This window comes from Phyllopteryx taeniolatus, chromosome 9 (genome assembly GCF_024500385.1).
Source record: "Phyllopteryx taeniolatus isolate TA_2022b chromosome 9, UOR_Ptae_1.2, whole genome shotgun sequence".
Lineage (NCBI taxonomy): Eukaryota > Metazoa > Chordata > Actinopteri > Syngnathiformes > Syngnathidae > Phyllopteryx > Phyllopteryx taeniolatus.
Window position 1 is genome coordinate 19,283,349 of NC_084510.1, and position 60,948 is coordinate 19,344,296.

The 60,948-nt window shown below is 40.8% G+C and overlaps 4 protein-coding genes across 11 annotated transcripts; 1 reads left to right on the forward strand and 3 right to left on the reverse strand.

The window, feature by feature from the left end:
- Positions 1 to 1,192: 1,192 nt before the first annotated feature.
- Positions 1,193 to 5,225, reverse strand: LOC133483719 (RNA-binding protein 15-like). The gene has a single exon (XM_061785313.1). The coding sequence runs from the start codon at positions 4,667 to 4,669 to the stop codon at positions 2,264 to 2,266; it is 2,406 nt and encodes an 801-aa protein (XP_061641297.1). The 5' UTR covers positions 4,670 to 5,225; the 3' UTR covers positions 1,193 to 2,263.
- A 7,232-nt stretch (positions 5,226 to 12,457) lies between these two features.
- LOC133483355 (sodium-dependent neutral amino acid transporter SLC6A17-like) lies at positions 12,458 to 29,912 on the forward strand. The gene is made up of 12 exons (XM_061784463.1): positions 12,458 to 12,611; positions 15,223 to 15,647; positions 18,348 to 18,505; positions 19,775 to 19,901; positions 20,968 to 21,149; positions 21,226 to 21,336; positions 21,762 to 22,003; positions 22,778 to 22,970; positions 23,048 to 23,240; positions 25,249 to 25,408; positions 25,513 to 25,675; positions 27,036 to 29,912. Exons 2-12 carry the CDS (start codon positions 15,365 to 15,367, stop codon positions 27,432 to 27,434), a joined length of 2,211 nt encoding a protein of 736 aa, XP_061640447.1. The 5' UTR covers positions 12,458 to 12,611; positions 15,223 to 15,364; the 3' UTR covers positions 27,435 to 29,912.
- A 39-nt stretch (positions 29,913 to 29,951) lies between these two features.
- strip1 (striatin interacting protein 1) lies at positions 29,952 to 44,975 on the reverse strand. 7 transcript variants are annotated; one of them, XR_009790088.1, is made up of 22 exons: positions 44,817 to 44,975; positions 43,295 to 43,364; positions 43,132 to 43,206; positions 42,881 to 43,015; positions 42,663 to 42,783; positions 40,210 to 40,385; positions 39,919 to 40,046; positions 39,632 to 39,814; positions 39,224 to 39,444; positions 39,074 to 39,139; positions 38,904 to 38,967; positions 38,754 to 38,825; positions 38,566 to 38,640; positions 37,603 to 37,700; positions 37,099 to 37,225; positions 36,910 to 37,010; positions 36,767 to 36,833; positions 36,417 to 36,521; positions 35,641 to 35,845; positions 33,109 to 34,759; positions 32,923 to 33,022; positions 29,952 to 30,581 (listed from the first exon to the last, which is right to left on the reverse strand). XR_009790088.1 is itself a non-coding variant. In XM_061784462.1 (20 exons), exons 1-20 carry the CDS (start codon positions 44,970 to 44,972, stop codon positions 34,512 to 34,514), a joined length of 2,493 nt encoding a protein of 830 aa, XP_061640446.1. In that variant the 5' UTR covers positions 44,973 to 44,975; the 3' UTR covers positions 29,952 to 34,511. The 7 variants fall into 7 exon arrangements, 1 of the variants encoding a protein (XP_061640446.1); XR_009790086.1 differs by having other exon boundaries at positions 29,952 to 30,807; XR_009790083.1 differs by having other exon boundaries at positions 29,952 to 34,272; positions 34,454 to 34,759.
- Positions 44,976 to 45,816: 841 nt separating this feature from the next.
- On the reverse strand, positions 45,817 to 59,752 carry LOC133483581 (S-adenosylhomocysteine hydrolase-like protein 1). 2 transcript variants are annotated; one of them, XM_061784991.1, is made up of 17 exons: positions 59,221 to 59,751; positions 56,984 to 57,095; positions 56,719 to 56,862; positions 55,254 to 55,354; positions 54,942 to 55,044; positions 54,190 to 54,284; positions 54,004 to 54,110; positions 53,788 to 53,904; positions 52,858 to 52,921; positions 52,429 to 52,517; positions 51,347 to 51,417; positions 51,169 to 51,263; positions 50,953 to 51,051; positions 50,782 to 50,850; positions 49,438 to 49,516; positions 49,116 to 49,236; positions 45,817 to 48,962 (listed from the first exon to the last, which is right to left on the reverse strand). In XM_061784991.1, the coding sequence occupies exons 1-17, from the start codon at positions 59,398 to 59,400 to the stop codon at positions 48,956 to 48,958; spliced, it is 1,653 nt and encodes a 550-aa protein (XP_061640975.1). In that variant the 5' UTR covers positions 59,401 to 59,751; the 3' UTR covers positions 45,817 to 48,955. The 2 variants fall into 2 exon arrangements, with proteins under 2 accessions (XP_061640975.1, XP_061640976.1); XM_061784992.1 differs by lacking the exon at positions 45,817 to 48,962 and having other exon boundaries at positions 49,112 to 49,236; positions 59,221 to 59,752.
- Between the last annotated feature and the right edge of the window lie 1,196 nt (positions 59,753 to 60,948).

Consider the following 60,948-nt stretch of genomic DNA (forward strand, 5'->3'; position numbering starts at 1 on the left):
AGTGACATGATTCAGAACAAGAAATGTGTACATTTTTCAAAATCTCCTTTTATATATAAAATAATGCTCAATTTTTATGGACAACGTCAGCAGTATGAAATCTAACATGTTTGTTATTTTGGTTTGGTTTAACTGGACTGCATAATAATGATACATGAATATTTGGTCACTTGAGAACATATTGGAAACAGCTCACTGATACAACTGAACTACATTCAATGTAATAAAGACATTAAATGACAATGTCAATGAAAAGAGAGCATTATTACCTTTAGACAAATTTCTTGTGGATCTCATGAGTACCCACTAAAATGGCGAGTGTATGTTGGTAGCCCTAATAACTTATTTGCCAAAGTCATTTTTAACTGTCACAATGTCCATATAAAATACAAATGCGCTTTCTATACATTTTGCATTTTCTTTAGGTCTGTGTAAATTGTTAGCCATCCAGGTCTTGATAATCCACAAAGTTTGAATTGAGGAAACTGGACTCTTTGATAAAATTTGTTTTTGTTTTCTGAAACCATTCAAACATGACTTAGGCAATTACGCTATTAGACTAACACTGTTGTGTGTATGCATCCTTACCTGTGAAACAGAAGTGGACGTGTCCAAATCACAGGCTCCGGGAATTCTTGAGTCCCGGGGAAGTCCGTCTGATCCAACATGTTGAAGATGAGGACCAGCCATGTCTGTGATGCTGCCGTTGAGTCTTAATGTCACGAAGAGTTTGCAACAGACTATTTTGTAAAAAAACAAATTATGTAACTCATCCCTCAGTAATAAAGATAAGGGTCTCATGTGCATGGCTGCCTTTGTTCCATTCCAGTTAATGTCATATAAAGGTGGCGCTGCTGCTCTCTGATGCAGAAAAGATGCGTGTGTGTGTGTGTGAAGTCTCGCGAGAAGACGACAACGTGAACAAACATGCCTCCGCGTCGGCCTGGGATAACTGCACCAGTGGTCCAGATGAGACCCGAGGCCTACAAAAGGCCATGCAGATGGACTGGAAATCACATTGAAAAGAGGTCTATCAATTGTAATCAACACACTGATTCTTTTCCTCGGAACTCAACACTTCCTCTCCTGGTTGCTGGGAAGTTTCCCACTGTCAAAAAGCCCCATGAGACTTTAGCAGTGGTTAGACAAATCCGAGAACAGAAAAGGTCACAAAGGTAGTCTTTCCTTGAGGTTCCCACGAATGAGCAAATTTATTGAGACACAATCTGCGAAGTGCACTTTGTTTACTCCCCACGAGCACGGCCGCTCTCCGTGTGCGTGTCCAAATATCCTGAGTACACAGCACACACATGTTCCATTTGAAAACAATAAAACAGGACATGGTGAGAAACAATGAGAAGTCCCATTAGAGGGAGGACTGCTGAGCACCCCCTTCCCTCCTTCTGGTCACGATTCATCGATTGAGTCCGTTCCAACCAACAAGCTATGTTGCTTCAATCACACATTCCTGATGCATTTTTTTTTTTTTTTAAACCCTATACACTTTGTTGCTCATTAGACAAAAGAAATGACAATCTTTGACACTGGATTGATTAAGTCGTGTTTCTAGGTGGTTCAAGCTCAACAAAAGTTAAGTTCTCACATTGTGCAAAACTAAAAAAAAAATAAAAATAACATTGGCTCTTTGTAACAATCAGATTTTTCACACTACTCACTGCTGATTTTCAACGTGAAATTTTTCAACATATGTCAATGAGGCAATAATGAAAGTAAATTATTAGATAAGACAGTTCACAAATATGCTATGTCATAATTTCTAGCAAACAATAAAAATAACTAAATTTAAGTATTCCTACAATGCTCTTCTGTAGATTGGCTGCTTGACGCAAACACCATCACAGATTTTACAGAACCTCCAAATATGTCTCAGAAAGGAGCTATGGCATCAAATGTTTTAACACTCATTCATATGTATTGTTACATTTTTTGTGGGGGTCCACATATCAGGTTGACATAAAACAAATAAGACTTTCATGTGGGATTCACCCCCCAAACATCTATGTATTTGAGTTTGTTTTATCACTTAAAAGTCAGAAGGAGCAATTGTCACATTTCTGTTTCAATAGCCTTCAATGCAGCTAACTAAAGAGCAAAGGGCAGCATATGTTCAGAAACATTTCAAATTCAAACTGACTTGTAGTTGATAATAAAACAGTGAAACACAGCTTAGGTAACCTCATCTACAAAGCACACTACACAGTTCATGACACTAGTTTTTTTTTTTTTTTTTGTATTATTTTCCTCATGATGCGCCTCTAATAATGACCATCACCATGTAGTCGTCATCTGATTTAGCAAAAGCTTTTGCAGACTCATCCATAAACTGCAGCGAGAACTCACACGGGGGGAAAGCGTGAAGCACACCGCTGTGCTCCTTGTCGCGGGTACCCCCCACGGGGAGGCTGACGATGCCGGCCGCCTCCTTCTGCTTCAGGTAGGACACCAGGTTCTTCAGCGGACGCTCCGTCGAGTCTTTGCCTTCCGGAGCCGTGGCATCCTCGGAATTGCCGGGCATGGCGAGCAGGACGGAGTAGCCGCTCGGTCCGGCGGCCTTGATGCGGCGGGAGACCTCGTCCAGCTTGGGCCGGTCCATCCGCAGGCGCTGGCTGATTTTCAGCTGCGATGCTTGACCGCCTTTGGAGCCCTCCAGGAGCAGTCTGGAGACCACCGCCGTGTCGCCGTCGAGTAGGTGTAGCACTGTGGGGAAGCTGCTGTTCTTCAGAAGCAGGACGCCTCGCCACACCTGACTCAGCTTCTGGGTGGACGGATGCTCCGAGATGTCCTCCTTCCCCGCCGGGCTTTTCGGTTTGTCGCCAGGCTTCCGTTTGCGCTCCCTGTCGAAGCACGAGGCGGCTGCGCGCTCCGAGTGGGAGGGGGGTGCTGTCGGGCTGAGAGCTCTTCTTCTCCTGTCCTGAATATTTGGGTGCCCTCGAGTCGGGGAGGGTCGACCTGGGCGAGGCAAGTGTTCACTGTCGCTATCGCCGCCTCCATCTGCGGGGCTGTGCTCGGCAGGGCTGCCATTGCGCGGCGCGTCGTTATTGTCAGGAGAGCGATCCGGACGCCACCCGTGTTCCAAGGGTCGTTTTCGGCGGCTCGCGGCTCCTCTTTGCAACTCCCACTCGCGTTCCACGGGCCAGTGCTCACGGGAATGTCTCTCCAAGTGAGCTACGGGTGGGAAGCCGGACCCTCGCATCCTTTCGTGGACACCCAAGCCGGACCATTCGGCGGGAGAGGAGAGATCTCGCTCTCTGAAGCGTGGCGGCGGCAGCAGCGGCGATCGTGCTCTCATCGAGTCGGCGAAGCGGTGATCGAACGGCGGAGGGACCAAGTCGTAGTGTGGGAGTGGCAGAGGGGGCTGAGCGTACTGCTGCTGCTGGTTGTAGTGGTGCTCGGTGTCAGCAAAGTCCACCCGGAGTCTCCTATTGGGACCGCCAAGGGGGAAGCCTCGCATGTGGGTGCACGCGGCCTGAGCGGCATCCAGGCTCTCGTACTGAACGTAAGCCCACGCGTCGCCTTTCCTGTAGTCTATAGTCCTGATGGTGCCAAAGCGGTCAAACTCTTTGGCCAGGGCGGCGAGGGAGATCCATGAGCCAAGGCCTCCCACCCACAGCCTGGTCGTGGGCGTCGGTTTACCATATCCGATTTTAATCTGGTTGTGGCCCAGCACTTTACCCGACATGGCCGCTTTAGCTCGACGGGCCATGTCAAGATTTTCAAACTTGACAAATCCGAAAGCGCTGTTCTGGTCGCGTCCCGCTCGTTTAATGGCCACCTCGGTTATGGCGCCGAACCGGTCAAACGTTCGCCGCAGGTCACTCTCGGTCAAGACGATGTCCAGGTTGCCGAGAAACAACGTCCGGTTTGCCCTCTGGTCGTCCTCGGACAAGTTGTCGTTATGGAATTCTGGAAGGAATGCGGCGTGATTCCTGGCATCATATAGGGAATAATATGCATCTCTTTCGACATCTGTGAGGTGAGGCAGGGGAGGAGGAGGCAGAGGGCCCAGCGCCATTTGCTGCAACCGGAAGTCTCTGTAACCCAAACTAGTGGGGGAGAGTGACCTCTGGGGGGGAACGTGTCTGTGTCCTGGTGGGAAATTGTCTTTGGAAAGCGGGGAGCGGCTCCTGCGCCGGTTCATGTACACAACGTCGACTTTGAGGGGCCGGTCGAAGAGCACCAGTCGGCCGCGCGCGTGCTTGGCCGCCCGGGCGTCGTCGGGCTTCCGGAAGTTGACGAACGCCACCCTCTCGTCGTTTTCCCGACTCATTTTCACACTCACGTTTCCAAATTTCTTAAACTCGTGGAACAGTCCGTCTTCGATGTCTTCGTCGTTGAGCTGCGAGCCCAGCTCGCTAATTTTCAGAGTCTTGTACTCACTTTCGGGGGACCGTGGGTCGCTACGTGAAGCGAGGACGGCGCCACCGTACTCGTAGCCATTACCGGTCCGAATGTCTAAATAATTGTCTCTTTTGTCACCGGGTAAGCTTCTCCTGGACGAGGCGCCGCAGGGGACGTAGCTGTTACAGTTATTGCTGGCGACGGTCAGCAGCTCTCCGCTCCTCCTGCTAGCGAGACTTCCTCTTCGATCTTTGCCGTCATCTGGCAGCCGCGAACGTTTCCTGACTGGCGAGCGGTCTTTCTCCTTCATTTCCAAACGCCAGTACAAATGAAGTGACGACAAAATGGCGTTTCACTAACCAGAAATCGAACGAAACTTTTTCAACTTGAAACTAGGCCGAAGGAGACTCCTCACTCGAGATGGACAAGCGCCATGTTGGAATACTTGACTACTGTACCGGATGTCACGCCTTTGTGTCTGTGAAGCGTTGTGATTGGCTCGGCAGGAATGTCACTCGAGACGGGAGGAAGTGCGTCAGCCTATCGCAAACAATGGTGCGGCTCCGACGTAGCCACGAAGGATTTTTGAAAATAGCAGCAAGATAAAGATTGTCACACGTAGCACACGATATGCATTTTCTTTGTGAAGCTTCAAGGCGTTAAAAGACTTAACAGACAGGTCGCATAGCGATGGTGATTTGCTTTTAATGCCCCACACACTTTGTTGGGGAGGGCGTTATCTAAATTTGGGTGGGCAAACTATTGTGAAGGTTTAGGCCCACATTGGCCCTAAACGGACACACGGGCCTGGCCATTCGTAGTTGAGCTAAAAAGGAAAGAATGAAAGTTAAAATGTGGATGTAGAATAGTTGATTTCATCCCCCCCGCCCCCCCAGAAATTATATATTTTTGTATCGAATTACTCATAATTGATTTAATTTAATAATTGATTACACCTAACGAATAATTTAGTACTGTACAATAAAATTGTTCAATTTGTATATATGTATACTAACTGTAACTATGTGTTTTAATTTTAATATTTGCCATAACTCAATTAACAAATGATATATATGCACGTTTTTTTAAACTAAGATTATATTTTATTATCTACAATAACAACTGTAAAAGTTTATTTTAATACAATTATTTGTCTTAATGAATTTGATTACAATGAATAAATCATTTAATCAAAAATAAGTGTATTATTTACCCGACTGGTTAGAGCGTCAGCCTCACAGTTCTGAGGACCCGGGTCCAACCCCCGGCCCCGCCTGTGTGGAGTTTGCATGTTCTCCCCGTGCCTGCGTGGGTTTCCTCCCACATCCCAAAAACATGCATTAATTGGAGACTCTAAAATTGCCCGTAGGTGTGACTGTGAGTGCGAATGGTTGTTTGTTTGTATGTGCCCTGCGATTGGCTGGCAACCAGTTCAGGGTGTACCCCGCCTCCTGCCCGATGACAGCTGGGATAGGCTGCAGCACGCCCACGACCCTGGTGAGGAGAAGAAGCTCAGAAAATGGATGGATGTATTATTTACATTAAATGTATTAAACAATGATCAAAAATACATTTTCACTGGGCCGGATTAAGGAACAGCGCAGGCCATCTGTGGTCAGCGGGCCATACTTTGCCCATCAATGATCCAGACTAAAATTATAGGGTATTTTAGTTGTAAGTGAAATTCACATGAAAGTCGTCTATTTTTTTATTTAATTTCCTTTACAATTTTTTTTTTTAATTATCATTTGTCAGGTTGCCTCCAAAATAGCTTTATGACAACAAATTTGACATTCGCTCACACACGCTGCATAACTATTTTTCAACTTTTCCCGCACCAATTAATAGTATTTTTTCGAAACTAATAAACTAAAAAGATACTGTAATACTGTACTGTATAGCAGTACATCTATGGGTTGTTATTGCCACTAGACTTTTACCACTAGAGAGCAGCATCTGTTTATAACTCAGACCCAAGCTCAAATTATACTGTAGGACCATTTTCTTGCATTGTTACATTCTTAAATGTTCTAACTAATTGAGCCACCAATAAATCATGAAGAATTCTATAACTCACTGATGTCATGTCACATCTCTTTTTTATTTGCATTTATTCATTTACACCTCAACTATAATGTAAACACAGTTCTGTGCAAAGATCTTAGAAAGGCACTTGCTTTCTTGTTTTAATCAACCTTTTCACAGCAATTGTTTTGATATAGTAAAAGAATAATTAATAGGACAGATGCAGATAGAAGGGTTATGCAAAATAAGAACATAAAAACTATTTCTATGAAGCTTTGTGGAGGTGTGGCGTATGGGACAAGAAGAGCCTACGATAAAGGTACAAATACAGGAATATATTTTCACCATTTGAATCATTGTGGCATTTCGGGAATGTCCACCCCACCAGAATCATAATGATACCCTAAATCTGTTCCAAATCCTCCATGAAGCAGGGCGTAGTCTGCTAAAACTAACAAACAGATGGACAAATAAACACAAACGGGACACTCCTCAAATGTTTTTTTCACTTGTTACCAATTCAACCAATCTGGCCTCTTCTGGAAGAATTTACATGCATTTTACTTATACACATTAGCAAACAACAAATCTAATGGTGCCAATAGACTTTTGGACAGTACTATACATATTTTTAATATTAAAAAAATATATTATCAACATTTAAATAAATGTAGTTTTATAGTTAGACTGCATTAAAATTATGATTATAATTATTCTTGCTCACGTGGTGGTTTTATTATGATTATCAAGCGGTTAAAATGCGAACAAGGATTACAGCTCGCTTCGCAGCAGAGAGGGAAATATGTATGCAGTTATTAATGAATTATGTTGTTTTTATGCTTAAAGAACAGCCAATTCACCCACATATTATGAACAGTTTGTTCAATTAAATCCCAGATTTCACAGTAGCGTCAATCTGACCCAGTTTATTTTTGCATCACTAAAACGACCTGCAATCATTTGCTACAGGATAGTCTCAGTGGATTATAGAGTCCCAAAAATGGGGACAGCAGCTTTGCCCTCAACCATGTGAGCTGGCCTGGGCTGGCCCCTCTTTGAGAGACCATCTGGTGAAGTTCCTCTATAGAGGGTCACATGTTCTTGTGGGCCAAGCAATCTGCCGTAGCAGTAGAAAATTGTGGATCTCAAATACACTCAACATTCACCCCTAAAATTGTAAAACTAAGCATGGGGAAATTGTAAATCCATGAACTGGAAACATTTGCCCCACAAAAAGTCAAATGTAACCAAGTTTCGAGACAGTATCTCAAATCCCCAAATAAAATGTGCTTGTTCGTTCTCTGCCAAAATATTTCTTCATGCCAGGCAGTTTTTGTGCAAGAGAATTCCACTTGTTTCAAGATTCTTCTTTTTTAAAATCTTAAGGTGATATAAATTGTAATTGAGATTTTATACTGGTTAAGCGTAAGTTTAGCTTGAAATAAATACCATAATTCTTTTGGCACTAGTTTTAAAGACCTTGTAAAGTGATTACACATGTTTGAAGATAATTGATGAAAAGATGTTCAAAGGATGATAACTACTGTATCTAATACTGTATTGTGTAGTCAGCGGACATGCTCACAGCTTTTGAGAGCAGAGGCCACAGAATAATTTTTCACAATTTTGAAGCCTCCCTTTATATACATGGTTATTTTTTGAATCATTAAAATGTGGCAGGGTTGTTTACAACACTCTTCTTTGTGGTGTGTCAGTGTTTTTTGTTGTTGTTGTTTTTAAGGTAGCTATGTTGTTGTAAGCTAATCTCGCCCAGTCAACGTTTCCTATTATATTGGCAGATAACTTTGCTTAAATGAAGTAATATAGTCCTGATCTCGTTGATGTCATCTTTTTTCTTGCTCTTTTAAACCCAGTTTTTGCAGTGTACTAATGATGCATTTTGTAATCCAACAGACCTATTTGTACTATTTCTCTCATGAATAAAATGACTAAACATAACTAAGTAACTTCATTTTGCTGGATTAAATTCCCATCACAATACTGTAAAAATGGATGATCACGAATCAGACAATCTCCTTGTGTAGCTGTTTTGTAGTAAAAACCTGTTTGGAGGACATGTGCCATCTTCCTGCGGCGGGCTTTGGCGAGGCACTGCAGTGTGTGTGTCATGACAGCACCTGACATACTTGGGTTGAACACTTGCACAGTAGCAGCATGCCCTCTATAGCTAGAACACGTTGGTATAATAATACTATAAGGAAGACTGATAGGAAAACTGCATGTGTGCAAGTGAGTGTACAGAGAACATTCAAAAACATGTTCTCACCAACCAAATGACCAATCTGTGCACATTCATTGCTGTAATTGTGTTTATTGAAGTGCTAATACTGAGGATAATGGATCAGATAAGTGATAATAGTACAGTCCGGGCTTGAGGCTTATTTTTAGCAGCTGAGACTGACCCAGACAGTGCAAACACAAGGGGAGAAACACAGCAAGGGGGGATTGAGGGAGGGACGGAGGAATTTAAATGAGACTGGAGTGAAGGAAAAGTACTGGGCGGATATGGTGGTGCAGATGCAGAATGCATGAGCACACGTGAGTGTAAGTGGGTGTGAGGGAAGACACGAAAAAAAAAGCATCAAATGGCGGCCCAAGGTGAACGGCACAGCAGCAGAGGAGTGCTGACGTCACTTTCCCGAGAAAAAGCCAGAGAGATAAAATCACATTTTAAGATTGTCCCTCCACGAGACAGGATGACAGAAAAATAAAACATCTTATTAAAAACATGACAGCACCGTGCCACCCTGTGTTGTACTTTAACAAGCTAAATAATCCTGTTGACTTTCAGGTTTTGGATCATTTGTTTATGAGCAAGTATGACTCTCAACATGCTTTTTTTTTTTTTTTTTTTTTGCTTTAAGGTTTTTTTTTGGTATATAATGGGGGATAAAAAAGTCGACACACCCTTGTTCAAATGCCAGGTTTTTACGAGGAAAAAACAAGACCAGGATAAATCATTTCACCACTTTTTCCACCATTAATGTGACGTATAACATGTTCTTGATTTTTAAAAAATATTTTCAATAGGGTAAGTAAAATAAACAACTGAGATAATGTGGTTGCACAAGTGCACACACCGTTTTATAAATGGGGATGTAGCTGTGTTAAGAATTAACCAATCACATTCAAACTCATGTTAAATGGGAGTCAGCACACACCTGTAAACCCCAAATAAAGTTCAACTGTTCAAGTAAACTTTTCCTGACATTTTGTCTTGCTTCCTAAAAGAATACTAACACCAACTGCTAATTGGAACTGTTCATAATTCCCTCAACTTTGAAGAAGGCTTCCGTTCCAGCTAAGGGAAAAACAGCCCCAAAGCATGACGCTGCTACCACCATGCTTCACTGGAGATATGTTTTTATTTGGTTGACGAGCAGTGTTGTGTTTGTGCCAAATGCTTTGGTATCATGGCTAAAATGTCCAACTTCGGTTTCACTGGACCATAACAAAATCTCCCAAATAGATGTGGGAAAATGTGTTATTGTATGATGAAACCAAGTTTGAATGGTTGATTGGTTAATCTGCTCACTGCCACATCTCAGTTATAAGAGGGTGTGCACGCTTGTGCAACCACATTATTTCAGTTATTTATTTTTGTTCCCCTCCTCCAAAAGATTAGTTGGGTTTTTTTTTAAATTGTTTTTTTCTCCTTAGCTTTATTACAAGATGCAAACTACACACAGGCTAGCCGAGCTGAGATTCAAACCCATAACTTCTCGACTGTGAGAAGTTACCACTCGCCCACCGTTTCAAATTAACAAAATGAAAATACTTTGGATGCTACACAGGAGTCAGCTGACCAGGTCGATTGACCTTTTCCTACACTTTGACTCAGATGGACAGGTTGTGTGGTAAATGTCAACTTGCTTATGCAATCAAAATCCCATATTGCCTGTGGAATATTACGTGGGCATGGCATTGGGCTGTGGAACCGAAGGTACTGGATAAAACAAGCCAGAACAGGATGGTGTATTGGGGAAGTAGTTGGCATTGCTGCCTCACAGCAAAGAGGTTGGAGGTTAAAATCTTGGCTTGTGTTCCCTGCAAGTACTGCAGCTTCCTCCAAAAGTCCATTCCACATTCTTATGCCAGTGCAGTATGATGTCGGAGAGAATGTATAGCAACATGCGGAAACTGGTCTGACCATAACACATTCCACTAACATGGCGGAAATTACATTGATGTGCCGGACGCAAACAAAAACGCTAGTATAATCTTTCCCCAAATCCATAAATGAAGTTACTGAAGTAAAAGGCGCCACAGATGTGTTGTTCACTAATTACAGTATCTTGCTTTTAGTCCAGGCAGCAACCGTAAGGAGGCTTTATTTATTCTCGCCCTCTCGGATGAAGTGTTCCAGAGTAATGAGTGTCACATGACCCCAGTGTTTAGATAGATATTGTTAGATAGAGAAGGGACCAGATAGAGGGGTTGAGCAGCCGGAAGAACAATGGGCACAACAACAGTCGTACAAAATCGGACACATTTGGACCGCTTTTGGAAGGAAGAGTGGGCAAATACAGTGTTAAATTAACATATGAGTGCACCAAATCATGAGTTTTTCAAATTAAGAGCTGTCCCTTGATCATTTTTTGCTCTGTGTTAGAAGCCAAAATATGAGTTAGACGCGAGCTTCAGATATTCCACCGCTCAAATGAAGTGGAAACAAATTTGAGCAATTAAGGTACTATAATGCCTTCGCATGTGGGCAAGGAGAGCCACAGTTGCCGATGCACTGTCAACCATTCCCTGAACGGGTCAAATACACAAATACAAAATGAGAACATTCGTAAAGGAGCGAGTCCGACTCCAGCTTCTGGCCACACCCCTCAAAGCAAAACATCTAACACACAAACACTCCAGTACGCACAGTAATGACACTTTAAACAAAATCTCTCTCTTCATGTTCTTGTATTGTCTTTTTATTCTTTTTATTACAGTGCAAAGTCAGGATGAGCCACGTTCTTCATTCAACCCATACACAAAAACACTGAATGCTGTTATTAAAGTCAGACGGTGCTTCAACATGCATTTTAACGTTTGTTTTTCACTTTAATTGTACAGGATATTTTGTAATTGAAATGTTTTATTATGTATTCATGTTTTGAAGTAATTTCTGTGGTCCATTTCCCACATGAAAAATGGTGGTTTGAGGTTATTTGAACTTGGGTGTGTTCACTCTGTCTTGGTGTCAGGAAAGTTGTTTTATTTATTATGATTGTTTTTTTTTTTTAATAAAGATGCTCCATGGTTTATGGTCTGGGTAGCTGTTTGCTCCTGTCCTGCATCTCTATAGGAAAAATGACCTATGAGATGAAGACAAAATAGCCACAAGACATAGAAGCAAATAATAATAATAATTAAAAAAAAAAAACTCCTTTTGCTACACCAATTTACTTTGACGATTATCTGAGAGGCAGCATAAAAAACAGAAGACATGATTGATCACCCAACAGAGAGATTTACTTACAGCAGCATGATAGGGAAAAAGACAAATGAAGGACATTTGCTGATATTCATTTTGGATTGGATTAAAAACTGCAGGAATGACTATATAGGATAGAATGGTTATCGCGTTTGCCTCACAGTTCTGAGGTTCAAATGATTCCTGTTCCTCCCATATTCAAAAAACATGCCATTCACACCTAAGGAAAATTTTGGGGAATGTGGGAAGAAGTAAAAGAATATATTTATTATATATGATAAAATAATAAATTTGCTTTATTGAATTGGGATTTTTGTGATTCCACTCTAAAACATCATGTCAGAATCTCACATGCTCATTTTCACCAACAAAAACAGATCATATCACATATAACAAAAGCTGTGTGACTCCATCACGTCCTCAAGTAGCAGTGACCTTGACAGCCCCCTCCCTACCTCCCCCATTCACACGCTTGGCATCGAACGGTCCCCATCTGACCACAAATGAACAGCCGGTGATCGTTTGTCATTTGCGTGGACAATGAGCGTAAGATGCGTGCGTCACGGTGCAGCTCTGTCCCACCCTGCGTGATGCTGCATCCCACCCCAACCCCAAGACCCATCCTCATCCCCTCCCCTCCCCTCTCCTCTCCTCTCCTCAGTCATCCACCCGCCCCATTCAGGCACACACACGGTGGATGTGCTACCAACGCTCCTCTCTTTCGCCAGTTTAATACAGATACGTGGATATTTCCGACCTCTGCAAAAGACTAACGGTAAGCCATAATGTGTCTTTTTACTCATCCTTCTCAGCACAATCCTCACAAACTTAAAAAGTCATTTCCTGATGGATTACATAAAAGTTGCATTTAATCTTTAAGATTTGAACAAATTGTTATTTTTAATGTATGTTTTCTAAAGGGAAAGTAAGGGTTGTGTTTTTTTGTGTAGTTTTGATTGTGACGAGTCAGTTACTGTCGATGCTGGTTTACTGGGTGCAGCACAGTCCCTGGAGTTTATAGTCGGTTTAAAATGGGTTTTATTTATTTGAAAAATGAATTTAATCTGCAATCTTTAAATGATTGGATCCAAGCCAAGAGGCAACACCTCTGGGTGATATATTTTATTGAAATTCCATTAAAAGCCACTTTTCAGGGTGGATGCTTTCAGCAGAATATGTAGTTTTTATTCAAATGTGTGGTTTCTTCCCATCGACACGTTTTAAATGAGTGTATACGTGTGTGCCTCTGACCTTGCTGGAGCTAGAACGTAGCCAGAATGAGAAGTGAATTATTAATGAGGGACTATTGATTTCTATGACAAGTGTCACTGTCTTGTGTCGTTGTTAAAAAAAAATGCTTGAAACTCTTCCCAAATCATAGAATATCACATAAAAACTGACGGCTGTTGCACTCTTTGCATATTGTCCTATATGAGTCCACATCTGTTACAGTGGAACCTTCAAGGTCGAAAACAGTCTGTTGGGGCATGTTTGTTCACCTCTGATTTTTTTCATGTTTAAAAAACAATACATTTTCACAAATAGAATAATGGAATGATTTGTTCCTGCAATGCATTTGTAAGCAATTTTTGAGGGAAAATATTTTTAACATACAAGTGTAACAAATAAGTTACCAGTAATAAAACCAAATCCCTCACTCTTTAATGATGCGTGACGGAGGTGGAGGATTTTAGGAAGTGGAGCTGAGCCTTGCTGATGGTGAGTCAACTTCATGCATCATGCTTATCAACTGCCAAACAAGTGAAAAAAGTAGTCAAAGGCTGTACATTGAAACAATATATAGTAAAACTAAAGTTCCTAAAATACCTACTAACCCGTTGGTGGCACATAACATGAATGTGCAGACGGAGATTACTGCATGTGCCTGGGAGGTGAGTCTCTTCAAACTATATATAGCTAGATAGATATATGGATGAAGGGATGGATAGATAAAATCGGGGCTAACAAATAGCCTCAGTGTCGCGGTGTTATAACCCTTTAAGCAATGGCTATTCTAACACAAATGGTGGAACAACACATGTAGACAGACAATATAACAATACTCACAGGTATATATTCTTTATCCTTTGCAGGGAAGAAAAAAAACTACCAATATTACTGCGTCCTACTGAATCAGTTGTGAAACCTTTCTTAGTGTGTCTGTACTATACTGCCCCCCTGGTAGGGAAGGCGCGCATCCCGGAATGAGCAGCACAATATCCAAGCAAAAACTGTTTAAATCTTTAAATTCTATTTAATTATGTAATTTCTGTATGTTTTTATTGAGTACTCTTCAGACCATCAGCTTGGGGGTCATCATGTGGATTATTGGATGGCAGAGTTGGTTTCATCTGGGTTGTCGCATCCTGTACAATGTCTCGTGTGCTGTAGTGCAGAACTGAATGACAAGTCAGAATGAAGGCCATCCATCCATCCATTTTCTACCGCTTATCCGAGGCCGGGTCGCGGGGGCAGTAGCTTTAGCAGGGACGCCCAGACTTCCCTCTCCCCAGCCACTTCATGGCTTTACAGTTAATGCATGTCGGATTACGCAGATTTGTGAATGGCTGTGGATTATTACATCATAGGCTCATGTTGACATGCAGATGAGTCATGCATGCAGATGTTGAGAGATGATGGGGAAAAAAAGAACACCAATATTAAAACTGAGGTAAGAATTGCATGTCAAAGAAGCATGAAAGGGCTTATATTTTGTAATGAAATTGAACTTTTAGGATGGATTTGATGATGGTGAGAAAGTGTTTGCTATTGCATCATTTCCTGTATCCAGAAATGGACTTTGGGGGTGGGGTTTTGTGAATAAGCGAGAAAATTAAGAAAGGCTTGTGATGTGGATTTGCCGGACACGTGACGGCTGCTCCCAAAGCGTCATGTTCCTGTCCTCCATTAGTTTGGGATGAGGCAGCAATGTATCTCCCTGATAGAGGGCTGGGTGACCAAGGAGGTAGGTCTCTACTGGGCTTCAGGGGATTAGGGGATTTACAGGGTTGGGAGAGGGGGAGCTTCACAAAAGTTAAGCTTGCAGAAAAGAGAAATTAAATTTGTAATTTGCACGATTGGGAATTTTTGCCAACACCATGAAATGCAGTGTGTGTTGCTGTTTGTTTAGCACATACATTTGAAATGTACTGTATGTCAAAACAAAGCCTACAAAAGGTCTTATTCATGATGACATGCTTGGGTATTTCATAAAGTACGGAAGCGACCTTTTAAAGTGTTATTTCTGGATTGCGAACAGGAAAAGGAACTTTTAAAATACTCTTGATCAAATGGATCACTGTCTTTTGCTGACAGCATCAATATTCATCCATTCCTTTTTTTTTATTGCTCTTGTCCTCATTATAGCTGTTTTTTTTCAAATGCAGGACTGAGGGCGAAATAAAGAACAAAAGCAGCTGTCAATCTTCAGCATCTCCTCTCTAAAAGCTCTTTAAGGCATCACTTCTTCCACTTCCCATCAGTCTCCAGCTCCCCCCCGACTCCCCTTCCTGACCCCCGGCTTCCCCGATGCCTAAAAACAGCAAGGTGACGCAGCGCGAGCAAAGCCATGAGCACGTCACAGAGTCTGTGGCTGACCTGCTCGCGCACGAGGAGTCGCTGGACTACAAGAACAGCTCGCTGAACGTCGGCGCCGTGGCCGGAAAGAAAGCACCGCAGATAGAGGTGCCGGAAAGCGACGGACGCCCGGCCTGGAACAGCAAGCTGCAGTACATCCTGGCGCAGGTGGGCTTCTCTGTGGGCCTAGGGAACGTGTGGCGTTTCCCCTACCTGTGCCAAAAGAATGGAGGAGGTGAGTCGGGTCGTGTATTTTGTGACTCCCGTGTTTCTCTTAAGCTATAAAGTACAGTAATCCCCCATCCATCCATTTGGGTCCATCTGTTTGTGATGTTTGACAAGAAGGAGCTCGGAGTGAAGATGTACACTGCTGCGTTAGCTTTCCGTGCTAGTGGATTGCGATTGACTTACAACTGTACACTGACATGGCCACAACATGAAGCACCCCAGCACAATCTAATGATTTTAAATCCCAAATTTCGCCTTGACAAAAGTTAATACAGTAAGCCCTCCCATATTTGTGGTCACTATTCCCAAATTCACCAATGCATTGTTTTCTGTGGGACCTATGCTTCACCTATTTGTGTTTTTGCACTCTTTTTATAAAGCTTAAGACAGTGATTATCAAAGTATGGTACCACTAGTGCTACGGGGTCTCCCTGTAGTGGTATTCAAAAGACTCACTGCTTAAATACAGTTGAGTTGGATTTACCTTTTAGGATTAAAAGTTCAATCATTTAATGGGATAAATTGATGTAATAAATACAAGAAAATAGCAAATGTAGAGTATCTTGATTAAACTATATTAGAGAAAAAGCTAAATTAAAGCAGTTACTCGCAGAGCACATATTGCGGTTCTCTTTCTATAGTTTCACTGTATAGCGGATTTTTAAACCATATCTAATTTTATATTGGGATTTTTTCGCTATTTGTAATTTGGGATTTTGCGGTGCAGACTTACGTAGCAATAAGCACAAGCCAGGAGGAAAGAGTGCGTAAAAGATAGAGCATGTGTAAGAGGCAGCACTATCTTGAGTCAACATTACACTCCGATTTGTTGACTTTTAAAGCGACACACATTCAGAGTCACAGATACTAGAGTGTAGAATGTGTGGATGGCAACCCCAAGTGGACAAAAATAATATCTGCACTTCACATGCATATTTTGTATTGGTAATATGTATAAAGCTTTAAAACATATATAATTAATAAAATATATGGTTGCTACTTTGCAGATTTTTGTCTATCGGGGTGGTTCTGGAATGTAACCCCAGCAATAAACGAGGGACTACTGTATAGACGGACAAGCATTTTCACTCACATTCACACCTACGGACAATTTAGGGTCTTCATGAATCTCAGACGTATGTTTTAGGAATGTGGGAGGGAAGCCGGAGTACCCAGAGAAAACCTACGAAACAACATGCAAATGGCACACAGGAAGGGCTGAGCCCAGATTTGAACCCTTAACGTCAGAACTGTGAGGCAGATGTGCTAACCACTAGTCCACCATGTTTGACTAGAAACATATTTTTCTATAACATTTTTGTTTTGGTAGCTCTACCTTTTTCTTTTGGTGACATTCTCTTCCCACTACAGCCCAACTGTACGTTTTCATGTTAAATAAAGTACTGTATCTGTTTTTTCGATCCGCACCAAAATGTCTTGATTCTCTCCTTCAAAGCCTTCCAGTCAATTGTTTCGTGTAGAAAAAAAAAATGTGGCTAAATTTAACTGCACTATTGATTAGACTCGTGGCAGGGCACGCTGTGTGAAGCGAGATTTAGCAAAAGAGAAGAACATAATCAATATGAAGATAGTTGTATACTGGGATGCATGAAACATCTTCCATTCTCCACTCATGTTTATACCTTCTCTCCATCCATTCTTCCCCCTCTTCCCTTATCCACCTTTCTCTCTCCATTCTTTCACCTCCTCTTTAAATCCTGTCTCCTCTCAGCTATCCTTTCATCTCATATCCATCCATCCTTTCACCTCCTCTCCATTCATACTTTATCCTCTCCATCTATCATTCCATCTCTTCTCATCCTTCTTTTAATCTCCGCTCCACTCATTCTTTCCCGCCTCTCAACTCATCCATGCTTTCACCTCCCCTCCATCCATTTCATCTCCTCTCCATCTGGTCACCTCCTCTCATCTCAATCCTTTCACTTCCTCTCCGTCTTTATTTGACCTCCCTTCTGTTCACCCTTTCATTTACTTTCCTCTCATCCTTTCTTTCACTTTTCCTTCTGTCACTTCCTCTCTGTCCACCTTTATTCCTAATGTCTCTACCCTTCCTCTGCTGTCCCCCGTTTAAAATAGTCGTGTTTCATTTTCCTTTTACTACCTCGCTCCTCCATCCATCCTTTAGCATCCCCTTTTCTCCAGTCAGCCTTCCACCTCTGCTACATCCCTCTTTTCACTTCCTCTAATCTCCATCCTTACATTCACATCATCTGTCGTTCCCTTCACTTCTTCTCTTCCTTTCACTTCCCATGCTATGCATTCACCTCCTTTCCATTTAGACTGTCATCCTTGTGGCTCATTTATTCTTTCACCTCCTCTCCTATCTAGTCACTTCTTCTCCTCTTCCTTTTGCTTCCTGTCTTCTCCAGCCATCCTTTCATCTCCTCTCAATCCACCCACTTCATGTGTGCATACAGTTGCTATTATTGATGCAGTTCATGTTTGGTGGCTATAAATCGCTATATCCCAGATGTTGACTCAATTTTTGCACATCCTGATTATATCCCGGAGGATTAAGCAGCAAAGGGACAAATTTAGACGGAGATTGAAACATTAATTGAGGAGGAGTTTGGTAAATATATTTGACTTTAAAAAGACGCTGTTCCTGCCAAGATCATCTGCAAATCTGCTTGATTACGCTGTGTGTCTTATTCCCTGTAAATCAACAAGCCTCTCTATTTTTCAGGCGCTTACCTCGTCCCTTACTTCATTCTCCTGCTTGTCATCGGCATCCCGCTCTTCTTCCTGGAGCTGGCTGTGGGTCAGAAGATCCGACGCGGGAGTATTGGAGTGTGGAACTACGTCTGCCCACGTCTGGGCGGGATCGGGATGTCGAGTTTGATGGTACTACAACTACAGCCATCCATCTTTTTATTTTCTTCATAAGGCTCGTGGGTAACTGGAGCTTAACCCACCTGACTTTGGGGAGAGAGTTGGGGTTCACCCCTGACAGGTTGCCAGTCAGTCACAGGTCACAAATAGACAAAGAAACATCCACACTCACATTCACAGCTATGAGAATTTAGAGCACAGGTGTCAAATTCATCCAGCCTGCCACATAACATTATGTGGCCCACTGAAGCAAATAAAGTGTCTACTTTCTTTTCATTTTGGTAATTTAAGTAGTTTTCTTTTTAATTTTTCACTACATTTTTTGCTTAGGAAAGTCCTTTTTGCTTAATGCTAACAAACAATGCAAAATGCCACTGGCATGCTAATGGGTAACATCGATACTTGGTTGGTTAGTTTTTAGAAGCAACAGATATTTGAACACAAACAGTGGAGCAACACATGTAGACAGATAATATAATAATACTCACTGGTATGTATTCTTTATCATCTACAAAAAATGACTAACACAGCAATTTACTGAATCACTTATAGTAGTAGAAGAATCATTACTATTTTTCATTTGTGTCTGCATGACTGTATCATACTGCCTCACGGTGACCAATGTGGGCACACCTGAAGGAGCAGCACAATAAATTGGATTGGTGCATTAAGTCATGATGTACAAGCTGTTCGCTTCTTCACATTGTATTTCATTATGTTATTACAATATCATAGAGTGCTATATTCCTTAAAAAAAAATGTTGGGGTGGGAGGGTGGAACAGATTAAAGGTCAGTTAAAAATGTTCTTGATAACTCTAGAACCCCTTTACAAATCACATCCGACATTTCAAAGTGATTATATAGCAGATATACAGCAGTTAAATTGATTTCAGATAGTGTTGAGTTTCGAGCATGGTCATGGAACAAATTAAACTCTTATCTCAAGGCACCACTGTATTATAGTCTAAAATGCTTCACAAGCAAGCATGTATGTATGCAGGTAGAAGTTAGTCCATCCCCGCAACAACCTGCCTCCCCCTCCTGAGTACATGGGAGGTATTGACATGTTTGACAGTGAAAGGGAGCCTTTCTGTCGAGTCGCACAGCTGGCGTAGATGTATAGCTAAAAATATCTCTGAGAGTATCGGAGTTGAAAAGAGAGCACTTTAATTATTCACGCCTCCCTCCAACTCGATGTAGCCTCTTGCACGACTGGCGGCAGCATGAGCATCATTGTGCCTCCATCGGTGCTTATAATGTCTGTCTTTCTGTCCATCTAGGTGTGTGGCTTTGTGGGGCTCTACTATAATGTGATTATAGGTTGGAGCATCTTCTACTTCTTCCAGTCCTTCCAGTATCCTCTGCCATGGAGCGACTGTCCTATTAGGAAGAATGGGACGCTTGCCAGTGAGTACACAACAGCCATCTATCCATTTTCTATACCACTTATCCTGTTCAGGAATGCGTGGAAACTGGAACCTGTCACAGCTGACTTCGGGCAAGAGGCTGGGTAACACCCTGGACTGGTCGTCTACCAAGCACATATACACAAATAAACGTTCTCACTCACGTTCCCACCTAAGGACAATTTAGAGTCTTTGATGTGTTTTATGAGTTTTGAAATGTTCCCACGGTCCAAAATCATGCAGGAATACCCAGGGAATAAAAACATGCAAACTCCATCTAGGAAGGAGCCCGGATTCAAACCCCCAACCTCATAACTGTGAGGCCAATGTGCAAACCACTCGCTCACTCATGCCATAAAATTAAAAATTAAATAAAACGTTTGGAAAACACTGTATTTTTTAATTTATGGTTTATTGTTTATTTCAAAAATGTAAATAGTAAAACTATTTTACATACACATTTTACATGTTAGATTTATTTGATTAAATAATTGTTATAATTAAATAAATTGTAAATAGGAAAAAAAAAAACAAGAATGATTGTCATTTTATTTTCAAAAATCATTTTGGGGATACATACAGTGGTGCCTTGAGATACGAGTCTATGATTGCCTGTGGTGGCCAAGGCGGGCACAAAACAGGGAGCAGCACAATGAATTGGATTGCGACATTAAATCATGGTGCATAAACTGTTTAATTCTTTAAATTGTATTTAATTGAATCTTTTTACTTTCTTTTATAAAGTACAATATTATAGAGTGCTGTTTTTCCTCAAAAAAACAAACTTTTGTTTTGGGGGGGCTGGAACAGATTAATGGCATTTCCATTAATTTCAATGAGGACAGATCATTTGGAATACGAGTGTTTTGAGTTACAAGCGTGGTCACGGTACAAATTAAACTTGTACCCCAAGGCACAACTGCATTGTAACTTGTTTTTTGACCACCAAAGTTTGCCCACCCTGCATTAGATGGTGCAGGTTGTATCTAGTATTACAGCCAGTGAGAGCCTGTCTGTCTTGCCATGTATTTGTTTTCATCAGTCTTTGTCCCTCCCATAATGTTCAGTTGTGGAACCAGAGTGCGAGAAGAGTTCGGCCACCACTTACTTCTGGTACCGCCAGACCCTGAACACGACCAGCACCATCGCAGAGAGTGGCGGTCTCAACGTGAAAATGACTTTATCTCTGCTGGCCGCCTGGATCATCGTCTGCCTTGCCGTCATTAGAGGGATCGCCTCTTCTGGGAAAGTATGACAAAGCAGAAGACGTGAGGGACGGCATTGAGCTGCTACAACATACTGTTTGTGTTCATTTTGCCTCACAGGTGATGTACTTCAGCTCCCTTTTCCCCTACGTGGTTCTCTTCTGCTTCCTGGTCAGAGGGTTGATGCTGAAGGGATCCGTGGATGGCATTGCTCACATGTTCACTCCAAAGGTGAGCCCAGCAGAACTACTGTGTGTGTGTGTATGTGTATATATATAAAAATGGCACATAGCTCCAAAATAAAAAATTTCTCTGACGTACGCCAAAACGAAAATCAAACACCCAAAAACCTCTCACTCAAACTCACTGACACCCAAAAAACTCTCATACACAAGTCTCCTTCACCCAAAAACACCGCTCAAACCCAAAAACTGTCACATTTACCAGAAAACCTCACTCACCCCACAAAAACTCCCACTTTCACCCAAAAAAATTGAGAAAAAGGCGATAGGTAAATGTGAGGTAAATGTGAATTTGTGCGAGGTAAATATTGGTCTTTTAAGTATATAGAACCACCGGTACTTTAACCTCCGGTTCCTTTGCCTTTTTACATTTTTAAACTGACAAATGCCTATTCATATTGTTGCATCTCTTAGCTGGAGAAGATGCTGGAGCCCCAGGTGTGGAGAGAGGCGGCCACCCAGGTGTTCTTTGCCCTGGGTCTGGGCTTCGGAGGAGTCATCGCATTCTCTAGCTACAACAAGATAGACAACAACTGCCACTTTGACGCTGTGCTCGTCTCCTTCATCAACTTCCTCACGTCCATCCTGGCGACACTGGTGGTGTTCGCCGTACTGGGCTTCAAGGCCAACATCATGAACGAGAAGTGTGTCGTAGAGTACGTTCCTGAAGCTTTTTCTTTCTCCTTTAGACAGTCATGTATGTGTGGTCACTTCCATGGGCCACAATATTAGGTGCACCTGCACAAGCAATACAACAGCAAAATCCTGTAGCTGGTGGTATTACACTTTACAAGTGACTATTGTTGTGATATTATGCCTTTTATTTTGCTTCCAGAGAAACATGGGAGTCACAGTCTTGTAATATGACTAATATTGACAAAACAGAAATAAATAATACATACCGCTCTGGTTAGCACATCTGCCTCACAGTTCTGAGGACCAATATCTGTTGTTTAAAGGGTTATTACACCCCAAAATCGATGCTATCCGTTTGCTTGTCTATGATGTTTCCCAGTACATTAAGCTAGCGGACCTTACGGCAAAGTTATGTGGTTGTTTTGTGGAATTACTTTTTATTTTATGTTTAGTCAGACAGTAAACTTCAACTGGCAGTAGCAGTAACAGTGTTGCTTAGTGAGTTGAGTTGACTGCCACCATACAGCGCTCGCATCTGAAATTTTTGCTCGCAAATAAAACAAATTAAAAAAAAAACGACCAAATGACGGCTCATATCGTGAAAAAAAATCTTAAATCGGGTCACTCGTATCTCAAGGCACCACTACAGTTTCCATATTCTAGATACAAAATAAGGAACAACTCAGAAATTAGGCAGTGTGCTGTACATTGTGGCCTGGTAAGTGTACAAGGCTCCAGTGGTTATCATATTTTGATATATCTTTTCAATTTGTGTACCATTTTTGTCGATACAGCAACGCTGAGAAGATTGTGGGATACCTCAACTCAAATGTGCTGAGTCATGATCTGATCCCCCCGCACGTCAACTTCTCTCACCTCACCACCCCCGACTACGCCGAGATGTATCAAGTCATCAAGACAGTGAAAGAGGGCAGCTTCTCCCAGCTGGGTCTGGATCCTTGCATCCTGGAGGATGAGCTCAACAAAGTGAGCCAGCACTGGCCCGTATGTGCTTCCACAGCAGATTCTGTCCTTGACTCATTCTCTTGACTGTATATGTGCAGGCTGTTCAGGGCACCGGTTTGGCTTTCATCGCTTTCACAGAAGCCATGACACATTTCCCCGCTTCGCCGTTCTGGTCCGTCATGTTCTTCTTCATGCTCATCAACCTCGGACTGGGCAGCATGATCGGCACCATGACTGGCATCACCACGCCTGTCCTCGACACCTACAAGGTGCAGAAGGAGCTTTTCACAGGTAAACAAGTAATTTATCTGTTGAATAAGTAATTTATTTGTTGAATATACAGAGGTATTTTGAGGAACCAGTGACACGACTTCAACTTTTGAGACATGAGAAGTCATTCAGCCAATTTTTTTGCTTTGACTTGCTCCGTTGAAAATTTGAGACACGACTGCTGTATGGTGGCAGTGAACTCCCATCCATCCATCCATTTTCGACCGCTTATCCGAGGTCGGGTCGTGGGGGCAGTAGTTTTTGCAGGGACGCCCAGACATCTCTCTCCCCAGCCACTTCATCCAGCTCTTCCGGGAGTATCCCAAGGCTTTCCAAGGCCAGCCGAGAGACGTAGTCTCTCCAGCGTGTCCTGGGTCGTCCCCGGGGTCTCCTTCCGGTGGGACGTACCCGGGACACCTCACCAGGGAGACGTTCGGGAGGCATCTGAATCAGATGCCCCAGCCACCTCATCTGGCTCCTCTCAATGTGGAAGAGCAGCGGCTCTACTCTGAGCTCCCCCCGGATGACTGAGCTTCACACCCTATCTCTAAGGGAGAGGCCGGACACCGTGCGAAGGAAACTCATTTCGGCCGCTAATATTCGGGATCCTGTTCTTTCGGTCACGACACACAGCTCGTGACCATAGGTGAGGGTAGGAACGTAGATCGACTGGTAAATTAAGAGCTTCGCTTTTCGGCTTAGCTCCTTCCTTACCACAAGGGACCGATACAAAGTCTGCATCACTGGAGACGCTGCACCGATCCGCCTGTCAATCTCCCGTTCCGTTCTTCCCTCATTCGTGAACAAGACCCCAAGATACTTGAACTCCTCCACTCGGGGCAGGAACTCATCCCCGACCTGGAGAGGGCACGCCACCCTTTTCTGACTCAGATTTGGAGGTGCTGATTCTCATCCCAGCCGCTTCACACTCGGCTGTGAGTGAGAGTTGGAGATCACGGCTTGATGAAACCAACAGAACCATATCACGAACTCATCTCAACTAATTTCACAGTGAGCAGCAGTTGTGAAGCTAGTAAACAATTCTTCAAAAAGAGGCTTCAAGCTGTTTAATGTCACATCCGGTTAAAGTTTACCATCAAACTAAACAAAGAAAATTACACATTTCGTGCTAAAAGAAAAAAAAAGAAAAAATACACACATAACTTTGCCTTTAAGTTCGGTAGCCTAATGCTAACACATAATGGGAAAGACCATAGCTAGGATGATGAATAGCATCTCGATAGCGGTGTTATAATGCTTTATGTAACAGATATTTGAACGCCAATAATAGTGCAACAAATTTCTAAGACAATATAACAACACTCACAGGCATATATTCTTTATCCTTTGTGAAGAATGACTATTATTACTACAGCTTACTAAGGAGCTGAGATGTCTGTATTATACTACCTCCAGGTAGCCAAGGCGTGCACCACAGAAGGCACAGGACAATGTCTATTGAATTGAAGCCAAAAAATTTTGTCATTACATTGTACTTATTTATGTCCTTACCGTATGTTTTTATGAAGTCCCAGAGATTGACTGGCATCCAGGGCAGGGTTTATTCCACCTCTCGTCCAAAAGTCAAGTGAAATCTGCTTAAGCCGAGCTGTGACGCTAATGAGAACAAACGCTATATAAAATGGATGGATAGCAGGTGTTGCTGTACCTCTCTAACTCTGTAGGTGGCGTTACTGTGTAAGCGAGTGCCGACTAAGACACAAAAGCTTTTTTTCCCCAAATAAAAGCGTAGTTTACACCATCCAGATTTTCACCACGTATTTCTTGTCAAAAGAAAAACAAAACACAAAAATCTACATAATTTTCACATCAAAATTATGTGCCACAAAAGCACAGAAAAAAACTGCAACTACAATATAAAATCAAAATGGAACATCATTCTTTTGTAAAGGCAGAATTTTTGATACAGCTCGTGTATTGACTTTGTGCAGCTGTGTCTAATGCTATGTCCAGTTAAGTGTCCCCTAGTATGTCCTTTACGAACGTTTTTTTCCCCCCACTTCTCTAGTGTGTTGCTGCATTGTGGCTTTCCTGTGCGGCCTGCTGTTTGTTCAGCGCTCAGGGAATTACTTTGTCACCATGTTTGACGACTATTCCGCCGGCCTGCCTCTTACTGTGGTGGTCATCCTGGAAAATGTGTCGGTGGCTTGGATTTATGGCACTAAAAGGTACAACAACTGCAGATGAGTGTAGGTAGGTGAGTGGGTCATTGTTTACAGAGGCAGGAGCCTGCATATATTGTTTAATATTTCTGCTCCTCTGTTGCCGACAGATTCATGCAAGATTTGGAGGACATGTTGGGTTTCCGGCCTAATGTGATCTACTTTTACTTGTGGAAGTACGTCTCCCCAATCTGCCTAATCGTGCTCATCTCGGCTTCTGTCATAGAGATGGCTATCAGCCCACCTGGATACAACGCATGGGTGCAAGAACTGGTCAGCCTGTTTTTCAGCCTTTTCCTACCTATTGTTATATAGTCATTACAGTATATACACTAGTACAATCAGTTATTGGATTTGTACAACTAAATTGTCATTTTATCATTTCAAGGGGGGGGGGGGGGGGGGATATAAACAACTGCGATAGACAAATCTCATAAATCTCTCATAAATGGGATATGGCTGTGTTAAAAAATAACCAATCGCATCCACACTCATGTTAAAAGTGAGTCAGCACTCTCTTGTCACCATTTAAAGTGCCTCTGATTAACCCAAAATAAATTTCATCAGTTCCAGTAGTCAAAATCTTTCAAACACATATAGGGAAATGTGTTAAGGTCCAATGAAATCAAGGTGGAACTTTTTGGCCATGATTCTAAAGAGTATGTTTGGCACAAACAAAACATTGCTCATCACCAAAAGAAGACCATACCTACAGTGAAGCATGGTGGTGGCGGTATCATGTTTTGGGACTGTTTTGGCTTCTGCTAAAGAAAAAAAACAAAAAATGTCAGGAAAAGGCTACTAGAACACTTGAAAATTATTTGGGGTTAATCAGAGGCACTTTAAATGGTGGCAGGTGTGTGCTAACTCCCATTTAACATTAATTTAAATGTGATTGGTTAATTCAGAACACATCCACAACACAGTTATAAGAGGGTGTGTACAGGGCACACTTGAGTTGTATAGGTTTTAGGTCAAATTAAAGTTGGAACTAGTTCTTAAATAAATTATTTCGTCTCATTTTTTTATATCACAAAAACATGGCGATTTAACAGGGGTGTATAGACTTTTTATAGCGACTGTAGGTAGGTAGGTTGGAGGGTGGCTTGGTTTGAGGTGAGGTTCAGGCAGAGCTAGGATGGGTAGGTAGGGGAGTAGATAGGTGCTCAGGTAACTAGGTGTTTCGGCAATTGGGTGAATAGGTAGAAGGTAAGTTGGTTGATTGGTAGGTGACTGGGTTTGAGGTAGAGCGAGGTAGGAGGGTAGGGAGATGATTTGGCAAGTAGGTGGGTCAGTTAGGTAGGTGGCTAGGTAGGTAGGTAGGTGATTAGGTAAGTGGGTAGGTAGATAGGCCGGTAGGTGGGTTGGTGATTGGGCTGTACATGTGGTAGTTTGGTTGGTTGGTAGGTGGGTACATAGTAGGGTAGATAGTTGCTAGGTAGGTTGGGAGGCAGGTCAGATGTAAGTAGGTAGGTCAAAAGATGGCTTGGTTTGAGGTAGGTTTGAGGCAGAGCTACGTATGGACTGCAGGTAGGGCTCTTTCTTAACTATTCTCAGCTTTTACTAGAATGGAAATATTTAAATTGTGATTCTTCTAAGTCACACGTAGTGACTCAACCCTGTGTGTTTTTAGGCTCAGGAGCGCTTCCAGAGCTACCCCACGTGGGCATTAGTCATGTGCTTTGCGCTCATTGTGGTGGCCATGCTTCCTCTCCCCATCGTCTTCATCGCCCGTCACTTCAACCTGATGTCAGACGGCTCCAACAAGCTGTCTGTCTCCTACCGTAAAAGCATGATGAAGGACATCTCCAACCTGGAGGAGCAAGACGAGTCCAAGTTCATCCTCCGCGCCAAACCCGGCGATGTGCCTGCTTCATTGGCGGCCCGCAAAGCCTACTTGGCTCCCAGTGGAAACAAACCCCTGGACCCAAACTCCTTGTCTCCTAAAAACTGCTATGGTACGGGCTATCAGAATGCCGCCATCAGCCCTACCACACCAACCACTCCTATAACACCTGAATCTGACTTTTAATTCTATCATCCACTAGTCTAGTTTACCTTCACGAGGGGGCCAAGAATCCCCACCACTGCCCTCAACAACAACAACAAAAAAAGCATATTTACAAAGCTGCAAATCACTGAATTCATGCACTTAAGATAACATTTCCTTTGCCTTAGCACAAGGAACCTCAGAGTTTAATGACGCACCACTCACTACTACTAAGGCGAAGACCACCCAGACAAAGGCTGTCTTGACTTTGTGTTGTGCAACACAGACAAGGTTATCTAATGCAGTGATGTCCGTGTGTGCACACATGGCAGCGCCTCTGCACAAAAATAATACTTGTATATATTTGCAAAGCTCTTATTGTGTATCATAAACTACAGTACTGTCTGCTCATATTCACTGTATATCCTCAAATAGTGGCCGAGCAGTGTTTCCCAACCTTTATCGAGCCAAGGCACATATTTCACATTAGAAAAATCTCAAGTCACACCACAAAACAAAAATGTCACACAAAGTACATATATGCTGAAGTAATGATGATCAATTTACGCACAAATTTACTTAGTATGAAATTTGGGCCTGTTTAGTTGAACACAAAGCTGTTATTCTGTTATATGAAGATACTGTAATTGTACCTTCTGTCATCTAGTGAAAAAGCATTGAATTGCTCTGTCTGTCACTATATGTCGCTGGCATAGACAGTAGTAAATAAATAATTTTTGGACCAATTAAAAGTCAAATTGGAACACCTGATCATCTCTTAAGGTACAAAGAATGTTTTTACTCAACTGTAGAGAGTGTGATGCATCTACAGGGAGGTCTTCAGTTTACGACGGGTCCATACGATGTTTCTAGATTACAAATGGCACACAATGAACTCGTTTGCACAGCAGCATAAGAATATGTCAAGACACAGCACAAGAAGAAACAGTTAATACTACTTCATGTTTTACATTTGATTGTGTTATATTCATGGCTTAAAGTGTTATTCATTCATCTATTTACTGTAAATATGACTTGACTACCATGTTATCTGAGCGAGGTTAGTGTTAAGAGTTCCGAGATACATACAAATTAAACGGGGGACCCCTTGTATTGGGGGTAAGCTGTTTATAAGGGAGGTTTGTGAAAAATTCATGGCACTGGCATTTATTTGAGGTTCGGTATTCATTTATTCAAGTGGAGTGTCTACTAAAGGAGAAGCCACTATTTTAGGATCTACGGTATTTCTTTTCACTTCTGCGTCGAGTCTGTATATGGTTTATGTTCAAGGGATGGACCTACTGTAATACAATGAACAGTGCACACTAACAGTCATATCATCATCCATTACACTTCATCACATTAATTCCATTTTATACACCAAAATTAGAGGCACACAGCAAAACACTTGAAACGTGAATGTTGCAATAGACTTCTTCAAAAGCACAAAAGAGTTTCCACTTAACTGTGCACTAGAATGCAGTAACGATTATCTAAAAGCACCAATTTTCCTTTTTAATTCAACTATGACACACAATAAATTACTGAACCTAATCTCTGACCAGTGGTTGCAGCACTGTGTATACAGTACACGCACAATCAGTGCTCTGCTGACACACTAAGGCAGTTACCGAAGCACAAATTATATCCAAATGTTGTCTAAAAACTATTCAATACACAAATTGCAGCACTTGAGTGACAATTCCAATCTGTTGTAAACGTATTACATTTGTCACCAAAAACATCAAGTGTGAATGGTTAAATAAAGATGGCTGTTTGATTTCTGTACCCACTGCTAGTGCATCGTTGAAGATTGTACACTAGCACATCTTCTGTTACATATATCTTTATTTTCTTAACCCATAATATTCAAACCTGTGCTGTTATTAAAATGATTATATTTATATTCCTGTATATTTACGGTATATGTAGATGTGATGAATAATATCTTCTTGATGATGTATATTTTCATCTTAATTGTACATTTAAAGACTATTTTTGAGTTTGTGTACATGATGTTGACTGGTGGAGGTGATGTTTGTCACACTCAGGCCTAACGTGACTTTTTCCATCTCGGAAAAAGATCCAAGGAAAGCAAAGATTGTATTTACTTGCACCATCCATTGTTTATCTTCCAGTGTGTGATTATAGTAAATATAGTCTCACGGGGCACTTTTGTGTGGCTAAAAAAGTTAATTTTGCATCTAATTTTCTATAGAATTTCTCAGTGTGGAAAATAGAGATTGCAAAATTCTGCAATAATGTAAATACTGACATTTAAAACATTTTGTTCAAAATATTGATTTTATTCAGGTGACGTATCAGTCTGATCAGTAAGTCTTTCATCACAGAATAATGAATGTTATGAATACACAATGAGATACAAACTTGTATGTTTTATGTTGTCCTCATAGAAGTCTGTGCAAAAGAAATAAAACTGCAAAATAAATGTGGCTACAGGGAAAACGTGATAGAAATGATCTGATGCAATTTCAGCCAAATAGATATCCTTTTCTTGTTCTGGTTGCTGTGTATGTGTTTGTGCACTGTATATCAGAATCAGAATCAGAATCATCTTTATTTGCCAAGTATGTCCAAAACACACAAGGAATTTGTCTCCGGTAGTTGGAGCCGCTCTGGTACAACAGACAGTCAATTTACAGAACACTTTGGAGACATAAAGACATTGACAAAAAACAATTGTGCAAAAAGATGCAGAGTCCTCTCGCACTTTGAGCAGTTCGAATGACTAATATTGCAATAGTCCGGTGCAATGACCATTGTGCAAATATAGATTCCCTCTCTCTGCAGGTTCTAGCTCAGCACATCTGTAGAGGGGAAATGTTCCCTGATAACTGTAATTTCATTCTCCAGTGATGATTGTATTAAGATGATCATTATTGTACAAAGAAAGTATGGTTTCACAAAAACATTACTACTAATAAATATCATACAAAGATTGTTTAAGGAACACTTAATGTTATGTTGGTTCACTTTATACTTTGATAGCTAGTTAGAGTCTGTACTTTTTACTACTTAAGCAAGATTACTTGTGTTATTCCCTTATAAGTGAAGGCAATCGCTACCTGCTCAGTGGTGTAGAAACGTCTGCAGGTTTTGAGTCGAAGGCTTTCGTACACACAACCATACCTCCTTTGAGATCTTTGGACAGAACCAGGCCTTCGTGGGCTGTGAAAATTTCCATCCAGGGTGAGCGCATATTTATTTGTCAGAAGACATGAGAATGTCACTTGGTAAACAGATGAGGATGACAAACTCAAAGGAATTCCACTCTGGTTTGACAACTTGCAGTAAAAGCTCTATTGGCTCTGAGCTTCCTCCTAGACCTCAGTACCTCCAGAAGTAGCTGGTCAGATGACCTGATGCACCAGGTTGGAGGGTAGGGATGGAGCAGCTCAGAGAGGTAAGGTGGGGCGAGACCATTTATATATTTAAAAACAGATAAAAGAATCTTGAAAAGAATTCTACAATGTACGGGCAACCGGGGGAGGGAGGCCGGAATAGGAGTTATGTGCTTTCTCTTAAGTGCTCCAGTGAAAAGGTGAGCTGCAGCATTTTGTGCCAAATAGAGAGGTTGTGAATGAGTGGGTGAGCGACCAAGCGACTGACTAACAAAGAGCGAAAGTTATCAGTCACTCGGACTGAGGCATGTTTTCATAGTGCTATAAGCCAATCGCAGAGCACATACAGTGCCGTGAAAAAGTTTTGGCCCTCTTCTCAAATTCTTATATTTTTGCATAGTTTCCCCACTTTAATGTTTATCAAACAAATAAAAAATTAGTACCAGACAAATATAACACAAGTGAATTTAAAATGCTGTTTTTAAATGATTTCATTTATTATGGAAAAAAAAAACTACTCAGTTACCTGGCCTTGTGTGAAAAAGTAATTACCCTCCTTGTTAAATCATTAATTAATTGTGACTAATTACAATCTTTGGTGAATTTTCACTGATCACACCCAAGCCTGATTACCTCCAGACCAGTTCAATCAATAAATCACTTGAACAGAATCTGTCCCGACAAAATCAAGTCGGACAAAGGATCTAAAAAAAGCTGCAACAAAATGGCACGATCCAAAGAAATTCAAGAACCGCAGAGAAATAAAGTAATTGACATCTGTCAGTCCCGAAAGGGTTACAAAAGTCATTTCTAAAGCTTTAGAATTCCTGCGAACCATAGGGAGCGCCGTTATCCTCACATGGAGAAAACATGGTACAGTGGTGAACCTTCCCAGGAGTGGCCAGCCTATAAAAATTACCCTAAGAGAACAGGAATGACACATCCAGAAGACCACAAAGGAATTCAGGACAACTTCTAAACAACTGCAGGCCTACCTTGGCACAGTTAAGGTCAGTGTTCATGACACAACAATGAGTTAGACTGAGCAAAAATGGTATCCATGGCAGAGTTCTAAGGTGAAAACCACTGCTGACCAAAAGGAACATAAAGGCTAGTCTTACTTTTGCACACAAAAAAACATCTGAATATAGCACAGCATTTCAGAAAAAGAACATCATATCAAAAAAGGAAGAAATTGCCAGTATTGCCAGTATTAGAAAACACTTGATTTCAGTTGTTGCAGCTGAGGATGGCCCAACCAGTTATTAGGTTTAGGAGGATATCACTTTTTCACACAGAGCTAGGTAACTTTAGTTTTTTTCCCATTAAATCACCATTTAAAAAGAGCATTTTAAGTTCACTTGGGTTATATTTGTCTGATATTTCCATTTGTTTGATGATCTTAAACAAAGGGGGCCAAAACCTTTCATGGCACTGTGAAGACAAATAAGCATTCATAGTCACATTCACACCAACGGACAATTGAGTCTTCAATTACCCTACTATCCATGTTTTTGAAATGTGGGATGTGACCGGAGTACCCGCAGAAAAACCCACACAGGAACATGCAAACTCCACACAGCCCTACGAATGTCAGACGATGCCAAGTCGCAGCAAAGTGGAAGAATAAATACTGATCATCATGAAATAATAGGTGACTTTAAAATCTTAACCATGTTTTTTAGTGAATCTAGAAAGTGCACATGCCCATGCAAAAGGATACGGGAACTTGGTTACAATACAGTGGACCCCTGCACACTTGTGGTTCGGCACCTGTGGATTAACTATTCGCTGATTTTTCCCCCCCCCACAATTTTTTTCTTTTTCTTTTTTTTGGGAGGAACCAACCCTGAAAAAGCTTAATGGTGGTTTGTCTGCGCTTAATCAATATTTTTTGGAGTTTAAAAAAAATAAAAATAAAAAAATAAAGTTTTTTTTCCAATGAAATTATAATGGTCGTCAATTATCCGCACATTTTCACTATTCACGGTCCGGCCCAGTACCTATACCCGATGAATAGCGGGATTCCACTGTACATTGTACATTTACTAAGATTGGTGTACAGTGTTGTATTTCAATTTCTACTGTAATGCAAAACCGCCCCCGAATGGCGATGACCGCCCCCGAATGGCGATGACATCAACGAGCACTCGCACAATGGGAACTACCTGCTGAGCTGCGTTCTCCATTAGCATGGTTGGGGCGGGGCACTGCTCAGCTGACAGGTGGACCACTGCATGCAAAAATTGAAGGGTTCCCGAGGACATCCTGCAGATTTAACATCGGAAGTTAGTGGTAAAAGAGCCAAGAAGGATGTGTGGTTCTTGAGTAATGAGAGACGAGGGCTCACTTACATTTCCTCGATTGCACAACAGATTCATGTCATGTAGCTTCCGGATTTAAACGAGCCATGGGTTTGATTCAGAGTAGAACAGTATAACAGAATAGATACCAATAACAATAATATCAGAGTACAATGTAGTATAAAACGTTTCAATCTTAGCAAGGTTTTGCATTTACATTGTTGAGTTAAACAAGTTAAACTTTGGTCCTTTTGGCCATGGTCTCTCAATGATTGAAAATCAAGCCATGTTACACATTTGATTCCTTTACTCGGGACAATATGCTTGGGTTTTCTATAACTGAAAACACTAATACACATTCTGTCACTTTACAGCACTGTATATACTTTAGTTTATACAGTAGTAGCCATTAGTTTCGTAAAGTAAATGCAACCAAAAGATAACATTACTCCAATATTTATTGGCTTGTAAATAGTAGGAAATATGCTGCAGGATTTACAGTATGATTTTAGAATATTGAGGTCTATGTGAAGTCAAACTGTGATGTTCCATTTTTCCACATTTATAGCAAAACAATAAAAACAGACCACAAGCAGATAGAGAAAAATGTTTGACCTGGAGATTTTTTTTTCATATATTTGTTTCTTAAAGTGATGCAACAAACCGAAAAATAATATACTTTACTTTTAAAATCATATTCAACTGTATATAGAAAGTTAGTGGAAATGTGCAAGATATTTTTCTGCAAAACAAAGCACATTTCAATTAGGCTGCATCTGTTAATTCCTTTCAGCCTGTGATTGCCTCTATATCCGTGGGGCAAACATAAGATACAAGAACTGTAAGAAATGCAAATAATATGAAAGATATTTGTAAACATACTTCCGCCCCTTTAGGCAATAACTGAAATACATTTTATTTGTGTAATGGAACATGCTTGAAAAAAAAAATCGCTTTATCAGTCTGATAAAATGAAAGCTCCTATGATGAACACGGTATGTTACATTTATTAAAATGTTGTAAAACGTCTAAAAACAGTCTGCACTCCCTGGCCTGAGTTATACAGTTAAAACTTGTATTTATTCAACATAAATGTATTTAAAATGGGTAGTGATGTAGTGAGACATGGTCACAGGGGAGAGTAGCTATAAAAGTAAGTGTCCACAGAAGGAGCTGCTTTTGTACACTTGCATCAGTGGTGGCATCTCACAGAACCTAAATGCAAAATAAATTGTTTCTATTAAACAGATTATAATCACATAATACTAACTCTTCAAGGAATTACATTAAATAATTTGTTGGCGACTAAACTGATGACTGAAGGACAAAAACTTTCCATCTTCACTCAGTCGGGAACTTGTGACCAAATTCAACGAGTGATCTGATGCTGGGTTACCTGAACGCCACGGTCAAAAGGGTCTGATCCTCGATAAAACGAGGATGTTGATCATTTCTCACTGCAGCAGCTCCTCCCAAGAAATGGGTTTGGAGAAGACCTCTCGTTCCAGCCAGAGGTCATAATTCATTTGGAAGTCTTCGGGCAGGTCCACCCGCTGCCCCAAGACGCTTTGCAGACAGTTGTCCACAGGAAGGAAGTCCGGGTTGCTCTGATTCTTGTCATAGCGGCGACTATTGAAGCGTTCGATGTTGGCACGCAGGGCGCACTCCTCGGCCTGAAAATCCCAGGGACGAGCGTCCAGATCTGCCCACAATGGACAAACAGTAGATTATAGCCATAGTTGGTACAATTGAAGGTATCATGTAAGTCTCAAAGCCTGGTTAAATAGTGGTCAATCCATACCACACAGAGAGTCATCACAGCACTTTACTTTTTCCAAGTTACAGACTTATTCCAAATTAGTTCATGAGGTTCCCAGGCGGCTTGAGAAACTGGTGGCTAATGCTTGCACCCATATCGAATTTGAACTAAAACTCCATGCAATTAACTTTCTTCTCATGTTCATTTCTTGTAAGAATTATAGTTCAGAAATAAATTACAAGTACTTAAAAATAGGGAGTTACTTTTCAATCGCCCTGTGTGTGTGTGTGTGTGTATAGATATATATACACACACACACACACACACACACACACACACGAGTTATTATTATTTTTAAATCTAAAAATTAGGCTGTAAAATGGCAAAATGTGGAAAAAGTAAACCGCTGTGAATACTTTCCGGATGCACCATATATACAACAGTGCGTAATTTGCCAATCATGGTACAAGGAAACTAAGAGTGATACTTTATTGTGAACAGAACCAGCAAACAAAAAAATATGGCTTTCACTGGTCAGTATTTGTTTTAAATTGCATTTTAGTTTTCTTCCCATTCAATTCTCTCCATTGCAACACAAAAAAACATGGCCAATTCTGCTGACCAATTGACAAACATCAGTGGATGTAGCTCCCCCTTCGGCAAGCACAACGAAGGGTACCACTGCAACTAGTACCCCAACAAAGGCGAAACGTGGCGAGGTTCAGCTCAAATATTTGGAGAACTACAAAGGAAGCACAATTAAATGTGTACAGAACCAAACTGCACCAGTGTGGAAACAAGGTTTAAGAAGCCTCGCTTCTCACCGTTTCCGTAGGCCCAGTCATCGTTTAGCCGATGTCGGACCTTCTGGTATATAGCCGACATGGTCTTCATGTTGCTCTTCCGCCACTGGCGCCCAAGATATTTGGTCTGCACTTTGAGCAGCTTGAGGACGTAGAGCTGCATCATGGCCTGCTTCACCTTTAGCGCCCTCTTCAGGATGGGAGCAGACTTGAACACTACCAGCATCTGGGTGACAAAAGATTTGTGAGCATATCTGACTTGCCATGACAGCATTGTTCTGAGTTTCTTTGAGGTAAGTGAATTTTGCATTTACATTCGCTTGGTGTTAGGATTCAAACGTTAAGGTTTAAGATTATGTTTTTGTTGCTGTACAAGTGACAAATGTTCATTAATGTAAGCATCTGCAGAAAGAAAAGAATTACACTCTATGTGACAAATGTTACTGCACTTCTACAAAAATATCAAAGACATCAACCATGTTTGGAGAGGCTATATTGATGACGATTATAAGTTTTGGAACTATCGAATATTTTTCAAATCGATTACTGTACCGATCCCATTGATTAATTAGATATAAATTTATTTTTAATTATTAACAACAGAATGCACATGAGGTACAGGTATTATTGTTGTCCACTCACTACACAATTACGTAACGGTCTGTTTTGATGTAATGTTTGGCCAAAGTGTGTATGTCTGCATGTATGCCACATCCAGTGTGAGATAATATAACAATAAAGGCAATGAGAGTGAGGAGAGACCATGTGATTTAAAGATTTTGTGAGTGTCTTCTCACCATCGTTCTTGAGTGCTTCCACTTGGTCAGTTTATTGAGGATCCTCAGCAAGTTAATGCAGGAAAACAGGTTTCTCCAACAAAACTGGTTGTTGTCTCCAGCTTCCTGCAAAAACATGTCATCAGTATTAAATGTTGATAAAAAAAAATTGCATTCTGCTGAACCAAACATTAATCCATCCATCCATTCTCTGTACCACTTACGCTCACTAGCGTCGTGGGTATGCTGGAGCCTATCCCAGCTGACTTTGGACGAGAGGCGGGGTACACCCTGAACTGGTCACCAGCCAATCACAGGGCACTCAACCAAATAAACAATGACAAATAAAGGGATGAGATGAGAACACTTGCCAAACTCTCCGCTGTTAATTCAGGGAGCTCGTGGACCACGCAGTATGGAAAGTCCAGCACTGAGATGCTGCAAAACGTGAAAAACAAAAATGTATTTACACTCCGTCATAGTTTATAAGGAGTCATGTTGTAAAATTAAGTACCTGTTCTTAGCCGTGATATAAGACATGATGTTCTGATTGAAGAACTTCAAAATGAGGGGGATGCAATTGGCAAACACCAGGTGTTGAGCCATGTACTCAAACTGAGAAGACACAAAAGTGTATATCTTCAGCAATATTTAGCAAATTACTTCAAAATAATATCTCACCATATTTGGATGTGAGGCGTACCTGGTAGATGTGGTTAAGTTTGAAGTGTTTGAGGAGCAACATCAGGATGGCAGAGATGGCCTTCACTATGATCTCTTTGTGTCGATTGACGTCAACACCGAGTTTCATGCTTTGTAACACAGTGGTCCTGCAATAGGACTAATCAGTCTCCCATCAATGTGTTTCATTGTTATTTAAAGGGAAAAGAAGTTTCAACATTTTTGACAAATGACAAATTCTGTCTTTATATTGGTTCATTAAGGAGATATTAATTCAACAAGCGGGTTTATTAATGTGGATGTGCCGGTAGTTTTCTGTGGTGTAAAACATTCTAATGCTTTGGCCCCTTTTTGCCTCAGTGCAACCATCCATCCATTCATTTTCTGAACTGCTTATTCTCAGGAAGATTATCTTATGAATCAGGTTCCACTTCATAAAAATGAAATATTGAAATAAGTGCTCTTGAAAATAAAAAGGTCTCCACGTTCTGAGCATCAATAGAAGGCAACAATATGCGTCACTCACGGCATCTCCTCCGGCAGAACATCTGCCAGGATGTTGATGGAATCTGTTTTGGCTTTGGAGGTTGGAGCAGCCGCTAGCAGAATCTTTAACAGAGCGATCTGAATGCCAACAAGACACAAAGAATTGATGGCAATTACACATTAATAACTGCCTTGAGGTGCTAACCTATAAAGTGGAAGTCAGCAAGAATTTATAATTCCGCAGGAAGATGTCTCAATTGAGCGGGTTTATTGATATAAAAAGTCTACACACCCCATGTTCAAATGTCAGGTTTTTGTGATCTAAAAAAACGAGACCAAAATAGATCATTTCAAAACATTTTCCACGATAAAGGTGACCTATAACCTGTCTAAACCAATTGAAATTAAATCAACACTTGTGCAACCACATATCTAAGTTGTTTATATGTACTTCCCCTCTCGAAAATATATATATTTTTTTTTTGTAATTGAGTTGTCCAGGATACAGGTCACATGGAAATTATTTGGCTTGGTTTGATTTTTTTATATCACAAAAAACTAGCATTTGAACAGGAGTGTGTACACTTTTCCACTGTATGTGAATAATGTACCTTATCAGTGGATCACAGATATTGTTAAGTCTCAACCTGGCTAAAAAGTGTAAAAGAACTAGTCAGACACATGAATTATAACTTATTCCAATGAGGGATGAGCCTTCAATGAAAGACACTCACCAGCCAAATCATTAGGTACACTTGCAAAATCTCAAATCCAATAGAAAGAAAGAAAGTGGATTAAAAAAAATCTAGCCTTCCAATCAGAAGTGTGCATTATTGATTAAACTATTGTATATACTGGATCTCATTAGATTGTGTAGGTGTACCTAATGGTGTGGTCAGAAACTGTCTGCTGCTTAGTGCTGAATGGCTGCGTTTTAATCAATCCAAATTAAAATGTTAAAAATGGTGACACATGTTTTGATGTCTGTTATGAGAGCACTGACCATGTACTGAGGTAATGTGGGTAGGATTCCCTGATAAAGCAGCTCAGTGGCACACATCTCCACTTCCTCTTCTCCCTAATGACCAGGAAGCACATATACATCAACATGATGCTAGAATGACCTCTCAAAATATTAAGATTAACATGTTCTCATCTAGCAGTTTAAATGTTATTTCTAAATGCACTCACCCCCGACAGAGGGGTTTTCTGAAACTCTTCCTCCTTTACAATCTGAAGCTCAGCTATGGAGACGTATTTATGCTGAAAGAAAGATAATGTCAAATTACGAAAGAAGAGTAGAGGAGGATTTTTAAAGAAGTGTATGAAGTGACGCAATACCTGCTTAAGTGTCTTGATGCTCTCGTGAATAGGTCTGGGTAAGCCAACAACCGTGTCTGTGTCACTGTGAGACACAAAAGGTAAGATGGTTGGTTTGCCGCAGTTATTTCAATACATTGCAAAAAAAAACCTAAATAAATAAATAAAAATTCTAATCTTGTTGTGCTTACCTTCCAAGTGTGTATCCTATAAATTTACTTCTACTGGACTCCAGGAAATTTTCAATGTCCTTTTCCCTAATTAAAACAAAGAAACAGCTATTAATGTTGTATCACCAAAATCTTTGGATACAACCCAAAAATGAATGTCATATGAAGTACCTGACTTTAGGGGCCCATGGCAGTCCTTTGGGGAAGGACACCCTCTCTGATGGAGGATGGGGAATAGGCGGAGGCATGACCTCATCCCTTTCCAATGGGAAAGTCTCTGCCTCTATTGAGTTGTCATTGTCGTCGTTGTCGTCCTCATCCTCGCGGGAGTCGTCCGCCTTGTAAGGGTCCTTTTCGTTGAATGCATCCAGGTTGTCCTGTTTAATCAGTGCCTGCATGGAGAGAAAACAGGTGAGGTTAATAAGAATGGACTTATAAATCTGGAGGATAATACAATATGTATCAAACCCCTTTGGATGATTGAGACACTACTGAATGAGGGATGGTTTCACGTCATACGAATTTTCCACATTATTAGCTTTCACCGAAGTCTACATTAGTTCCAGCAACGATACGTACCTTGTGTTCACGCCGCGCCCGTTTTTGTTGCTGTTCTATGAGGTCAGAGGCAGAGGCGGGAGGGGAAGCGGCCCTCATACTCCGTATGACCCGAATGCTGTCCTCCGGCAGAGGGGGAAGATCCAGCTTCTCCCGCTTCTGGACCTTTATGGTTTGGAGCTGCTCAAACCCTCCGAGTGTGAACTGAAAAAGAGAGGAGGAGTTCCATGTCTCACTTGTAACGCCATATGTGATACATGAGAAATATGTGGCTACTGTCATGAAATACAGATGGCCTCATCCCTCACCAGTATGCTCTTCCACAACAGCAGTAGGACCTTTTTCATAGGGAAGTGGGGCGCGTGGCCACTGCAAAACTTGGTAACCATCCCAAACAGCATGACTGCGATGGGCTCGTTGTTGTACAGAGGAGAACCTAGAAAAAAATGATGACAAACAATATGTCCATTGATAAAACATAATTTTATTATACCATTCTTCTACTGGATCTCATTAGATTGGGCGGATGTACCTAATGTTTTGGAAAAAGTGCACATTATATCACGTCATGGCAGCATATTGTTTCTTATTAAACCTACCCAGTTCCGCTCTAAACGTTTCCCTGATAACTCTCCATTCAGCCATGTCAGCTGGGTCGTCCTGTTGTATGGTTTCTACCATCAGGTACATGATGTTGAGCAGCACCCTGAGATCTGTGCTATCAGCGAGAGAGATAGCTGGTTTTCTGACAGCGCTGCTACAGGCGGCACTGTTGCTGAGGGAGAGAGAAAAAGAACATTTGTGATGATCTATTATGGGAATAAGAATTCGGAGAGTCTCAAGTCATAAGAGAGTCATAGCCTTGGAAAGTTTTTCTTCTCTTACACATGATGGCTGATTATGCCATCACTTTAAAAGCAGTCCAGCACTGATATGCATATTGAGATGTCTCCAGGAAATAGATGAAGGACCACACAAACATATTTTTTCTATGCACTTTGGTCTTTTTTTCACAGGCAAATTCTGGATCACTGTAACTTTTGTTAAACTGCTGACTGGTGAAGCATTTTCTTTATTTACCCCAAATTTGTAAATAAATAGGAAAACATACAATATAATACAGTATACAGTGGGTACGGAAAGTATTCAGACCCCCTTAAATTTTTCACTCTTTTTTATATTGCAGCCATTTGCTAAAATCATTTAAGTTCATTTTTTCAACATTAATGTACACACAGCACCCCGTATTGACAGAAAAAAAAACGGAATTGTTGAAATTTTTGCAGATTTATTAAAAAAAAATTAAATATCACACAGCCATAAGTATTCAGACCCTTTGCTCAGTATTTAGTAGAGCACCTTTTTGAGCTAATACAGCCATGAGTCTTTTTGGGAATGATGAAACAAGTTTTTCACACCTGGATTTTTGGATCGTCTGCCATTCCTCCTTGCAGATCCTCTCCAGTTCTGTCAGGTTGGATGGTGAACGTTGGTGGGCAGCCATTTTCAGGTCTTTCCAGAGATGCTCAATTGGGTTTAAGTCAGGGTTGTTTTGAAGCCACTCCTTCGTTATTTTAGCTGTGTGCTTAGCATCGTTGTCTTGTTGGAAGGTGAACCTTTGGCCCAGTCTGAGGTTCTGAGCACTCTGGAGAAGGTTTTTGTCCAGGATACCCCTGTACTGTTGGGACTGTATTGAACATGTGATGAGCAGTGCCTGGTTTTCTCCACACATGCCACTTAGAATTAAGGCCAACAATTTCTATCTTGGTTTCATCAGACCAGAGAATCTTATTTCTCACCATCTTGGAGTCCTTCTGGTGTTTTTTTTTAGCAAACTCCATGCAGGTTTTAATGTGTCTTGCACTGAGGAGAGGCTTCCGTCAGGCCACTCTGCCCCGACTGGTGGAGGACTACAGTGATGGTTGACTTTCTTGAACTTTCTCCCATTTCCCGACTGCATCTCTGGAGCTCAGCCCCAATGATCATTGGGTTCTTCTTTACCTCTCACCAAGGTTTTTCTCCCCCGATTGCTCGGTTTGGCCGGACGGCAAGCTCTAGGAAGGGTTCTGGTCGACCCAAACGCCTTCCATTTAAGGATTATGGAGGCCACTGTGCTGTTAGGAACCTTAAATGCAGCAGAATTGTTTTCTAACCTTGGCCAGGTCGGTGCCTTGCCGCAATTCTGTCTCTGAGCTCTTCAGGCAGTTCCTTTGACCTCATGATTCTCAGTTGCTCTGACATGCACTGTGAGCTGTAAGGTCTTATATAGACAGGTGTGTGGCTTTCCTAATCAAGTCGAATCAGTATAATCAAACACAGCTGGACTCCAATGAAGGTGTAAAACCATTTCAAGGATGATCAGAAGAAATGGACAGCACCAGAGTTAAATATATGAGTGTCAGTGCAAAGGGTCTGAATAATTATGGCCGTGTGATACTTCAGTTTTTCTTTTTTAATAAATCAGCAAAAAATTCAACAATTCCGTTTTTTCTGTCAATATAGGGTGCTGTGTGTACATTGAGGAAAAAATGAACTTAAATGATTTTAAGTAATGGGTGCAATATAACAAAGAGTGAAAAATGTAAGGGGGTCTGAAAACTTTATGTACCCACTGTGTGTGTGTGTGTGTGTGTATATATATATATATATATATATATATATATATATTTTTTTTTTTTTTTTTGCTTATCTGCATAACAGTGCAACCGTTCTTCACATGCACCATATTATTTAAATATATATATTTTGAAATGAATTCTTAACTTTATATTCAAGTGTGATATTCAGGAGTAACTCAACTTGCCTTTGTTATTACAGAGCATTTTCCATGAATGTTTTTTTTCCTGGCTAAAATGTCTGCACAGATATGAATCAAAGCACCGAGGCAAGTGCTCAGCAGTCTGCAAACGTGTTCTCATACGAGCAGATTTTATAAAAATTTCATTAGTGTGGACATTGACTGTGAAAACTGTTTTTAAGAATACAATTGTATGAATGGCCATAATCAAGTGACTGGCGTGAGAGAAATGAGAAGAAAAAGTGGATGACCTACTCAATTTCCATGTTGAGCAGTTCCACCAGAGCAGAAAAAGTCCCAACTTCTAGCAGCAGGAAGGTGTTGTATCTCATCCAATGCTGCACTTCGGCCTCAGAACTGCACTCGCCAAAGGTTCCTACATAGAAACAATTTTGCCCCATAATAACACAACAAATGTAATGTTAGAATTGATCATTTTCAATAGATTTACATTAGAGCCATGATAGACCGACCTTGCACCATGTACAGAATGGCTCTAGCAACCTTCAGCCTCTTCTCGCGAGCAGTCACCTCCAGTCCGTCCAGCAGCCGCATGGCATGGGCCCTGTGATGAGGTGCATCAAGCTCTGTCCACTTCCTATCACACACTGAGTTACAATAGGACACATAAATCGGAACATAAATATATTAACATCATTCTTTAACTTTTATGTAATGAACTGCATGCAACGGAAGTTGAGCGAGCGGATACTAATACACATACCATGTGTTCTGAATTCCTCCTCGAAACATTTTCTATTGAAGGAGAACTCTGGCCCTTCAGTATAACTGTACAGCTCTAGAACACACAGCGTAAAGTGCAAAAACATGAAGATTTCACATCCCCTTAGTTCCATAATGACAAACGTAGACAACAGATGACTTACCTGACAGCTCTGCAGCCCACTTGTCTGTATCAGCATATTCAAACTCGAGATCTGGAGACTCAGACAGGCCCTACATACAAAAAGTACATATATTCACACCATCAAGACTATTGAAAATAATGGACATATTAAGTGTTATTAACAACTGGGGCGGCAGTAGCTCATCTGTAAGGACATGGTTTGAGAGTCACGGTTTGAGTTCCACTGCAGACCAAAATTTTAAATGACAACCAGTTGCTGTTGACCAATAAATGTCCTGGTTTAATTACAATTGGCATTTCAACAGCCCTCTTCATTATGGTGTTCACATTTTGACATAAGACCAAGTTGACACCTAATAACTGATCAGCACTAACTGTCCATTGCCAGGTTTCAAACACAATGTTCAGTGAGGGAAGTGGTTACTGCGCTTAGAGCGTCAGTGTCATCAGAGTTTTCACAGAGATACAGAGAGACTGTAGAGTCACAGAAAGGCATACAAGTGGACATCCTTGGAAATGTAATGGGTGATTCTTGTGAATTTTGCCATTCAGCTCCTTGTTAAAGGACAGCAAGTGAAAAATTAAATACTGAAAAATGTATCATTTGGACCTGTGCATTCAAAAGTCCATAAAACTATTTTAGTTCACCTCTAAATGTTATAATGCATTTTGGGTTAATTCTAAAATTTGACCCAAATGCCAAATATCCCTAACTTTTTGTCAGCAGTGTATATAATTATATAGCTGTGACAGAAATGTCAAAAACCAAATACCTCCATTTGTGATGGGTAAGGTTATATAACAAGTAACACTGAATTCATAAACAATACGGAATGTTTATCGAGTTTCTTTTGTGTTAAAAAAAAAAAAATAAAAAATGTCCCGGCATTACCAGATAACTAGCAACCCTTTATTGCTCAGTGACTGTTTTTTGTCAATGTCTTTATGTCTCAAAAGTGTTCTCTGTCAATTGACTGTCTGTTGTCGTACTAGAGCAGCTCCAACTACCGGAGACAAATTCCTTGTGTGTTTTTTGGACATACTTGGCAAATAAAGATGATTCTGACTCTGATTTTGATTCTGAAATACTCGACAAATACTGACAAATCAGACACCCTTCACTATTGCACAAAACAACAAAGTACCTAATACTGCTACGCTAGCTTAAGAACGTGAAAGGTTTTTTTTTTTTGGACAGGTTTTCAACAGGTGCAGATTCGTGACAGCCGAATCTCTCTATAGCTTATCTCTCCTCAGCTCACAGTAGTAGCCTGTTAGCCTACGCTAAACTACAGTGCTATCAAGCACTTGACAATAAGTGAACAAGTGACAATACACTTAATTCAGCGACATTATACGAAAATGGGCAAAGTTTCTAGTGGGGTTAAAGTAGTCAAAATGTCACAAATCATAGTGAAGCTACACTAACCGACAGGACTAGTTAACGATGTTCTATGTATAGCAAAGAATTGGCCTCGTCTGTCTGTGGTATGTGAAAACTACATGTGATCAAAAAATCACTGGCATAAATGTGTACGTACCTCTGAATCCTTTCTCTGGTTACGAGTGAATTCTCCCCTACTCTTATTTGGCACCATAGCTCTCTGTTTATTGTTTACAGCTAGCCCACCACCGTTTCCTCCTCCGCCCTCCATTTTTGCGGGGCCAGAGTGTATTCTCGCGAGAAGAGAGCTCATCACGAGACTAAACGTCAGGGTCCATGCAGTGAAAAAAATAGCCTTTTCTTGTCACTATCAGAGATAAATAACCATGTTACATACGCTATCTATGGTCATTGTAAACAAAAAAAGTGTACACACCCCTGTTCAAATTTGGAAAATGGAAAAAAAGTATATATAGATATATGCCATTTTAATAAGGTGTGTACGATTGTAGGTTGTACACTTTAAATTAACAAGCTTCCGAGATGAACTCTTATAAATTATAGTCGTATCAAGCAAGGGTTCTGGTTCCAAAATAGGGTTTAAAGGCAATTAGTGTTTCATAGTAGGGCTGTCAAAATAGGGTTTTAAGTCAGGGTTTGGATTTCAAGTTGGGTTTCTAGCCTGGGTTAGGGTTTGTAGCTCAGATTCAGAAAACTATTGTTCTCCGTGAGGCAATTAAGTTAGAGATTCAAATCATGGCTTCATGTCAGCGTTACGGTTTGAAACAAGAGTTGAAGTTTTAAATTAGGCTTTCGATGTAAGTGTTAGTTTCAAGTTTGGGTGTGGGTTTGTATGTGTCCTGATCTGGTGGAGAAGCTCCTTACCTCCCTTTTATACCTTGTTTCCTTTCTACCTTCTGTCCTTCCTTTCATATATTTTTGTTTCCTTTCTTCCTTCCATCCTTCCTGTTCTCCATCCATCTTTTCTTTCTCCTTGCTTCCCTTCTTTCCTTACATAATTTAAAAAGTGCATACCTTTTTTGGCCCAACCTGTATATTTGTTATGCCATTCATTGCTGCTGTATGACATGAGACAAGAAGACTCATCTGACATGCAAAATTGTATTCACTTATTGCGAAATAATTTGTCAGAGACATTTATGTTACCAGCCGTTTATTAAAGGGAACTGTGCACATGGATTTTCCACAGCATACAGTGTACTGTTGTGATTGGGTTTTAAAACTACAGTTACTGTGCTCATATCCTACTTTAAAGTTAATAAATCATACCCAAAACTGCATCTCTACACCAAAGACTACAAACCAACAAGAGAACAACTGTGAAAATAACAGTGTGCATATATTATCCAGTTGACAACCATCAGCGGAAAAACATTCATATGTCCTGTTATTTGACATAACACGAGTCAAAATATAGTTATTAGTTATCAAAGCAATATAAATCTATCATAGAAGGCATAAGTGCAATAAGGAAAAGATCAGCATAAGTCCTGATTGTTGATTACACACTAGAAAATTAAAACACTAGAATTAAAGAGATAAATTACAAGGGCTGTACGACAGAGAACAAAATACGGTGTACTCATTTAAAATTACTGTAATGAATACATGAGTATCATCTCTCCACAGCTGCAGGATTAAATCATTTTTTACAGAAGAAAACTGCATAGCTGCATTGCAGAACAACCATGTTGAGCATCAGCAAAAACACACATGTACTGCAGATACAAACTGTACTAAGTGAGACACAAGGCACTGTCAGCTGGGCAGTAACCATGGTTACAGCAACTAGCTTCCTGACAATGATGTCCTCATAGATAGCTACCTTTGGTTCATATGCTCTTTAAATTGCAAGTACAAAGTAGCTCAGGCTAGGCTACTTTTCATTAAAATCTTGTAGATTCAAAGAAAAACTTAAATTTCCTCATAACTTCAATGCAGGAATATGTTAAGGTTATGTTAAAAGGTGCTGAAATTGAATGTCAAATGAGTAGATCTTAACATTTGGGACAGTAATGAGGTGGCCCATATAGCAAAGGTCAACTACGTGTCGGAATACATGTTAAGGATTTGACTGAAATAAAGCAAGATTCCTTCATTTAACGAAATCATTTAACAGGGTCCTTAAATTTAAAACAAAAGAACAAGTAGAGAAATAAGTTGTACAGTAAGTGCAATACCAAACCTCACAAACAGTAGCATGTTGAAATGAAAAATAAGAGCAGTTCAAAAGCACGAGAACACAGTGTGCAACTAACTATACCATCTCGAATAAGATGACAAAGCTTGTCACTGTTAGAGATGTCTTTGTTGAATATATTGTGAGGAAAAAGAGGGATGCATTTTATGTCAATCTATAGGCAAATCAAACAACACATATTTCGTGTATGTGTACAGTATGTGTGTTGTTTTGATAAATGCCACGGAGAGGAGCTTGTGGTGGCTGTGTATACAGTACAAACACTTCTAGAATTTGCAGCGCATGCAGCATGTAACACACACATGTTATAGACAGACTAGAATATACATCACTTGCAACAGTATGGATTCACAGTGGACTACTTAATCTCCTCTCTTTGATAACCCCCCAAGAATGACATCAAATGCTATAGACCAGGGGACACCAACATAGTGCCCTCTGGCACCACATGAGTTGCCTGTGGGCCTGTTCTAAAATTGTTCACAGGTGATGGGACATTGTGATTTTGTAGGAATGTTGTAGAAGTGAACATTTGAAAATGTAAAAACTTTGGGAGATTGAGAGATCGGAGAGTGTTGCATACAAATGTATCTTTTTCCATCCATCCATCCATTTTCTGTACCTCTTATCCTCACTAGGGTCGCGGGCGTGCTGGAGCCTATCCCAGCTATCTTCGAGCGAGAGGCGGGGTACAACCTGAACTGGTCGCCAGCCAATCGCAGGGCACATATAAACAAACAACCATTCACACTCACATTCACACCTACGGGCAATTCAGAGTCTTCAATGAACCTACCATGCATGTTTTTGGGATGTGGGAGGAAACCGGAGTACCCAGAGAAAACCCACGCAGGCACAGGGCGAACACACAAATTCCACACAGGCGCGGCCGGGATTTGAACCCCGGTCCTCAGAACTGTGAGGCAGATGTGCTAACCAGTCCGTCACCGTGGCGCCTTATCTTTTTCCTACATTGTTAAATCATTTTTGATCATTATTGTAAGAATTAACATGATCAGTGTCTTCACATAGCTCAAAATCATCAATTATTAACAATAACATATTATAAAGGTAATTTGAGCAAATGTGTTACAGTATTTTAGAAGCCGATACTTGAATACTTGAATCAGTATCCTAAGAGTAGCTCTCTGGTTCACAAACGCTGGTGACCCCTGCTATAGACATTGTTGATATTTGAATGTCCTGCGGCGCATGCATCATCTTATCATTCTTCTAAAACAAATCAAGGTTCTTCTACAATCACAAAGTACTAGGTTTAGTTCACATGCATGTGGGGAGTGGTACTGTTCACAGAGACTTGACACTGGAGGGGCAAGTTTATTCCCTCTCTAGCTTATCATTGGAATGTATTCACTATTCAGTCAGGGGGCCACCTAAGTAACCTAATTTGTGTTTTTAACCTGCGGGACGGTATCAAATGCCAATGCATTTCTTACAACATCTTAGATGTTATGGCTCATTTATAAGCATAAGTGCTACAAGAGAATAAGTAGATCCAGCATACGCATTGCAACAATTAAGTTGCTCACCAGATCAAAGAAGTCTAATAATATTAACTAACCAAAACTGTGGTTTGGTCCATATATGTATGGCTCTTTATTGTTAAAATTAGGCAAGGTTAGACTTGCCATTGACAGTCGCCATCTGTCTCATACATGAGGTTGATGACCAATTAAAGGTATCAGTCAGTTTAAAAGTTTTCAGAGATTTCCTTGTTCAAGTTTATGATACTTCAGATCCCAGAGAATTATATCATTATTTCTTTGCATCACGTAAACTGAACAGTTACTTTTCTAAATCTGTAACCTTTCCCTTACAGTTATTTGGCACAACATTCTTAAACAATTAATATTGGTACAAAATATTATAGTATGTGACTAATACTGATAATCTTACAACACAATTGCCTATTAATGTGGACTATCACAAGCATTTCTGTGAAATCAAGTCGATGAGACAAATATGAACATACAGTCAAATTTCTTCTTGTGTGGATTACCAACATGTCTTCGTTCCTCAACACGTGGGTGTGCTGAGGTGTAGCTTATTCTGGGCTAATACCTGTGTAGACCAGACAACAAACTCAGTTGGGGGAAAGGCTGATCGAAAAGTTACTTATTACTTACTACCTTTTCCACATTTTAGCAACTTTTATTATGATGTAACACAATTGCAAAGCAAATTTCTTTCATAAGACAGATATTCAACAATTACCTGTAGTAGTTGGGTTTGAAAGGGCCATTCTTATTCAGGCCCAAATATTTTGCCTGCTCATCGCTGAGCTCCGTCAGGTGGGCATCAAAGGTTGCCAAATGTAGGCTGGCCACGTATTCATCTGGAGCACAGATTTTGAAATAAAGTTATAAAGATTAAAAAATGACATCTGCTGGATAAAGCTGTCTTTATCAAATGACATCAGAAATCTACAGTAAATGGAATTCCACAATACTAGAAACAGAACACTACTTGTAACTTTTGAAAATTGTGAAAAAATCAAAAGTACAGTACTGTACAAATAGGTAGATATCCTCCTTACCCATTTTTTTAGGAAGCAAGTAAACATCTTGCTTGTATCGTCCCTCTGGAGCGTTGTACAACTCTATTAGGGCCAGGGCCTGAAAAAGAAACGACTCATCTGTCTAAACGTCATCTCAATATGATCATGTTAAATGTTACTGAGATAACATTTGTTTCCTTCTGTTGTGTTATTTTTGCAAATTACATTTCAAGGTCAGAGCCTGTAGTTTTATAAAGCAAACAGTGTGGGATGTTCATACTTGGGGTTGAACGACTACAGATCTCTTCGTAGTCGACTAATCAATGATGCCGTTTATATTTTTTCAGTTGTCAACTTGTTATCCGCGCAACTGTTTGCCTTCAGCCTCTAAATACAAGCTCACTGTCCCCACCATAGACATATGCTTTCCACTGTCACTGGGTGCTGTCGATCCCCACCTCCCCAAGATTGGCTCATCCAATCACATTCAGACACCTTCACTGCCTCGCAGACAGTCAGAACTTATATATCTCTAACTCCAATTTATGTAACACAACTGCGGGGTGGCTACTAACCCTTTTTTCAAATCACAGGAGGGAATGCTTTGAAAAATGAATTCCGGCGAGTCTGCTACCAATCCTGCTAGGTGGATTCTTGCTAGAAGTGTATACGTTCCAACTGTCTGTGAAGCAGTGAATGTGTCTGAGTGTATTTTGTGACAGGATTAGTGAGTCGGGGTTGGGGTGACAGGAAAGAGGTGTCGAAACTGTTGCTGATGAAGGCTTGAGTGAAACACTCGCTGGGTGTTTTTTTTCTTTGGAGGAGGGCATAGTTACAGCTGACATTAACTGTTTATTTTCACAATAAAGAGGTTGTTGAACGAGCACAGCTCCTCATCGATTCATCGTCTAAGCAGACGTTACGGTATACAGTATTCTGTCTTTTCTGTTACAGGAGGGCATTTGGTGAATTTGCTGACAGCTTACGTGAAGATTTCAGGTTGTTCTTCAGCTAGCGTTAGCGGGTGCTTTTTCAGATGGGTGTGTATAGTACTTGTGCTTTTGTTATAGTTGAGGATAGACTAACATATTTTGCAAGTGACCATGCGACTGGTCTCATTTTTTGTAAAATATTGTCACACGCTTGAGATATCCCTGCTAGTTTGCTGCTCAGACCCCCAACCTGTTGCTTTCAGTGAGGCGTCCGTGTTGCTAGTCAAAACCAATGATTGGCAATTACTCGAATTCAAGCTCTAACTGTCATTGCGAAGTGGTAAAATTGCGGAGTGGTAAAGTCGCCGGTTCAAGTGCATACACACTTTGTGCTTGTTTTTGTAATTTGATGTTGTGTATTATATTATAGGTTGTAAAAGAGTGTTGTTACCTGAGTGGTAGCAGTGATGGACAGAACAAAAGTAGGAACAGTAGAGCAGCTGAGATTGAGCAGGCGACCCTAAAAAAGAAGCCTTTGCAGTTTGTAAGTGAGTACTTTCAAGTACACTCTTCATAAATAAGACCAAATGACTGGATGCATCTATTGCATATGTCCGCTCACTTCAGCCAGCAGAATGACTCTCTTGCCATCAGGCCAAATGACGTGATCGACCTGAGAGCGCACCCTCTCCCATGTCAGCTCAGGGGTGCGAAGGCTTGCCTGAAGGAGTTCCGGTCACATTAGTACATGGTTACTCAGTTGTGTCTGACATCTCAAATACATATGAACTGAGTTAAAATGACCCTCTGAATGCTCCATTTAAAAATAAGTATTTACCACATCAATCTCTGTGTTGGAGTGCCCCATGTTGCACACAATGGAGCCATTTTTCATGCGGTCCAGCTGGTCTCTGGTCACCACATTCTTGTTTCCTGTGGAAAGGTCCACCAACCGTGAGCATACATAGCCTACACAGCTCGAGGCCTTAGTGAGAGGGAGTGTTAAGTGGAGTTACCAGTGCATGTGATGGTGATATCAACGTGGCGAATGACCTCATTCAGCTTGACCACCCTAAAGCCATCCATACTGTTCACACACATTAGAAAGACGTTGCAATCAGCAAAATGACAAATGCAGTTATGTTCAAGCAATGCATTAAAAGTTTTGGTGAGCTTGACTAACTTTTCGGCTTTCTTTTCCATCAAGTTTTAAAACATAGGAGGCTAATTTTGTAGACGGAGCACAAAAACATGTATATCCTGACTTTCGTGCTAGTGGGAGGCTTGCTACGCGTTTGCCAATTTGGCAGAAAGGTCTACGACAAGGGCGTACAGAAGCAACAAGGGTCTGTCCTTTGACATGCGCCCGGCACATGTAAGAATTTGGTGGCAGAATGTTGGTCTAAACTGTCTTGGGACCATGTCTTAGTCAAGTGCAGTAGGTAGACTGCTGGTCTAACACGATTTTGGTGACTTTGATCAGGGCATAGATTCTGAGGTCCACAAACGTGTGGTGGATGCCAGACATATTTCATTCATAAATATGTGAACAGTTGGAATCAAACTCTAAATTGTTGTAGAAATCAATTAATTTAATGGCTTATTAGTATTATTATGTTTTTTAAATCATCCCACTGGCCTGCATGCAGCTATGGTGCAGGGGCACACTAACAATCGTGGGTGGGGATAGATATATATCAGACATTGTTTAGTTGACAGCGCTTATCATCAGCTTATTCTGTATTTAATAAGAGTACCCACTCATGTTGTCTGTTGCCACAGGGGCCAAGAGCAGTGACAGTGCTCCAGTTATGCACTGATGGCTGCGTCCTCTTCCGAACAGAGATGTCTCCATGCGAGACTAATTGCGTCGCATTTAAAGGGAATGAGAGGAGCCGCTTTGATTGGTGGCGAGTAAGTCGGCTGTGTCCACTCCCACAACGGTCCAGACTCCCCTTTTTTAAATACGCCAGCTAGTACATGTCTGCGAAATTACAAGAACCCCGTCTAACCTGTCTCCGTACAGATTCATACCGCCCGCCGCACCGGATTTATGCTCCTCATGAAAATAAAGTTCATGCAGTTCTTTTTTGCTCACCAAGCTTGCAGGGCACAAATAGGGTCGATCTCTGTAATGTAGACAATAGCCCCAAGAGCTTTCAGTGCAGCACAACAACCTTTTCCAACCTACAAAGACATAATAATGCACTGAACACAGTATTCTAAAGATACACTAAAACAACTATTAAAATATGACAGTGCTATTCATAAGAACACTGGGCATACTGCTTTTATGTTTTTGTTTTATTATGTGATGAAGACCATAATGGAAAAAGCGCTTGGGCTTTATTGTGTTATTATCCTCGGTGATGATGCTTGACTGTATGTCCGGAAGTGCTAATGTGCTCGTTTTTGTGCTATCACCAAATAAATCAAAAACCTCAGTTTTATCTGTTAATGTATTCAGCAGTGTAGTGAGTGATGATGATTTCTCTGTGGCATGGGAATATTAAATGAAGCATCTCACCTCACCGTAGCCACATACAACCACCTGTTTGCCTCCAAACATGACATCTGTGGTTCTCTTCAAGCTTAAAGAAAACAGAGGCAGATAATTTGCACATTGTGTGGAGGTGGGAAACGGCCTGTCAGTGAAAATAAATCAGCTGAGTCACCGTTCCACTGAAGAATCAGTCAGTCTTTCTGCACTGACTGTACCGCACAATAAATTACAGTACTGTGAAGTAATGTGCTTATCTCCACCAAAGAGGTATCTAACTTGTTTTACTAGTTTCATTAAAATCTAATTACACATTTATTTTCTGTAAGAGTACGGATTTTCTAATCTCATGAAATTTTTATTTAATTGGACTACATTTTCATAATTATGACTTTGTTCTTGTATTTCTTTCTTTTCAATGTGGCCCTAAAACTCCTTTGTACTTTTTCTATTTTATTAAAATTGTTAAAATGTATTACCATCTCAATAAATAAACACAATCTAAATAACCTATTCAATCAAATGCAAGCAGATTGTACCTATGAAGGCTGAACTCAATTAGGATTGTTCGGCTTTGGCAGAGGTCTGCACTCTGCTGAGTGCCATTTGAGTTGAATTGGAGGATGGAGCCAACAGTCTAGCTGGCAGATTATTAATCAGAGGGAAGCAATAAATTGTGAGGGACATGGCAGTCGGACAGTTGAAAGCACTGACCCATTACATACAGAACGGTAGACACATTGTGCAAGGGTACTGAACTATTCATAGGTGGCCTTGGTGAAAATTAATAGAGCTATTATAGTTTGGATTGCTGACATATCACAAGATTTCTTAGAAGTGATAACGGATTGTACATAACATCAAATGTCTCTGTAGAGCTGCCAATAAACGTGTACAATTGTTTGGACATGACAATCTTGAACAGCCTACAAGGACTCACAAATCAGGCTCACTCACCCGTCCAAGATGGACTCTCTGCAGCAGTAAAGGTTGTCAAACTTCTGCTTAGTCACAGAATCATTTACGTTCATTGCTGGCACACACAGTTTCCCCGCTTTGGAGAGTTGGTATAGCCTTTTAAAACAAGACACAGCATGTTGGCTTCACCTTGGACAGTCCTGCTATTGCTATGTTTGCTACTGCAGTTGTGTATTTATTTTAGCAAAAGCTAACCTGTGAACCCCAGTGACACTCTCCTCTACTATGCCTCGGATCTTCTTGAATACATTTGGGTATTTCTTGTACATCCAGTGTGTCAGGTCACCTCCATCATCCAGGATCTAGTAGGAGACAACATAATTATTTCTCTGTTAAAGCATATAAAGTTTTTTAGTCTAGCCTCCAATGTTATTATTATACCATGTTAGGCTGCCATCCCTCAGTGTTGACACAGCGGTCAATACACCACCAGAAATCATCCTCAGACTCCCCCTTCCAGGCAAACACAGCCACACCTGAAATGTACCACATGGGTGAAAATTTCACGGTTCCCACCCTGACAACCCAATGATTGTATGGAATTTGGTTAAATCTATAAGCCCCAAAAATATGTAGAAAGAGTGCTGTGTGGCTTCATCTATACAGGACTACAGTTCTGAAATTGCTATTGATGAGGACACCAATGGCCTGAAGGGCTTTTGACAGATATCTCAAATTTCAGACTAGCCACTTGCCGAATTGAATGTTTTTTTTCCATTTTGTAAAATACACTGTGCACAACAGAAGTAACTCACAGAAAATCAGGCCTATCCCTATACCCTTCCAGTGATATGTCCTCAGTCTGGCTTGCTACTACTCTGAAGCAAGCCATTAACACACCAGACCACACATGCTCTATCGTGAAAAAAATTACATACTTTAACAAACACAGCAACTATCTCAATAATTCTTAATGCTTCCATTAAGATCCCTGGTACCCATCACAGGATCGTAAAATAAAACGATCCCCTGTGTTCATTAAATAATGTTTAAAGGTCCAGAAGTCCTCAAAAAACACCTTTTTATCTCCAAAGTAATAACGTGGTACAATGGCTTTGTACTGTATCCAAGCCAGAGTATTTATGAGACAACAGCAGTGACCTTTAATATGTTGAATCTGTTCTAGTGCTTACCAATCTCTGACAGAGCAGCAGCGACTTCATTTTGTGTCGAGTATATGTTACAGGCAGTCCAGCGGCATTGGGCCCCGAGAGCCACCAGAGTCTCAATCAGCACCTGAAACCACAGACAAGAATGGTCCGAGAAGATGAGGACATTTACTGCTCTCATTTGAACACAGGCAGTTACCACAACCTGTACTTATTATCTGGTGCCAAGTCAACAAACACGCTAATAGATTAACTACGATTAAAATTGAGCAGAATTTCTATTTTAAATTAAGAAGTGGGATCACACTGAACCTTGAAGACAGAAAAAAATCTTACTGCGGTCTGGGCAGTGATATGAGTACAGCCTACAATTTTGGCACCTGCCAATGGTTTCTCACTCTGTGCTCTCTTCCTGAGAGCAATCAGTGCCGACATGTCTGAGAACAGAATGTTAAGAGACGTGAGTGGGAGAGAGAGAACAGTGTCGTAGGCAGATAAACACACGTGCATTTGCAACAAACAGTGGGGCTGGATTGGAAAACAAACTCACCTGCCACAACATTAGGCATACTTGCACATCTAATGAAATCCAAGACAGGAGCTTTTTTTTGCTTTCCTTATTTATCAATTATAAGAAACAGCTGTGATGCAGTGTCTATACCAGGGGTACTCAAACCTTTTGGATCCAGGGATCCCTTAAGAGGGGAGAATTTTTTCCAAGGAACCCCTAATAATCCTAATGCCAGCTAAACATAATTACCATGTGCACCTATAAATTCCATTGTAATTATTTGTTTGAACCTTTCAAACTAAATATTCACAACCTGTTTCATAGAAATGATTGAAGTAAATTCAATATTTTTTCTATCAGCACTAGTTGACGTGCACTACTACACTAACAACAGCCGTGAACAGAGAGGAGCGACTTTACAAAAGCACAATCAGTGTTGCCAATGTAGTGATTTGGTTGCTATGTTTTGCAACTTTCCTGACTGCTCTCGCAACTATTTTTTAAAATAGCGACTAGTAACTTTAATTCCTATTAATAAACAGACAACATGAAGAGAATCATTTCCACATTGTTTTCCATATGACAAGAAAGGAGCCCAGTGTAAGGCAATCACGGAGTCAATTGTGCTGAACCTTGCCAAAGACATGGGGCCTATTTATACGTTGGGAAAACTTTACACTGAGGTAGGCGCTTCCATTCCGCAAATATTTTGCCAGCGTCGCCTTGCCTCACCTGGACAACTCTACATGAGGAAAGACCGGGAGAGATATATGTAAATGCAGTGCGTATACAGGAATGTCAGATTTATTTGATATGTCACAATCATACCACCTTTTAATTGGCCAAAAGCTAAGATAGGATTGGTTTATTATATGTCAGTCCCCATATTTAAGTATGCACTTTAAAAAAAATATTAAACAACAATTGTTTATTATTACAAATTATTTTGCAGACCCCAAAGTTACGGCTCATGGACCCTGTAAAATGGAGACTCCACACCCCAGTCTGAGAACCACTAGTGTGTCTATACCACTGCAAACTGCAAACCACAACAATAAACATATTGTTAAATGTATACCAATCACTGAGCATTGTTCTCTTTGTAAATTCATTTTTTTTAATACAGCTCTTGAATGAAATCTTATTAACTATGTAGGTGTACCTAACAAAGTGTCTAGTAAGCGTAATTAGCTCTTTTAAATGCAGCTGCATCATAATGTTTCTACAACTAAAGACCAAACGGCCAGTAATTCATAAACGTACATACTGTATGCATCCCACGTGTCTTACCTTGTTCTGCAATCTCAATCTCACGTCTCCCAAACTCTGCTTGTTTGATGTTCTTTACACAGAAGTCACTGCTGCCCTTGGAGTTGACTTGTGTTTTGTCCCGTGGTGAAGTTTCGTCATCTGAGCTGTCCGTGTAGGACGCAGCTGGAAAGTACATCAAAAAGTATTAGAAAAATTATAGATGCCACTGAGTCGAAAGAAAACGCAAGGACATTAGCATTTGGTTTGAGACAAAAATTAGATGAGTTTTGGCACAGCTTCTTACCTGAGCTGTAGCTATCCGTGGACGACTGAGAAATGGAGCGGGACAGGGAACGACGGCCTGCCTTGGTGGGGAACCGGCTGAACTCCTGCTTGTCCTCCACAAACTGGATTTGCTGAAAGGCCATATTATACATTATTACATGAAAAAAAATGCGGTCTAAACAGTAACACCAATCTGATTGGTCAAAGCATCTGTGATACCAAGCGTCATACACTGCCATATAAGATGTCAAGGTATCACATTAGGTTCATTACGTCCACTATTAAGGGTTTTATCTGTCGCTGCACCCCAGTGTCCAGTTGAGTGTCCAGTTAGAAAGTAGTACAGTACTGCACATGGGCCCACATAACAATGAAGTACCTCTCTACAGCTCAACAGACACTGGACTACTCACACCAGGAAGCAACATTCTGAGCAAGAGTACAAGATTTCATGTGATCAATCAACTGGGGATTGACTGAGATGCCATTCCAGGCATTGGGCTTCAGCCGCTTCACCTCTGAAGGCCAGTCAGGTATTCAACCGTGATCCATCGCTGGTTTCAAGGCAATACCACTAAACCCACTGCATACCAGTGTAAATAACATAGTGCAGCAACCGAGAACAATAGGAAGCGGTTTCCTTGAGATTTACTTGACAAGACACAGGAATACTTCACCACGTAGAGGCTGGCACAGTCCCAAAGAAAGAACATATTCTTGGCTTTGTGTACCGCGGAGACCCGAGACAAATGAATCATCATTTCATTACAATTATTTTTTTCTTTTTTTGGTTTTTATTATCGCCAATAGTATAACTAATGTTATTATTACTATTCGATAACGATTTGCATCATTATTTTTCTGAATGTGTACAGGTCATCCCCATCCAGCCTGTCATCTACATTGATTACTAAGTACCTAAACCAACACGCAGTCACATTCACAAGTTTGTTCGTTTATTTGTCTGTCTCACTGTAATCTGTTATTGCAGCACAATAAACACAAAAAAAAGAAAGAAAAACAACACACATATCATCAAATCATCTATGTGAACTAGTGGTGGGTTAGGACCCAAAAGTGGGTCGCGGAGCCATTTTGGGAGGGTCGCGGACAGGTAGTAAAGATTCTATAGCATAATACAGATTGTTAAAACTGTTACAGTTGCTTTAGTCTGCAGCCTTCATTTCCTAAAAAGAAGAAAAACGATTGACGTTGCAATTTCCTAAAACCACAGAAAGATTCTGATTATATTAATTGGTCAAATTAATATAATTTTCCTTTAAGTCAGTCAAAGGAATTTAGTCAAATGACAATCCCTAATTCAAATGTATCTTAATTATCTTCTATCAACAACAAAAAATACAAAAACATGGTATTCTGGGATCAGTGATGCAATGCACTGGTGTCCGTCCAAAAAAGGAAGGAGGATGTGAAAGTGTAACTGTAATACAAGGTTGCTGGGTTAAAGATTGGACAGAGATTTCTGATGAAAGCCTAGTTATACTGTACCTTTGTACACTCCAGAATAAACACAATACAGATACTTTCCATTTTAAAGGCTGTGCAACAGTTCAAGAGGCAAATTCTTTATGTTCTTTCATCTTTGATATTGCGGAACAAACCCCGCATAGTGTTCTCTTCATATTTGGCGTGCATGCATGTAGCAAATAAAATGGTTTATGATATGTTTACAACTTCACCATTCACCAATGACATCCATTCACTGTCTGGCATGCCTGTGCACACCTCACTCCTCTTGTGCCAACTTTGAAAACTACTAAGGGTTTCTCTGCCCTTATTTTGGTTCAGTGCAGTGTCAGACTAACTGTCTCTATGGTGCCCTTGTTTGGGTCACAGGAAACTTTAATGTGAAGTCTAGCAGCCAAAAAGACAAGGCCAAGGATAAACAACGGCACTGCATAAAATGTACATTTTTCCTCATTTCTCAGGCTGCAAGTGTAATTTTATGTAAAAAAATAAATAACAAATAAATGTAAAAAAAAAATAGGTCGATTCACCTTACACCCAATATAACATTAAAATGTCAAAATAATGCTGCTGAAAAAAGTAGATATTCTATCTTAATCTGAGGCAGCAGCTAGTTGTAGTAATGGCTTAGCCAAAAGGGGCAGAAAATCCAGTTGACAAGAGTTTATCTTAGCTAGGTGTTACACGCTCATTAAACGATTATTGCCTGAAATAGCTTGCACTTAAAAATGCAGTAACAAACCTCAATGCGTTTGGACGCTTCGTTACCTTTTTAACCGGCTTGTGAGTGGGCACGGCGCTGAAGGCGGACGACAGCTCTTCCATGTTCATTTCTGTGTTCTTGCTCACTGTCATGACAGAATATTTCTCGGCGACGTTTTCGCTTTCTTTCACCTCTTTGCTCGCCTGCTTCACCTCTTGCTTCACCTCGGCGGTCGGCTCTGACATGGTCGACGGTGGCTTGTCAGTCGTTACCAGGACAAGAACGAGAAGCCTCGTCGTCGTCTCCTTTGCTTGTGAACGTCAGACGCTAATGGCATCCAACGTCCTCGCAAATGCTAGCGAGCTACACCGCACCGACGAGAGGAAGAATTATTACAAATGACGCAATGTAAAGTATCGACTATAAAGCAGAATCCTTTGTTATTATTATTATTATTATTTTGTCTAATTGGCACTGCGAGTGTCGCTATGTTATTAAGCCTGAGCGGAGTCGTGTTGCTCGCCGGACGGGCCACTGCGCGCAGACCAGCCTCCTCCAACTTGAAGTTGAAAAGACCCAAGTCAAGCCAGCCCAGCAGTAAAACGTTTGGTCATAGTGTAATACGCGGTCGGTAACACGCCGCCAACGCGCTGCTGCAAGGGCCACCTTCAAAATAAAGGCCCAACAGATAATACATGGACGAATGGACACGAATGCTTCGGATTTAAAATGATACAATCAAATAATCTCTCTGTTATCACCCAACCAGTACATTTATAGGAGAAAGTAGACTTTCGCAGGATTGCATCCAGGAAGGTTAATTCGGATCGAAAATTGCATTGAAAAACAAACTTTGATTTGAAATCTGCATGTATGACTGCAATTATCCATCCATCCCTTTTATTTTAGCAATATGGTGATGATACTGATAATTGTTATCATTTTGGTCATGATAATCCATCAATCTTCTGTACGGTTTATCCTCACAAGGGTCGCGGGCGTGCTGGAGCCTATCCCAGCCATCTGGGCTTAGTACACCCTGAACTGGTCGCCAGCCAATCGCATGGCACCTATAAACAAACAACAATTCGGACTCACAATCACTGCAATTATACCTGACTTTTAAAAAATGATTAATAAATAATCCCTGAGGTATCACAAGACCAGTCCACTTTTGTGGGACATGCACCAGACTGTCCCAGGATCCACCAAAAGAAGTTCCATATCAAAATAAATGTAATGTTAAATATTGGGAATAACATTTATTGACATTATTTACATTAACTGAACACAGATTTTTACTAAACTTTTTTTATATTGCAGCCATTTGCTGAAAGCATTTAAGTTCATTTTTTCCACATTAATGTACACACAGCACCAGATACTGACAGGGAAAAAAACGGAATTGTTGAAATTTTGGCAGATTTATTAAAAAAGAAAAACTGAAATATCACACAGCCAAAAGTATTCGGACCCTTTGCTCAGTATTTAGTAGAAGCACTCTTTTGAGCTAATACAGCCATGAGTCTTTTGGGGAATGTTGTTTTTCACACCAAAATTTGGGGATCATCTGCCATTCCTTGCAGATCCTCTCCAGTTCTGTCAGGCTGGATGGTGAACGTTGGTGGGCAGCCATTTTCAGGTATTTCCAGAGATGCTCAATTGGGTTTAGTAAGTCAGGGCTCTGGCAGGCCATTCAAAAACAGTCACAGAGTTGTTCCGAAGCCACTCCTTCGTTATTTTAGCTGTGTTCTTAGCATCATTGTCTTGTTGGAAGGTGAACCTTCGGCCCA

Excerpts from the sequence above, each read along its gene's own strand:
- LOC133483719 (XM_061785313.1), bottom strand. The coding sequence starts at position 4,669 with ATGAAGGAGAAAGACCGCTCGCCAGTCAGGAAACGTTCGCGGCTGCCA.
- LOC133483355 (XM_061784463.1), top strand. The coding sequence starts at position 15,365 with ATGCCTAAAAACAGCAAGGTGACGCAGCGCGAGCAAAGCCATGAGCAC. Across the intron at positions 22,004-22,777 it reads AACGAGAAGTGTGTCGTAGA|CAACGCTGAGAAGATTGTGG; the intron begins GTACGTTCCTGA and ends TTGTCGATACAG. Across the intron at positions 25,676-27,035 it reads ACGCATGGGTGCAAGAACTG|GCTCAGGAGCGCTTCCAGAG; the intron begins GTCAGCCTGTTT and ends GTGTGTTTTTAG.
- strip1 (XM_061784462.1), bottom strand. The coding sequence starts at position 44,972 with ATGAGCTCTCTTCTCGCGAGAATACACTCTGGCCCCGCAAAAATGGAG. Across the intron at positions 40,386-42,662 it reads CTGCTCAACATGGAAATTGA|CAACAGTGCCGCCTGTAGCA; the intron begins GTAGGTCATCCA and ends TCTCTCCCTCAG. Across the intron at positions 36,834-36,909 it reads TATATCACGGCTAAGAACAG|CATCTCAGTGCTGGACTTTC; the intron begins GTACTTAATTTT and ends CACGTTTTGCAG.
- LOC133483581 (XM_061784991.1), bottom strand. The coding sequence starts at position 59,400 with ATGTCAGAGCCGACCGCCGAGGTGAAGCAAGAGGTGAAGCAGGCGAGC. Across the intron at positions 54,285-54,941 it reads TGCTGCTCTGTCAGAGATTG|GTGTGGCTGTGTTTGCCTGG; the intron begins GTAAGCACTAGA and ends GGTACATTTCAG. Across the intron at positions 49,517-50,781 it reads CCATCACTGCTACCACTCAG|GCCCTGGCCCTAATAGAGTT; the intron begins GTAACAACACTC and ends TTTCTTTTTCAG.